The 72089-nt window shown below is 41.3% G+C and overlaps 1 protein-coding gene across 1 annotated transcript; it reads right to left on the bottom strand.

Annotated features, from left to right (window-relative positions):
• Positions 1-16580: 16580 nt before the first annotated feature.
• Positions 16581-57094, bottom strand: LOC121156923 (limbic system-associated membrane protein-like). The gene is made up of 7 exons (XM_040980906.1): positions 56959-57094; positions 56396-56530; positions 48310-48430; positions 47713-47861; positions 40793-40828; positions 21981-22013; positions 16581-17022 (listed from the first exon to the last, which is right to left on the bottom strand). The coding sequence occupies exons 1-7, from the start codon at positions 57092-57094 to the stop codon at positions 16925-16927; spliced, it is 708 nt and encodes a 235-aa protein (XP_040836840.1). The 3' UTR covers positions 16581-16924.
• Between the last annotated feature and the right edge of the window lie 14995 nt (positions 57095-72089).

Raw genomic sequence — 72089 nt, 5'->3', positions numbered from 1 at the left:
GAGAAAAATAGAAGGGATTACAAAGCAACAGAATTGTGACAGTGACGAGAGAATACTGTGGCAGCTGAGGATTCAGGGAGGGCGGGGAGCAACAGTTTGATGGGAAATGGGAAGGGCCGTGCTCATCAAAGGGATAGGAGGCTTTGGCATGAAATGAAACTTTCAGTGAAGTGAACCTTGTGAAAGCTTCAATATGCCTCAGTCTTGTTTTATATTCCCATTTTGTTTGGCAGCTGCCAGAAATGATTTTCCATTGCTTTTTTTTTTTCCTGTCTTGTTTTGAGCTTCTGTCTCTCACGTCACTAAGATCATTAGCGGCAGAAACAATTATGTCATGCATTTCCTGTGTCTGACAGAAGTCTTTGCGCACACTGGCTCATTGGCTCCTGCCTCGCCCGGCTGCCATCAGCGCCCCCTGCTTTTGTTACATTGCTTGTGTGCGCACGCTCCGCACTGACCTAAGTGGTATGCTTGTCTTTTGGGAACTAGATCAAGAGCTGCTCAGAATCCGGATGGATGTGACAAACCTTCTTGCAAAGGCTTCCGCCACCTGAGCATCAATGAACAAGCAGCACAAAGTCCCTCTCCCAGCACCACAGGCCCCCAAATGGGTTCTTTGGAATCACATCTGTAATTCCTGAGCTAATCACCTTTTCATCTTCTCTAGAAAAAGGAAGGGAGAGTAGGAGGAAGGCAGGGAAGGAGGGAGAGAGGAAAGGAGAACCAGAGAGAGAGCGAGAGAGAGAGAGAGAGCAAGAGATTGCAGGTTTGTGTTAGCCATAGCTTGGTACAAGCAGCAAAAAGGTTGACAAGGATTTTCTTTGCCCCAGTCTCGGTTGTTATTTTGCCAACAATTCTCAGTCTTGTTCCAGATTTGGTGGAGCAGGGTCACTTTTAGAAAGCCTGGACAGGATGCTGATAACTGTTTTGGCAGGAGATAAAGCATTGCATATGGGCGTGGGCAGCAATGCCCAAACTCATTTAATTTAACAAATGGTTTCATGAAAATGTTTTGGTCAATACGGCTTCCTTTGCCATATTGTGGAGTGATTGCCTATCTGGCTGGATGCAAAGAGGGACTGGGCTTCAGCAGCGAAAGTGTGTTTCACCCACACTTTGGGACACCCTGGAGATATTTAATGATAGAAATTCAGTTTGAAGATTAAGTACTTTTTTAGTTAGGAGATTTTAAAGCAAATAAGAAGAAGGCAAAGATGCATTCCTGGGATTTCAGAATACAAAAGCGTTTTGTAGTGTTATTTTAAATGAAGAGCTGCATTGCTCTTATCTCAATAATGTGAAATTCAGAAGAGATAGTATGTGAGACATCTTCCAAAAGTTCATGGTAACGTGTATTAGTAAACTATGAATGTATACATGGATTGTAAAATGGAGGCCAGCATGCTGGGAAGTGAAGGTACGCTGTAACATGCTTCTCCACCGGGCCCAGAGAGTCTGTCATTCCTCTATATAACCGCAGCAATTCTGTGAGAGTTTTTTGTGGAAAATCATTAGGCATCCGCCTTACAGTCTGATTTCACTCCTTTTAAATTCTTTTCTATTTTCTATTCTCAAATCACCATTTTTTTTCTTCAGTTAATTCAAGAAAAGACGAATAGTGTAGCACCGACATTTTGTTAATGATAGACCAAATGATTGATATTACCACTTTGTAGAAGTGTTTTGAATGCGGTAGTACTTATATTTTTACTTTTATCTTTTCATTCTATCTTTGCATGAACTCTTTGAAGTTCTCTTAGATGTAAACAGATGAGCTTTGCTCACTCATGAAATTCTCCCTGTAGTTAAGGCTAAACAATGTGATAGAGAAAGAAAGTCTTTTTGTTTCAGATGTCTCAGAACCAGTTAATTTTCTCCAAATTATTGAAAGAATTTTGCCCCCTTATTTGAATATGTGTATTTTATTTCGTTTCCTTGATCCTCTGATGTTATTTCTCCTTGAATTTGTGCATATTTTTAGGATTCTGCACTAGGGTCTCAGTCAAGGAACTAGGACTCTTAGCAAAATTTTACAGAAGCCTTGGTCAAGTTCAGTCTATGCAAGCAGCACTAAGTTCTAAGCTCACCTGCTCAGTGCCATGAACAGCTGCTATTGCCAGAAAGAGCTCCAATGAAATGATTTTTATAAACCTGAGACTCAGTCCCTATGGACTGGAGATGGGAACTGCTCCACTTGTCTTTTCTGTTGATAGTAGAAGTACAGTGATGCAATTACATCTGCACATGTCACAGTGTATACGTCTCACACACACATGCATTTGTCTTGTTTCTTACCGCAATACACCAGATAGATTATTAGGACTCAGAGGTCTGTGGTGAGATTTGAGGCGGGAGTGGAGATGCATTTCCCAATAGTAACTGTTATTCTAGAGTTGAAAATTAGTTTATCAACATTTTACATGAATTGGTGAAAAACCCTTTTGTGTTAATTTACAAGAGATATGACAACATGCTATAGTCAGAATAGCTAAAACAACAAACTGATTTGTCCCAGTTCTGGAGGCTGAAAATCTGAGATCATGTCGTCATCGGCTTAGTATCTGTTGTATCCTTGGCTTTCTGATGGATGCCTTCACATTATGTCCTTTCATTGTCATTCCTTATTGCACATGCACCTTTGGTGTCCCTTCCTTTCCTCATACAGGTACTAGTAGATTGAATTTGGGCACACTCCTTTATTAATTCCCCCTTAAGAGGGTCCATCTCTAGGTATTCATGTACATTATAAGGCACTTGGGGTTAGAATTTTAACACAGAAATTTTGGAGGACACAACTGAATTCATAACATTCTCCAAGCGTATTCACGTAGGCTAGTGAGCATCCCCGACTGGCTGTTAAGGTGACAGAGAAGTCTGTTGTGGAAACAATACTCATTAAACCCTACCGACCTGCATGCTAGGTACTGTGGTCCCACTGTTATCTGGCTCTGACATTGACCTAGATAGTTATTTTTTTGAGGCATAATTTCCATATTTATGAAACATTAACTGTTAGGATGCCATCATTAATTATCCATGCAATTATTAGTAAATAGGTACCTCTGAAAATTACATAAAGATATTTGGTGAAATGATATGTACTGCTTCAATTAAAAAAGATTTCTAAAGATATTTTAAATGTCATATATTTGAAAGACAGATATGGATACACATATAGAGAGAAGGAGAGTTCTTCCATGTACCAACTCACCCCGCTAAATACTCACAATAGGACTTGGGGGCCTAAACCAAGAGTGGGGAACTCATTGTACATCTCACATGTGAGTGGCAGAGATCCATGTACTCGAGCCATCATGGGATGTATCACAGGGTTTGCATTAGGAAACTTTATCAGAAACAGAGTCAGGACTTGAAATCAAACACTGTGATTCAGGATGAAGCATTCCAAGTGGCAATAACTGCTATTTCAAATGCCTAATTCAATGCATAGTTTGAAAATTTTTATTTTTTTTTATGTGCCTGACAACTTTACAGAGAAAGAATAAGAGATGTAAAGATCTTCCATCTTGGTTCAATCTTCAGATAGCCACAATGCCTAGGGCTATTCCAGGACAAAGCCAGGAGTCTGGAATTCCATTTGGGACTTCAAAGTGGATGGAAGGATTGCAAGTGCTTTGGCCATCTTCCTCTGCCTTCCTAACACATCAACAGGGAGATAGATCAGAAGTGGAATATTCGGAACTCAAATTGAAGATCTGCTATGGGTTGCTAGCATTGTAAGCAACAATTTGAAATGCTGCACCTCGATGCCAGTCCCAAAGCATAATATTTTGATAGTTAATGTTTTGTATGGTATCTTATTTGTATTAAGAGATGATGTTGTGTATAATGACAGACTCTGGAATCTGGTAAATTTGACTTTGAATTCCATCCACTCACATTCTGCCCTAGTTTGCTTTGTGATATGATTTTATAAAAGGTAATTTGTAATGAACCAAAAGTTACTGGCTCACAGTCTGGAGGCTGGGAAGTCCAGGATGGAGGTGTTTGCATTGTCATCTCCTCTTACAGTAAACCCACTCTTGCAATAACGGTATTGATTCATTCCTTCCACCTTCGTGGCCTCATCATCCCTCTTTGGTCTGCACCTTCCCGCATTTCTGCATTAGCACTAGTATGTTTCCAATACAATCTTTTTGAGGTGGCACATTTGAACCATAGCACTTGTTCTTTGGGGCGGGAGGGGTCAGCATTTGAATGATTCAGTTTCTATGGGAAGCCTTGAAAACAGTGTGTCATCATTAATAACATCATGATTACTTCTGGGCCTAAACTCTCCCTTGCCTCCTTACATACCATCTTAGCTTCCAAATGGAAGCTAAGCTTTGCTCTTGATTTGAATTTTCTGAATAATCTGTGTGATAATATTTTGTGCTAAAAGCAGTACATTTTTTTCTTCAGTAGGGATTTTTGTTTCTTCTTTCTTTCCCTAACCAGCTTTCAATATGTGTAGTGCTCTATACCTTTGTAAATATGGGAAAAAAAAAAAAAGCCGTGTGCTTTACTTTACAGATCTCTTCTCTCCCCTCCATTAGAGCAGTTCCATGACAAACAATATATATGAGTCTCAAACATAGATGTATTAGAAATTGCAGTGTTCACTGATTGTCTTCATTTTATCATTTCATTCAAGCATTCTCATCTTTAATTCGGAATAAGTTGCTGGAACTGAGGGTAAAAACAGGACCCCCAAACGTTTCAGTACTGAATGAAAAGTTAAACAGTGTGTTGGCAGGAGAGCAGCCAAAGCACTAAGGCCATTTTATCAATGACACATAGCAAATGCCAAGGATGCCACAGAGGAAAATGGTGGTGAATGGTGTGATATGTCAAAGAAACACTGACAGGGGTGCTCAAGGTAAGAGAGGCACTGAGTAAAATTAAGAATCCAATAGCTGAAAAGTGAAAGGGGGATTGGAACATTGCATAAGGTCAAGTGCATTGGGAAATTGCCCTTTCCACTCATGCAGTTGGTTCCCAGACATGGTTTCATGAACTCAGATCCACTTGTATCCAGCTCTGGGCATTACTTGTCTGGTTAACTGACAGGACATTTTGACAATATCAATAAAAAACTTATCTGTCTTGTGAAAAGATTAACTCATAAAACTTTCTCAATATTTTCCTAGTCAGACGACAGCTCCATGAGGACAGGGAAATAGTAGATCTCACGGTGCCTAGTCCCTAGTCTTCTTGCAAAAAGATTTGGCAGTGAGCCAACAGGTGTTGGGCGTGTGTGTATGGACCTCTCTGGTCCAAAACTAGTGAGCCTTGTTAAGGGAAGGCTCCTTCTACCATTCATTGCCGCACACTTGTGAACAACCTGCCCTAAGCTGTCAGCCCAGGGTTTTCATTTCTTGTCATTGCTACATCAACATGCCCATCTTGAAGATGTTACTTTTATCAAATATTGTTACTTACATATAATATGTTGGAGATTTGTGTTTCAAAAAGGATAATGTATTTAGCAAATGTGATAGCTACAGAAGGTTTTAAGTGAGACTGGATGCAGCAATTAATGCTAATGAGTCTGTTGTTAGCATGTAATATTCTTGGTGTTATCATCACGCATCATGGAATGTTGAGCCTCAGTTTGTTCAACAGATGCTGATGTTAATGGCCACATTGTCTTCTCATGGATAAGTTAGCTTTAGTTAAATGTACCATTAAAAACAACCATTTAGAATAGTAATGAAATGAGTGACTTTAACCACCAGGAATTTTTAACCTCTGCTTTATTACTTCTTAATTTCAAAAGGAGCTTTTCGAGTATGGATGGTGCATGAAATGAGGAAAGCTGATATAATTTCTGTTCTTGGTAACCCTGAAACTGCAGGCGTAAAGTCTAACACTAACCATACTGAGAGTCATTCTCCTTCATTCTCATCTCTCATTTCTTAATATTCATATGGGAATTGAAATGGAATTGGGTAATTAGGGTCCTTGGTAGTTCAACTAGTTGGTATGCAAGTGTCTTGTCTTTCTGGAAGTATCATTATTCAAATTAGGGTTAACAAGATACTGCTATTCAGAAATAAGGATTTTATCCATCCAGAATAAGAATAAAGCTGATTTAGACTCTCTGACTGAAAAAAAAAAGGAGATTTTAAGACAAAGAACTAATGAATGCTTAGTGAGAGCTCTGTGTCTTTCCAGCTTATGTCAGTACTTGTACTCTGAGTCAGTTACTGGGTTCCACTCGTAACCCATAAAACACACACTGAAGACCAGGATTGAGTTTCTGACCCTCAGGCTTCAAGAATAGTCAGGGCATCTGGCAAGTGCACCAGTGCATGGAAGTTCTCTCTGTTTGTCTGTATTTCCCAAATAATGATAATAATATGAAAAATGCATAAGGAAAATACTGAGTAGCATAATTAGGTTGTCTAGGATCCAGAATATAATGAAAGGATAGAGAGGTATGTTCATGGACAAATAATTTAGTCAAAATGTGAGTACTTGTGACTATAATAGCTAAAGTTTGTGCTGCAACAGTTTTTCCAGTGCAATCACCTGCCGGCTCCTGGTGGCACTTAACTTGGAACTGCTTGGTGCTGTAATTACTCTTAATCTAACCAGCAATCTTACCCACCCCTGACCATGATCCAAGTCTGGTGTTTTGCTGCCACTAATAGGAACATCTTTGGACAGAAAGAACCCAAAACAAAGTTTGTTGAAGGATAGGAAGCTTTACTGTAAGATCAGCAGATTTTTAATTTTATGTGAGAGGCCATACCACGACAAAGTGAATAGGCAGAATGGCGCACACACACAAAAAAATCATGGCTAATCAAAGTTCATATTATCTTATAGAATAAGAACTGATATCTTAAACAATGGTTGGTTGTGTAAAAGTTGATTGATTTAGAGATGGAGTCCCCTAATGCAAAGTTCTCGGAATCTCCAGGGCTAAACAAAGATCCTCAGTGGTTTGTGATCCCTTGGCTAGGGCATGGCTTTGGCTACTAAAAAGTTGTCACAATTGGTTAGTAGGCAATCTAGAGGAAAGAAAAGAAATTGAGAAGGAAGGTAAAGAAAAGGCCTGTTTCTCTTCATGCAATTCTCTTGTTAATATTCCAGTTTTGTGGATCTATGACAGCCATGTTTTCCATATTTGCATAGCAATATTTTTTGCATGTGAAGCAAGGATTTATCTGTTCTTCATAGACTTCGATTTAGAAACTGTCAATAATTATGGTGAGGTTACAATGATTGATAGAATTCCTCCTGTAGTATATTTTTTGATTAAATTGAACATAACTTATTTTGATGAACATTTGAAAACCTGTACTATCAGCATAAAACCATGTTTTGTCTGAAGAATCACCAGAGTGAAAAAGATACGGCCTTTTCCTTAAGAGGTTAGACTCACAGACTTACCTTCCTAATTCTCATGTGCCATTTCAGATATACCTTTAAAAGATGAACATAAAAGGAGTATAAAATGAAGTGTATTAGAAAAAAATTTCCTCCGAGATACTAAAGATACCAAAACCTCAATGTCATGTTGGTTCTCCAACTGTGAAGTGTGTGTGTTACTCAAGGAAATAAAATCTCAGGTTATCTGGAAAGATATAGAGACTTCAAAGGTTTACAAAGAAAAACAAACATACAGGAAAGATTTGATTGGCCTTTGTCCCTGGATCCTGAAATATAATTTCTAGTTATTCAAAAAAATTTTTTTTTTGAATTTCAGCCATTTCCTAGGTATTGTATTTATTTCATGTACTTGAAAGGCTCAGAGGAAGTAAATCTTCAATTTGCTGGGCTAGGAGCCCAGGAGTCCATTCTGGTTTCCCATGTCTGGCAGTGGCCCAAACACTTGGGCGTTTATATACTGACCACTGGGGTGCATTGGTAGTGAGATGGATCAGATGCAGAGTGGAAGGGGACTTTTCTGGCAACTCAAGCAGGCACCACACTATGAGAGGCAGGAATCCCAAGCAGAAGCTTCAAAAGACATGACCAAGTTTGCCCGAAGCAATGCTTGCTCTTTTGTTTTTCATCTTGACTCCACTGGACTGCAGTGGAGAATTTATGCTAATAAGATGATGCTTGGTGGGCCCCCAGGGAGTTTATAATGATGAAATCACTAAGAGTAGGGGCTCACCCATGTTAGAAAGATCAACTATGTGATTAAAGGATTGGACCTTTGAATCCCATGATGAATCTGTCCTCTGGCTAGGGGTGAGGGTTTAGAGATTGAGTTCAGCCTTATGACCAGTGATTAAATCAGTCGTGTTGCTATAACATGACCCCCAAAGTGTAGTACTTCCCTTAAGCTCTGTAAATTATTTTTACCCATCATAGAACATGAAGGGGTGGTAGCTCTCAGGTTTGTATTCAGATGATGAGTGTCCTAAATGTGCAGCTGGGATCTTCAGTGACGGACGTTTGGTCTTAACTGAGGAGTGAGACATAAACTTGAGTCTGTGAAATTGTTGTAGAAAGGCATTTTAAAGGTTTTCTTTTTTTTTTTTAAAGATTTTTTATTATTATTTAAAAATTATTATAAACAGAGAGAGGAAGAGAAAGATCTCCCATCTGCTGGTTCACTCCCCACATGGTTAAAATAGTCAGAGCTGAACTGATCCCAAGCCAGGGGCCGGGAGCCGGGAGCTTCTTCCAGGTCTCCCATGTGGGAGCAGGGTCCCAAGGCCTTGGATCATGTTCTTCTGCTTTCCCAAGCCACAAACAGGGATCTGGATGGGAAGGGAGTTGAATGGGAAGTGAACAGGCATGCATATGGGAATCCACAGGGTTCAAGTTGAAGATTTAGCCACTAAGATATTACACTGGGTCCTCATTTTAAGTTTTTAAAGCTGAAACCCAAGTGAATGAACCCCTCAGGCATCTCTGAACAAGAAGGGAGCAAGCGCTTTTTCATGTCTGAGATGCTTTTCTCTTTACTGAAGCTGATCATGAGTGTTCATGCCCCATGTGGTCTCAGCCAGCTCAGGTTGAGATCAGTTCTGTTGAAGGTGTGTCCTACCTCCCAGTCACTGCTCATGTGTGATTAACCAGTCTCACCTCCTTCGACTGCGTGTGGCTTGTTCCTCACTTTCTCTTGGTATTTCCCATCTGTCCTATGCAGTGCTAGAAAGATTCTGCAGATTCTAGAAACATTCTTTGAGAGAATAGCTCACACCAAGAACAGAAAGCAAACTAAATCTTTATAAGCAGAAATAATAAGAGGCTTGAGAAAGTTAGTTAGTTTGTCCCACTGCTAGCAGGTAGGATCTGATTAAACCTAATCTTTAGACACAAACCATATTATAGAGACCATAACAGAAAGATTTGGTCCCTCATGATTTTAGGGTCATATCCCAACGTCTCCCTCAAACTCTCACATGGCAACTTCTTATTGCTTTCTCAATAGCTTCCCAGTGATCATTTATACTTGTTTCTTATGATCCTTTAAGGGAGAATAAGAAAATAGCACTTTCTGAGGCAAGCGTTGTTTAGAAGACAATTGTTATAAACACTGCATTAGTTTCTGCAGTGGAAGGGACCTTGTAAGAAAGCCTTCAAATGATGCCGCAGGGCTTTGTTCAGCCCTTCTCCACGGGATGTTGGTTATCATTGGCTCCATTTCCTATCTTATTCCTGAAAACCACCAAGAAGCAGAGCAGCCAACCATAAGATCACTGATTCAGGTCAACGAAGACACATCTCCTTTTCATGTTTATTTCATTTTGTTTTAAGATCACAGAAGAGCAGAGCATCCATATGTGTAGAATAACAGAAGAGAGGAACAGAATTTAAATACATTTTAAAAGATAAGGAAAAGCTTTTTAATTTTTTTACACACACACTGCACTTTTTTATTTTCCTTCACATAGCTAGCATCCAGGGAAAAAATTATCCAATAATCAAAATTTTAAGAAGTAATAGAAAAAAAAATCCAAAACAAAAAATGGCTATGTATTTGTATCATCAAAGGACGATCAACTCATGTCTACAGGGTTGAAAAAGGAATATATTTATATATATTTATATGTATATAACACTGTTAATAAGGAGACTTCTAAACAAGAACAGGATTGATACATCCCTCAGCAGAGCGGTAAGGAGGAAAGGGAGAAACAAGACTGGGGAAGGTGGGGGAGCGTTTTCCATAGCTTCCCATCCCGCCAACCTCCCCACTCCCAGTAAATAGTTAGGGAGCAAAGTTTGACCACAATTCATCAGGATGGACTGTTGACATTCTCCAGTGAAAGGAAAAGGCTTGGTAAAGCGTTTGTAAAAGGCTCCTGATAGCTTAGGAATGCTGCTGCGTGCTGAGAAGCTCGTAGCTTCCTCTGTCTTCTTCACTTGCAAGAAGCAGATTTTACTGTGTGCCTGGCTTTACAAAGAGAGAGCTTGTGCAGAAAAGAATGAGATTGTAGCTATAAGAGTAGAGCCAGGAGTACCACTCACAAATAAGTACCTGTGAAATAACTGTGGAGACGGGGAGTGGTCCCCTGGGCAGGTGTTGTGCCACTTCCAGAGGGCTTCCTAAGTGCTCTGAGGGCATCCTACATTATCTATTGAAAGGGATGCTCATGCTGGGAAGATAGGAGTCAAAACCTGCTCAGTGGTATCTGGGAGACCTAGAATCCTTCTCTTCTTTTATAAACTAAATGGAAAGATAGCATTGGGAACTAAACTAAGCTTCCTGCATTTCATAGGTTAGTGGACCTTTGTTCAATCCACCCAGAACTTAACACAAGAAAGTAATTCTTCATTCGTTGCCTGAGAAGCCATCCTTTCTGCGAAACCCTCTTCTCAGAGTACTTAGCTTTACTCTGAGCTGCGCCTTCACAACAACTCGTCATCTCTATAGCCTGCTAAAATGTGTCTTTCTTACCTTGTTTTTAGTTTGGCTTTTAGAAACAGCATTGGCTTGTACTTTGTGAAAATAAGACTCATTTTTTTCTCCATCTATTTACTTGATTTCACAGCCTAGAAGTCACATTTTGAAAGCCTCATCCTTCTAAAACAAAATATATTGTCTTCCTGCTGCTCACAGAGTAGCCTTTAACTTGCTTAGGACTGCGTGCTTGTGGACATCAACATAAGCCAGTTACTGCAATGACGCACATGGCCTAAGTTAAGAAAAAACTGCTAAGTTCTTTCTAATATCCAAGCTCCTCATTTGTTACATGCATAATGTACAATCTGGCTATTTTTTTTTCCTACGCAAGGTTATCATAATGTCGAAAGCAAAGATGCCATACCAAATACTTCAGTGCCCCCCACTGTAATCTGAATGTATCTTTTATCTATATGCTGAGAAGTCTTGATAGAAGAGAATGAAGAGTCAGTCCTGAGACCCTGTGTGACAGAATTCTGGGATTCTGAGGTGGCGATGGTGGAGCGATGGGTCTGAGAAGTGATGACAGAACAGAGTCCAACTGTAAATGATTGGTTGGAATGATTAGTTGGACATGATACTAGGGAAATAAATTCTCACTCAGAAGCAGAACACTATAATATGCAAAGATTTTAGAGATACCCTCTGAGTTTTTTGTTTCAGTATATGAAATCCTAGAGTCAGAAAGGCTAAATGATTTTCAGCTATCACACATCCTTTGCGTAGCCACATCAGGGCTGGTACCAATTCTTCCCATTCAAGTTCTATATACCTCACGCCTTACTTTTAGGTTGTCATTAACTAAGGTACAGGAGTGTACTTGCAGTCCAATGTTAATTTCTTTATTAAAGCTCCTGGGAAAATTCCATGTTATTAAAGTCATCTCTTTGATGATTCTTTATGGACCAAGTGTGCAGATGGAAGAAAAAAATATCTGTCATTCTGTTAATCACATCAGGCACTACAAAGACTCCATGGGAATATGCCTGAGAGGTATAGTCCAAATTCAAAAGAATCTGTTCTTCATTTAAAACATTCTGAATATATTGTTCATATAGGAATGGGTGACATCCTTGGAGCTATATGAATAAGATGTTTCCGATGGTGAAAAGGACGAACAGAAAGGTGTCTAAGAGTAGATGCAACAGACACAGGAGCCTTTCTGTTTTCTTGCTTTGCTTTGAAGTCAGGTGATAAAGCTGGGGCAAAGCTGGGAGAATCTCCACGTAGGTTCTGGAGAAGTGGGGGTGGGTGACTATGGACTCCTGTGGCTTGAACAGGATGGGAATCTGTCAGTGTTTCCTTGGGGTATACGCCTTCTGACTGAGGCAAAATCACATTTGGAAATGTAGTCCTCCTTTTCCCCATTGGGATCTGTGCTATACTTTGGTTTTCTTTACCTTTATTTGATTTCCCCTCAAGATTCTTAGGTTTGGCTGAATTTGAGCCCTGCATGAAAAATTAAGTTTGCATAGTTTATATTATGTACATAAACTAGTGATTTACATTGATTTACACATGATTGGTGCCTAATTTATTAATCAGCACACAGTATGTAAATGTGCTGAAAAGAAATCAAGATTTTAAAATAAGGTTTCCACAATCTCCATAAACATTTTCCCTGCTGTAAATGTTAAACCTAAACCTAACATTAACACCAGCTTCCTTGCCAAGAGGAACGTGATGTACATTGCTCGGTAAAAACAAATTCTTTCTTGAATTTCAGTTGGTGACATTTGAGCTGCATAGCGACATGCAAATGAGGAGAGTTTACTCTTCTCCTGCTAGCATGCACATAAATGTAAACTCCATTTTGCATTTAGTGAGATGTTTACAGATATTATGCCAACCATGATGGAAAATTTACATCACTAGGGCAAGTACAGCCTTTGGAGGAGAAATATTTTGAATACTTAAGAAAGAAGAGGGCTTCTCAAATTAGTTTTGTGTTTCTTAACTCAGGCTCTTATCTCCCCATTGTCTGGTCTGTTTAACATTTGGCTTCAAAATATTGTTAGTTCATGTAGTTCAGATATGGAATTGAACTTACATTCTTTTAAAAAAAAATAGCTATTGAAAACCAAGACTAAATTGGGGCCAACAGCTTATGAGTGCAAAGATAAAATGAGGCTATGTTTATTCCCATAGAACATGGTCCATAAGCACATTTCTTTCAAGCAAATTAATACAAAAATGGAAAAGCAGGGCTACGTGTCTTTTTGAATGAGGCACAGATTTTTCTAAAAAGAAATCAGTACTCGTTTTTTTCCTTTTTAAGGTTAAAACATCTTCTAAATTTGTCTTATACATAATTGTAAATATAGTATCTCTAGAGATAAGATTTTTTTAAAGTACACACATACACACATACATTTATATATATATTATTTTTCCACCAGAAAAAAAAATCAAGGCCTATGGAGAATAAAATGAGAAATTCAGGGAGAAGAGCAAACAGAGTTAATGCAGAGCTGAAAACTGCGACTCTGAGGTGTGGAAGAAGGTAACTGCTGTGTAGGAACTACAAATAATCCCATGCTGAAAAGGTTAGTGACTGTGTGCGAAGGAGGTGCGTCCATCCTGGGAGGAGAAACAGATGCTTGTTTCTGTCCTCCAAGGACAGGAAAAATCACGAGTAGTTTTGCAAGGTCTCTATGGATAGCCCAAGTTATCTGACTACATTAGTAAAAGAAAATGCTCAAGTCTGACTTGAAAGAGAAGGCAGAGTCCATAGAACGGTCCTTCCTGGAGAAAACACTTCATCTACTTGTCCGTAGACCTCACCTCTTTCAGGGCAAGACCATTCCTCCAACAAGGCAAACCTCCTCATGAACAGCTTTGTGGGTAGAATAACTATGATTCGTCAGTTGTACAACACAGGCTAGCTCTCAGTCTTCAGGATTCGTTATTTCTGTGATTGTAAACTAAAATTCTAAATTTTGTTTGAGTAGTGAATTTTTCACCCTGCATGCAAAGGACATTAGCTATACTTGCTGTTGGGATTAGCTAAAGCTTTTCACTGCTCTCAGAACTCTGTTTCCAGCCACTTGATGCTGCATGGGCATTGCAGCTTTGGTTACCAATGGACAGGACTCCCGAAGCAATGCCAAGCACTAGATTCCAAGAAGCCTCTAGTTGAGACTTGATTTCTTGGTGTAGGTGGTTTTCTTTCAATGTTTCTTTTTTCCTGACATTTCTCTAAACTTTGTATTTTTGCATTCTTCCCATGACTTAAGAGACATTCTCAAAACCTGTGCAATTTCTGGGGCCAATATTTTCTCTGAAACAGGAGCAAGGTAGACCTTTTCATTTTGTTCTTGGTACTTTTTTGTTGTTGTTTTTAGTTGGAGATTCTACTGGAGATACAGGCAAACACCACGTTTTTAATGTTTAATTATGTTTAATATATGCTCATGATACTAAAACCAAGAGAACAAATGGTGCTAATGTGGTAAAGACATTTCTTTCAACAAAGAACCTCTTCCCTTCAGAAAACCAAGCAATGTCCTCATTATTACAGGGTGGAGACAGTGAGAAAGCCAGGCCGATGCAGGTTGAAAGTTGGCCACAAGGATGGTTCCTGAAACTGGTTGTAAATGACATCTGAATTGCCTGCGTTTGTTCTCTTCTTGGAATCTTCAAGGAGCATGCATTCTTCTAAAGTTTCCAGTTAAGGATGTGGCTGCCTATTCAACACATGAAAGACATTTGCCTTCCAAGATGATAACCTTTTATGCCCGTACTTAGACAACCAAACTGTCAGAGAAATTGCTGATTGTCAGAATAAACCCATGGTGCACAGGACAGCGTCTCACTTCTCCTCTGAGTTTAGTGACTCTTGAATGAGGTTTTCTGTGCTAGGTCAGCATCTGTCATAAATTTTCTTACCTATCCCCCAAGCTCTCGATTTTTCCTTCTGTTGTATGACTAAACTGCAATATTATGAAAGAAGGCTCTGGAAAAATCTAAAACAAATAGATTCCTCTCAAAGAGATGAAAAACTCTGCTTAGAATTGTTTTCTTCCTTTCCGTCCTTCCTTCCTTCCTTCCCTTCTTCCGACTTTCCCCCAGCTATAAGCTTTCTGTTTTGCATCACAAGACAGTTATTCTCAAGGTTCAGAGGCTTGATTAGTGGATGTAATTTGGCTCTGTGGGGGTTACACTTGTTGATGAGCTCAGTAAGAATCCTGTGTCTTTGCATCAGCTGAACCACTAAGTGAGACCAATGGTTGGCTCCTTGAAAAACACATCCACTTCCAGAGAGCCAGCAAAACTTTCCTAAGAAAATCGTGGTGATATCACGCTTTGTGATACTCCTATGATTTCTGCCTAAATTATTTACAAGTTGCCCAGCCCCCTGGGTTGAGACATTAGCTCAGTTGTCAATGTTCTTGTTAAGATGACTCTCGCACATGGATGGTGGCTACCATGCAGTTTCTAGGGGCCTGGTTTGATGGTCATGGAAACAATGGCAGGGAAACAAAAGGAAGTTGATGAGGGCAGCCAAAGAATTAGCCTAGAACTAAAAGGCAAAAATCTGCCAAGGAGCACCAGGAGTGACTTTCCCTCCGTTACGGTCAATGCTTCCTGTTAGACTGACCTCAGGCAGGGACTTGGCATCTGCTTACACTCCCTGCCATAATCGCTCTTTCTTTTATCTGAAACTGAACTAAGCTCTACTCAGAGGAATGTGGGGGATAAGTCCAGGAAGGAGGCCAAGCAGGGCTGCTGAGGATCTTCGCAGAGTCTGTTCCTCTTCCACTGGGTGTTAATCCATGGAGAGGGTCCTTCTCTGGGAATTGACTGAGCACATGCGGCTGGCTCCTGCAGCAGAGTAGAACCAGGCCTGTAAAATGCCAGGGGATGCCGGGATCCCTCAGCCTTCTGAAATAAGTGTGAAACCAGAAACCTTCTCTCTTAAGTCATCTCATCCATGTCATTGGCCTGTTTTACAATTTGATTACCCCAACGATAGGCACTTTCATTTACAGTGATATTCTGAGTGGCTCCCAACTGGGTTCTGAGGATGGAACTAGGAGGGATATGGGGTCCTGCCCTCGGAAGGGGCACAGCTTGGTTTGAATACACACTGATGTCAGGTGACAGCCATGGATGGGGCAGGGACTCAACTCTGCTTCCCTCCCCACCAACTCTCCCAGCAACTTGTTATGGCTGCATCTCACAAGTACAATGCAGGACAGTATCTATAGCACAATGAGTCTATGTACACATGGACCATTCCCTTGGCATGCTTTAGAGAGAGACACACACACGCTCACACACATGTGCACCCACGTGGGAGTGAGACTTGAACACGCACGCACAGTGGAGAAAACCAAAATGACACTTCCTACCATTTGCGGTATGTCTAGTGCTCTGGGGGCCGTGGAGCTGGGAGTACTGCGAGTACTGGGGGTTACTGGGAATGGGGGCGGGTCCGGGGAAATGGAACACACTGCAGGGAGAGTGGGTGGTCTTGAAAGCTGGAGAGAGAGTGGTGGCAGGTGAGAGCCCAGCCCAGGATCCCACTGAGAGTCAGCAATGGCTATGAGTCAGCTCAAAGGAAAAACAGAGGAAGATTATGTAAATATAAACACCAAAGGCAAAACCTATTTTTTTTTTTCCTCACAGATGGAAAAAAAAAAGATGAAGGAAGGAAGGAAGGAAGGATAAAGTGTGCAGGGGGAGTTAGTGTCCACCTGGTTCTTCTGTACTTGTCCTGTATATAGATTTTTTTTTCACAACATCCGGATGTCCTCAGCAGGATGTAGTCTTTGCACTGCACTTGCTTGCTTAGTAGACATACACACATCATGCTAGCATTTTTCCCACTCTGAATTACACTCCAATTTTTATTGATAGACCTTAAAATTATTTTTAAATGCTGTATGTTCTTCTTGATTTTCTTAGCTCCCCTATCAGTTATAAACACACAAAGTTGTGAAATAAACGGCCTCCCCCCATCTCACTCTTTCTCTCTCTCTGTATCCCGTGTGACGCTTTTTTGTGTGTTTTTTTTTTAAATTATATTTAAACTTTTTAATTCTATTAACATTTGCTGAGAAGGCAGAGCAGAGATGCTGCCAGCAGCCACAGTGGTACGGCCAGGCTGATGGATCCATTTATTCCTCTCACCGAGCCAGGTCCTGCAGAGGGGAAGAGGAGAGAGAAGAGAGAAGAGTTACATCCTGCAGCCAGTTATGCTCGCTTAGCTGCTGCCACTGCCGCTGCTGGTGTCAGAGGCGGGGCCCAGCCACGTATGGGGGTCTCCATGAGTGCAGCCCACAAAAGGCCCTAACCCTTCCTCAGAGTCTTCTCCACCCCAAGCTATAAGTTTCTTAAGTGGTAGATTTGGTGGAAACACCTCTAATATGAAAAGCTCTGGTTGGGAGAATCCCCAGGCTGGCTGTTCCCAGTGGATCTGGAGGTGCTGAAGGTCCCTGTCCCCCCCGCCACTCCCCCGCCCTCCCGCCCGTCTCCTCTTGAACACTCTGTTCTGGTCAGCACACGTTGAGATTCCAAGCACTGGTGTAGCTGCCGCAGGAGCCAGACCTCAGCTCTTCCTGCTGCTTCCTCATGACCTCTCCATCAATGAAACATGCAGCAAACCAGTGACTCTGGTATCTCAGGAGAGAATGATGGGATGGGGAAGAAGATAGTTTTAAAATAAAACGAATGCCCGTGTGTTACCTTAGAAGCAGAGAACTGCCAACATGGCGTACACTTGCAAGGGGCATCTTGCTCAAACTACTCATTTGTCAATTTGAAAATCAGATACCCAACACAAATTAGGCAAACCTCGAGAAGAGTGGAAACAAGTCTAAACCTGGAGCAGAACTGGAATTTCAGGCTGCCCGGGCCTGGCATGGGGTTTGGAGTTTCCTGCTGCTGCTAAATGTGGACATGATGAGGGAGATGTGATGTGGGCCTCCAAGGGAGAGTGGGGTGGAGAGGAAGGTGGAGAAGGGCGGATTGTTCAGTCTCTCTTGGAAAGAGAAGGTGCGAGTTGGGATGTGTAGGCCCATGCAAGACCTTGTCTCCTATGCTTTCCACGTTTCAGTTTTTCCTTTTCTATAGTTTTCCGGAAAAAGTAAATATTTTAGTATTTTTTTTCATCAGATGCTTTTATAACCACACACTTCAACAAGATGTTCAAAGGAGTAAGTGGTGTGACTAGACTTAGCAGCTATTTTGAGGTTCTGAGGACATTTATCCAAGTGTGTGTGTGTTTATACTATGATGTCTTTCAAGTGCAATGGAAGTGTCCTCCAGGAAGTGATACTCTCCCCCAGTATTATCTACACACACACCAGACCAGAGGGAATAAACAGGAAAAAAGCATTCAAGATTGTATGCCAATCTACATTTTATGTAAATAATGAAAACTACCACAAAATGAAGCATAACCTACAAAAGAATGCTGTTGATGATTTACACGGCCACGGCCATGAGGCCAGTGCTCTCCTGGAGGGAGCAAACTCTGATGGTCGTGTGAATGACCATGGTGAGCTACCGGAGGCCTGTGGAGCCTCACATGCACTACAGGTTTGCCCCACATGCAGGCAGAGGCACTGGGGTTTGAACAGGTGTCTGGCTGCATGGCCCTTGTCTATCACCACTACACAGTGGCATTCCGCCATGAAGATGAGCCTCTTCATGCTGCTGAGTCTCTGGTCAGACATTCAGCAAATGAAATGTGGGTTTGACTAAACAATGGCCTGCAAGAATATAACCTACAAGGAAACATCCAGTGTATCCACAAAAATGACTTCCAATCAAATAAAAAACTATGGACCAGAATGACATTTTGGCAATCTAGTACAAGCATTTAAAACACTGCTTAATAAAAATATGAACGCATTCAAATGCTAATCAGCAGAAGTACTGTGCAAAAGGCTATTTATCTGTGAAGGAATGGAAATAGAAAAAAGTTACTTAGCTAATTCTCTAACTTTCTAAATGGCTACAGGATGTTAACGAAAAGCACGTTAGTTACCTTCTTGAGGAGTTCAAGATGATTTAATCTGCATACAGCACCTGCCACAAGACAGCTGCCTCAGCGCTGCAGGCCAGGTGTCCTCAGGTTTAGCCCAGAACCCTTCCTGATCCCCTATCTCATGTCTTCCCCACTCCCCATTTTGGGGCTTTCACAGTCTGTGAGTGGCAATGGCCCTGGGTGTCTGTCCTGCAAGCAATGCTAGTTTCCCATGTTTTTCATCCTCTGTGTGCATTCAACGGCATGAGATTCTGCACTCATGCGCTTATGTTAATGAGTGCTTCAACACCGGGACACAGTGGAGTTAAAGCACTGTGTGGTCCGCGTTAGAGTACTGAGAAACATGTTTTTTTTTTAGGAAGAATCCAATTCTGCTTATTTCATAGTTTCATTTCTGGTATGAGGATAAGGTAGGTTTCCTTTTTTCCCCTACATCCTGGAGCTGAGAAATCTTACCTCATTGGAATTACCATAACTATCTGACAAATGCAAAGCCTCATCATTGAGAGATACGTGCATATGACGCTCATGGGACATAACTATTAAGGGAAAGTAGTCACAGATTCTGAAACGTTTTGCACCAAAGTAACATCTTTCAAGTACATGTTTCTCGAACTTTTTGAAGGACCCACACTGTGGCCTGGATAAACATACTCATGGGTAACATTCTTCCTAATTTCCATAAGCCTGTACCTATGAATGTATATTCTATATGATGCTCATGCACGCATTTATGACACAGGCATGTATTATCAGACCTTTAGTACTCATAATTCTGAATTAACTGTTATTTGCACTTGCTACTCTGTTACTATAGGGAATCTTGGTATGGGTAAGTTGGTGATGTTTAATTTTTTCCTAGATAGTATTGTAGTTGAAATACATATTTTTGTAACTGATAAAAATATCTCTAACCTATAAATTATGAAGTGCTCTCATACAGCCATTGTGCTTCCATGATTTGGCTTTTCTGGTTGTTTTTCAGAGTAACTAAATATACTTGAAAAAAAATGGAAGGGCAAACAGGTGATGAGTGGGGAACCATCACAAGTGTGTTTGCAATTAGAGACACGTGTAACTACATAGGAGACTACTTCAGTTAATGGCCAGTTCAGAGTAGAATCATCAGTTAAGTCATTAATTATGTTTCAGTTCATAGTTCTAAAATTTCTGCTTATTTGTGGAAATGCAAATGATAAATCTTATTTCCCACACCAGATGGCCAGGCTCAGCAAGTGCTTTCATACACTGACAGATATAATGAAAGCAAGAGTCTGCAAACATAAATTAGCTTTAAGAATAGACGGGCAAATAGAGCCACAATTCAAAAATTTGCTGCCTGTTTCTCATATAACAGACAAAAAAACATATCTTGGTATTTAACCACATTTCTATATGTGTGTATGTGTGTGTGCACTGATGTGTTAGGAATGTGGTAAACACGCACTGAGTTGTAGCATTGTCATCATCACCCCGGAAGTGTGGATCACAAAAGGGGGTAAAATCTCCAGCCTCAGGGAGAGGTGTTGGTTTGCGAACTGGGTCGAGGCTTTTAATGACTGTACAGCTGCACCGGGGCAGAGGTGACGATTCTCGACTCTGGAGTGGAAAAGTAAGAGTCTCGGGGCTGAGGCTGGGTGGTGCTCTGTCAGGGCGATGCTCACACAGGGAGCAGGCGGCCTTAGCTGTGATGCCTAAAACACCTTGAAAACTGAGAAGTACAAGTGTGAGCCAGAGCTCATTGATAACATCTTTCAATAAAATATCAAACCAAAGACACAGGAATTTTTCAACATCTACTTTAGTAATCATGCTTGGAGACACTTTGTAACTCAAGTTTGGCCATCACTTTTCTTTGGCTCCTTTGGAATTCTTAAGGGTCATTTTCTGAATTTACTACTAGATCCTTCCAAACAATCATGAACTGTGGCCTGTGCATCCTTGGGCAGTGCGCCCTACTCCTGGGATAGGGTGGGAATGTCCAACTTTGAGGGGCAGGAGAGCATTGGTGTGGCACTGCAGAGGCAAATGCAGACTAGACTCTAACTTCCATCCATTTATACAGCAGGTGAATTTTTAAGTTGATGAGTTTGTGTGGTGCATACATGATACGACTACAACCAAATGGCCCTTGGCAGAAAAAAAAGAAGCTTCGCACCCTTGCAAGGAATGCAGTTCAATCACAATGTTATCCCTGTACAGAGGTCAGTCAAAACAACAGACATTCCAGAAGAGTCTGAATTCTTTAGGGATGATTGGATAACTGAGGATATAACAAAAATCTAAACAATTTCTAATGCAAATATCTTAACTAAATCCAACAAATTAAAACAATAATCTGTAGAATCTCCAAAATATCTTCTCTTGCAGTATTTTCTAAATGTGTCCAAGGCGCCTGGGTGTCCTGGGAAGCCATTTATAAAGGGGAGCTCTGTGATAAGCCCGACTCTGGTGCCACCTGCTGTCCATCCTCTGCCAGTGCAGCTTTCTCTGCTGCAGGAATGAAGGAATGTCTTACTGTTCCCTGCTAGAGCGATTCCTCTCCTAAGTGACAAAATGTCCGTGATCTCTGAGGCTTCCGGACATTGGAATGACCGAAGTGGATAAGAATTTGTTTTGGTGATTGAGAATGATTTGGGTTGTCTTGCTCCTTCTGAGACCCAAGAAGGAAGATACGTTTTTACAAGACAATCGCCAGCCGGAAGGGGACCACAGGATTTATAGGGGGCCTATGTAGTCGCACATGTGGCATGACTCTAGGGACGAGTCCTGTTGGGGATGGCGATCTTCTGAGATGGTAAGGGGGCACGCCATAATAAGCAAGTGCTTGCGTTTCACGGAAAGTTTGGCCTGGTTTGTACTTCTTAGGTATGCTAGAGTGTAACTTGCGCAGTTCCAAGGACTTAAAACATCAGTAACCACCTAAAGTCAAAAAAAAGTCATGGGTTGGGTGAAGCACTTTTTGAAAAACAAAGAAGTTCACAATTTGGAAGAGAATAATACCAACTGTGGGAGAGAAACGACTGAACTAAGTTCAAGCGTACAAGACCACAATATGCTACTTCGAAATAGAAACACATAGAAGAAAATTGGAAATGATCACCATACCTTGTTGCTTGAAGTGCACGGTGGTGCCAATTTCTAAAAAAGAAACATTCAGCAAAACAAACAAACAAACAAACAAAAAACCACTTTATCACTTGTGAATAAAAGGCAGGCAATTTGGCACTCTCCACTGAAAGGACAATGAAACACGAGACAGAAAGAAATTGAATAGAAATGGATGCAGAAAGAAGCAGAAAGACAGAGATGTCCTGCTTGAAACAACTGTTCTGAGGTTGGATATGGCAAAAAGTTGACTGCAACTACAAAGCCTCAATGCTACATGTCACGTGGGCAGGGGGTGAGGACAAGAGCTCTGTCTAATGGAGGGGGAACTTGCGCTTGATTGCAAGATGCTGGAAGCGTGGCATGTCTCGTGGCCCCGTTCTTATTCTGCCATTTTTGTCCCTAGTTCACCCTCCTCAAGCCAATCCAACTTTCCTTTCTTCTTCTGACAGGTTCCATTCACTCTGGCTCGAAAACCCTTCCACCTGCTGTTTTATCTGCTAAGAATATTCTTCGCCCGGAAATTGAACTTCTTACTTCACAATCTTCATTCATACTCTGGCTGAAATGTCACCCACCCCGGGACTCTTGCATCGCATCCTCCACAGTAAGTAACCCTTTGTTCTGGTTTACAAATCTACAAAGCGCTTATCTGAACTTGGTATCATGGAAGTCTTTCATTGGCTTCCATGCTGCCAGTTTGTCCGTTCTATCAGAAAGCAAAAGCGTGCCGCCTGTTTTCACAGCACGTGTCTCACCAGGCTCAAAGCCCTCATGCCTGGCAGGTAGTTAATGCATATGTGACAAATGTATCAATTAACCTTAGAGTTGGTGGAGTACGTCTTGATCAAATACTTGGATTTTCTTTTCACTATCCTTTTTAAAGGAACCACAATAATCTGGAATCTTTAAAAGTAATATGTAAAAGTTGCATGCACATACTTTGAATCTCAGGACCAACTCGATGGTTGCTTGCTCTGGGATCTCACACTGGCTAGAGGACACAGCTTGTCCTCTGTGACCACCGGTATACATCCCTGCATTCCCATGGAGGTGAAACGCCTAGCCCCCAGCTACATGTGAGGGGAACGTCTGGCCACCCGAACGTCCTGCTTGGAATGCGTTCGGCCTGTTTCTTGTGGCTTGCGAGACAATGATCCAGACCCTGCATGTGCGTTTCCCCGACATCTTACAGACCCACAAGTCCTCCCTGGGGCTGTGTGGGGCCACATGTCCTCTGCCACGGCGCTCATGACACAGTGCCGGTGCTTCCGGAAGTCCTCCCATTCAGCTTGCAGGAACTCTGCCTTCCTCGCGCACAGAAAGCGGAGTCCTGTTATTGTAAGCTCTGCCTTCCCTCACTGCACTCGTCTCGGGTTTAATTCAAGGGTATCTGTCTGATGCTTGGGTTAGTCAGTGTTCTTCAGGGAGCTCGGAGTTCACCGGCTGAGACCATCACTATGTAATGCCGAAGCCCAGCCAGTGCGTGGCAGGCCCTTTGCATGCACCACGGCTAAGAAAGAAGTTCTAGAATCACAAAACTCTAAGGAAAAGGAACATAACCCCAGAACACCTGTGACCTACAAAAACAGGCAAAACAAGAATGACAATCTGACTAAATTCCTTATTATCTGATTTTGCACAAAGAGGGTCTCTAGTCAAATCTACAAGGTTTCCAAACTTCCAGGATTACCAAAGTTGGCCATAAGAGACCCTCAAAGATGGCTGCATGTTTTGACATATTTACGATGGGTACAAGGAAGGGTACAACTGCCCTAGTGCTGAAGTCCAAGCATTTTTGCTACGATTTAGCGTTAGCAAAACTGGTGCCATCTGGGCTACTGCCAGACTGGACCTGCAGATAAGGATGGTTCCTAAATGGCCTCCCAGCCTCAATTTATGTGTGTGTGTGTGTGTGTGTGTGTGTGTGTGTGTGTGTGTGTCCTTGTGTATGTATGTGATGAGGGCTAAATGAAGCTCAGGTACACTTCTGGCACCTTCCGTGATGTTCCTGGAGTGCATTAATGACTAAAACACTCCGCAAGTTCACACAGAAGGCTTAAGGAAGGATTTTGCTCTGCCAACAATTGATGCCACGCTCACCCCAGAAAAGAAGCCAGGCTCTGCCGAGATCCAGCACCTTGGTCTGTGCTGTGGGCAGCCTTTTCCCCCACTGCACCACCTTAATGTTCTTTCGTGGACCTGTTGTGGTGCCTTTTCAGCATGAGCCATTGCCTTGGAATGGGAGAGAGGCCTGGCGGAGGAGGAGGTCACACTAATGGGAGCGAGAGGAGGACCAGAGGCAGAGCTGTGGGTGCAGCTCAGGACTTCAGGCCGTCTGGCCACAGTCCACTCCTTTCTTGTGCAGTACCTGGCCGGGCCGCTTCAGTGCACGCAGACCCCTCTGCTTCCCATGTGACCCCCAAGCCAGGGACGCAGCCCAGGACTGACTGGAAGAGCTCCGGTCACGTGCAAAGTGCAGCTCTCCTATTTCTGCATCATCTTGTGTCATCTTCGAGGACATCATGGGCCGCAGAGGGTGGATCCTTTTTACCCAAAGGATCCAAGTCGCTGTGGGACTGCCCGCTGGCAGAGGCCATTGGGTACCCCCAGCTTCACTTTGGGTCTTGCGTTTCTGTGAACAGTTCTGAGCGTTGGTCTAGGAACCTGAAACGGGGAGGTCAGGTCATGAATGCATCAGCTGGACAATGTCTAACGTCTGGGCCCAGCGCAGTAGCCTAATGGCTAAAGTCCTCACTTTGCATTCGCCAGGATCCCATATGGGTACTAGCTAGTATTGCAGCGGCCCAGTTTCCCACCCCTGCTCCCTGCTTGAGGCCTGGGAAAGCAATTGAGGATGGCCCAGAGCCTTGGAACCCTGCTCCTGCATGGGAGATCCAGAAGAGGTTCTGGGCTCCTGGCTTCAGATCAGCTCAGTTGCAGCTATTGTGGTGACTTGGGGATTGAATCAATGGATAGATCTTCCTCTCTGTATATCTGACTTTTTTATCTTTAATAAAAAAAGAAAATGTCGGGCCCAGCGCGGTGGCGCAAGTGGTTGGGGTCCTCGCCTTGCACACTCGGGATCCCATATGGGCGCCGGTTCTAATCCCGGCAGCCCCGCTTCCCTTCCAGCTCCCTGCCTGTGGCCCGGGAAAGCAGTCGAGGACGGCCCAAAGCTTTGGGACCCTGCACCCGCGTGGGAGACCCGGAAGAGGCTCCTGGCTTCGGATCGGCATAGTATCGGCTGTTGCGCTCACTTGGGGAGTGAATCATCGGACGGAAGATCTTCCTCTCTGTCTCTCCTCTCTGTATATCCGCCTTTCCAATGAAAAAATAATAAAAATAAATCTTTTAAAAAAAAAGAAAATGTCTAACTGCTCCCGCCTCAGCTTCATCGTCTGAAGAATGGGTGAATGTGGCGCTCATAAATCCGTGCCCCAGGAGCGGGCATCTGGCACAGGGCACGGTTGCTGCTGGGATGCCGCCAGCTGATTTCAGTGACTGTGGGATTCAGTGGTGGCTCCACTCCAGATCTAGCTTCCTGCTCATCCTGGCAGGGCAGGACTCCGGTAGCTGGGCCTGTCCCACCCTGTGGGGCACACAGTTCCAGGCTGCCAGGAGATGGAAAACCTTTCTCTGTAAATTCTATCGCAGCAATGTAATACAGAAAACATGAGCAAATTCTGTCCCACACGAGTGATTGGCAACACACCGACAAGGCTGCGTTCCACTCAGCACGGGACCAGCAACGAGCCGTCGCTCCCCGGAGAGCCACTGCCATGGACTTGGCTTACAATTGCCCATTCTAGTTTTGTTTTAAGGTTTATTATTTTTATTGGAAAGGCAGATATACAGAGAGGAGGAGAGAGAGAGAGGAAGATCTTGCATCCAATGATTCACTCTCCAAGTGGCTACAATGGCTGGTGCTGTGCTGATCTGAAGCCAGGAGCCAGGAACTTCCTCCAGGTCTCCCACGCGGGTACAGGGTCCCAAGGCTTTGGGCCGTCCTCAACTGCTTTCCCAGGCCACAAGCAGGGAGCTGGACAGGAAGTGGGGCTGCTGGGATTAGAACCAGTGTCCATATGGAATCCTGGTGTGTTCAAGGTGAGGACCTTAACTCCTATGCTATCGCGCTGGGCCCGAGTTGCCCATTCTAAATGGATCTCTCACATGAGGCACAGACACTCCATATTCATTATATGGAGAGTAAATAAAATGATATAAAACAATACCAAATATCTTACTTTCTGAATATCAGCATAATATGTTTGTTTGAAATATCCTTAGAAAGCAAACTAAACAGCTAAAGTTTTACGTATGCTTTCCTGTTTCTGTAACAGGTGAACTTCTTTGTACAACGCTAAAGATGTTAAAATTTGAAATTCTGTTTGTTTGCATAAGAGACTGGAGTGCTGCTGTTGTGCGTACTCTGCTATGGCAACAGGCTCTTTGAAAACGTGGTTTCGTGCTGCCATCTTGTGGTCACAGAGAGACATAATTTTATACGCTCTTGAAAACCACCACCTTTGTCCACAAGGTGGCAATAGTGGGAGAAACTGTCGGACTCAGGAACTGGAAGGAATGTTATTTGTTAAGGGGTCCTTCCTGTCATTGGAGGTGAAAGGAAAAACAAACAAACAAAAACTTAATTTGGTCATTAATAAGTTAAAACGATCTGCTGTTTGTAATGAAAAGGTGATCTCATGTTTTTTATTTGAAACAAAATCACCACAATTTCTATTCAAACATTACCTGGGGGCCTGGTGCGACAGCCTAGCAGTTAAAGTCCTCGTCTTGAATGCGCCAAGATCCAGTATGGTAACCCGGCAGCCCCGCTTCCTGTCCAGCTCCCTGCCTGTGGCCTGGGAAAGCAGTCGAGGATGGCCCAAAGCCTTGGGACCCTGCACCCGCGTGGGAGACCTGGAGGAAGCTCTGGGCTCCTGGCTTCGGGTTGGCTCAGCTCCAGCCAGTGAAGCTAAGTGGGGTGTAAATCAGTAGATGGGAGATCTTCCTTTCTGTCTCTCTTCTTCTCTGTATATATATGCTTTCCCGATAAAGATAAATAAAATCTTTAAAAAAAATAACAAACATTACCCAGGACTTGTAGTCTTTATAACTTTGAAGAAAACTTCTCAACCACATACTGCTCTTGCTTCAGCAAATCCCCTGAACAAGGAGACTTGACAGTTCAGGCCAAAAGTCTGCTGTAAGAAGATAAATCTGCAAGCACAGAGAGTCCGACACCTTGGAGGGTTCCCACAGTGACCTGGCAGTCTCTGCCAGCATTGCCACGTGCTGGGATGTTCCCGTAGGAGTGGTGCGCACACAGAGGCAGTGCGGACTTTTAGCAGGCAAGCTCCTCTTTTTCTAATTTATGCCGATCCGTCTTTGACTTGTAACTTCCAGGTTCTGTCTGGTCATGTTAGCCAAACCTGCGTCAGTACTAACAGGTTCTGCCTCTCCTTAGCACACTCTCCCGGCTCACCACCAGTTCGCCTCGAGCTGGTGGCCTGACCGAGTGGCAGGTGTCGGAGCACAGGCATGTGGGAAGGGATGACCGCCTCCGGCACGGCCCTCGCCCGGACCCCGTGTAAGGGGCGTCTCTGTGAAAGCTGAGTAGTCCATCTCTCTCCACCCCACCTTCTGCCTTCAAAATAAAAATCATATGTGAGAACCATCCTCATAACAAATGTAAATGTAAACTCTGAAAAACCCAGCTTCTCTTTTGCTCAAATGCCAACGAGACATATCCTCCCGGTAACATCTCTCAGGAAACGGCATTTGTCAACACTGCGGAGTGTTTCAAAGCAAGGAGATGCTACACTGGAAACTCCAGAGCCCCTGGGCGGCTCCCTTCCACGCTCCCGGCAAGCTTGCATCTCTCCGGAACACGATGTTAGGGGTGAAGCCATAACACAATTGTTCGCGAATCGATTTTCAGTGCTTGGACACTTGACCCTTGGTGACTGGCTTCTCGCCCTCTGTGTAAGAATTCATCCCCATTAACAGTTAGGACCTCTGAGTTTTAGGGTTTATATTTGCATAGTCCTATTGCCAAGGTGTTTCCTTAAAGATTAAATGGCTCATTTTTTAACCTACCACAGCCATGTAAGCAGAGATAAACTGGTTTTGTCCCACTGTTTCTATCAGGCCAGTATTGAAGTGGTGAGAATTTGGGAACAACATGGCAGAAGTTGGCGTTAGCACTTGGTAAGTTAAGCCACTGCCCGCAACACAAGCACCTGTGCTGGGGCCCTGGCTCGTGACCTGGCTGATGCAGCTGCAATCCAGTTTCCTGCTGAAGCACCAGGGAGAGCAGGGGAAGGTGGCCCCAGGGCTTGGGCCCTGCCTCCACGTGGGGACCCTGGATGGAGCGCCAGGCTGCGGCGTCCGCCTGACCCAGCCTTTAGTGCCCACCTGGGGAGGCAGGCAGTAGGTAGACGATCTCTTTCTCTCTGTGTTTGTCTCCTCTCTCCCTTTAACTCTGCCTTGCAAATAAAGAAAATAAACCTTTAAGAAAAAGGAAAATAATGGGGTTTTCGTGGAATCACTGAGAAAGCACAGTATGACCAGTAGTCATTTTTTGTTGGTAAAAGGATGCCTTTCATGGGTCCAAGCTCAACACGGATCTCCTCCTTCTCTTTCCTGGAAAGTGGGAGTGTGCGATGGCATTCAGGTTTGTTAAGAAGACGATTGAAGAAGCACGGGTGAGTGGCTGATGTGCCTCTGGCTCTGCCGTGCTGGTGTAGCGCAGCAGGGTCGGCGTGCCCCAGGGAACTGCACAATCCTGTCTTCTGCATTGTATTTATTTGTTTGTTTATTCCTAAGAATTATAAAAGCCTCATGACTATTGTGGATTACAAGGGTGGACCTGCCTAAGGATTCCATTTTCAAAGCCACACTTTGAGAGCCCGTCATTGCTTTCTCAGTGGCGTGTCCACTCAGCAACACTGGGAAGCAGCAGCTTCCATTCACACATGCTGCTCGAGTTTCTTTGACTATAGCAAAGCAAAGCTTGGTGGCTCCTGTTGGGACTGCTAGAGCTTTTGAAAGCAACATACCTGAACCTCATGTTTGTGTCCTTAGCTCGCAGGTGCACCACTACGCTTACAGCTGGAAGAACATATTACAGTGGCCGAGAGAAGGAAGGATGTCTCTCATCTCATCATATTAGTAAAGGGGAAACTGGCCTCGCTCAGCTGGACATGAGCCCAAGGTAATCCTACATTTTGATTTTAAGTATCTTTTAGATGGATCAGCTCTTGCATTTGATTGTAACCAAAAATGAGCTTCATTTTTTTTTTTCCTGTTTGGAAGTCAAGAAGATGTAGAGTGGGGTAAGCTTAACATTGCCACCTTAGACTTAGGTGCCATCTCCTTGTTGAAAGAAGTCCAAACTCAGGTAGACATTTCCTCCAGATGAACTAACGTGAGCCTCCTATCTGAACATGCGCATTTCACCCATAGTTCCTGCTCGGGATTCTGGCCTCAGTGCCAGCCCTGGGAGGTGGCAAGCAGGTCAGCAACTTGGACTGCAGTTCTGGCCCCGGGACTAACACCAGCCATGCCCTGGCTCTTTCAGTCATGTGGGGAGTAAACACAATAATTGGAATGCTCTCTCTTCCTCCCTCTTTGATTCTCAAATAAATGACTTTTTTTTTTTAAGTTCTGAAAACAAATAAGCCTGACCTAAACAATGATGGCATAATTACCTAGAATATATGACTAAAATTTTGGAACCTCACCCTGTAGTGTCAGCAATCAGATGACCGAACTTTTTATAACCCAAGCGTTCTATAATGAAAAAAGAAAAATGCCATTTTCAATAAATACTTGCATTACAAAAGACAAACATCTAAAGGGGAAGTTTTAATACTGTATAATTTAGAGACCAAATATTCCCATACGGTCCACAGGGACTCCCAATCCTGAAGGGAGACAAGGTTCAACCAACAGCCTGAAAGAGTTTGAAGTGAGTTTGTGCCTACTGACACTTCAGGTACTGTAACTTGTAGCAAATCATGGAAACACTTTGCTCGGCCTTGGAGAAGACAGGAAACCCAGAGCATTTTTTGGTTTGTTTTAGAGTTTTCATTTATTTGAAGGATAGTCTGATAGAGAGAGCAACAAATGGGAAGAGATCCACCACCTGTGGGTTCATTCCCCAAATGGCCGTAGGGACCCCATCCCGGCCTCTCCCCGGGTGCAGGGCCTGAGTCATTGCATCACTGCAGTTCTTGTTGGCTGCCTTCCCAGGTGCATTAGCAGGAAGCTGGACCAGAGGTAGAGCAAACAAAACCCAAATCAGCATTCCTCTATGGGATGCTGGCATCACAGTAGCGTAGCCGGCTGTACGAGGCAAGCCCCCATCAGGTGTTTTAACTAGAACATTCTGTACTGCACTGACAGCTCTGACATTCAGACACAACTTTCTTTTATAATATACCAATGTTATGATGTCTGGATTATGCATGATCTTTATTCTTATAACTTCATATATTTTCAAAGTGGTTAACAGTAAGAACACTTTTCCTTTGTTGTCATAATATGAAACTGTTTGTATAAAGGAATCAATGACTTAAACCTAAGGGCAGGAAAATAATCACTTCCTGATATTTTGGCACCTGGCTGACAACATTCTAAGGAAACTCAATGCCCCCTCACATTTAAGTGGGTTGATAATATTATAGTAAAACAAAAAGTGCAGATGGGTAACACTTGATCTTATAAGGAACACGATGCTAACATGAAACAGCAATGCAAAGATGTATGGCTCTCTGGAGTCCTTCTGACCATGGGCCACATGTCCTAGGCCACTGTCCCATCATGCCGGGGGCCCACCTGGACTTGAACGATGTAGGGCTGTGCTCAGCAGCCACAGGGAATGTTGGGCAACACGCCCAACAGAGCCGGCCTCATTATGTCGCTGATGCCAGCTCAGCTTTCTCAAAGCAGGAGAGTTTCTTAGCCAGCCAGAGAGGTTTAATTTTTAATAATCAATGAATTAAAATGTTGGAGAATGCCTGAGGGGGCTAAGTTTAATAATCAAGGAGCTTCTCTCGGCTGGACTGTGTAACCCTGCGTTAGATTAGAAAACTCCAGGAGTAAAGAGATTTGCTTCAGCCGTCGGTGCAGGGACTCGGGCGCAGGCATGCTGTCTTCAACCTTCAGCAGTTTGTGACTCTGCCCTGGTGCCTAAAAAGCATCAGTTGCACCCATGGGTGCCATCCTGGTCCTCTGCGTCTTGTGGAAATTGAGGCCAGTTAGGATCACTTAGTTAACAGAATCCATCAGTCCCAAACCTACTCGGCTGTTCACAAAATAGAGATCTTACATGTCTGAGCATATGTCATTTTGCCTTCATTTCTCTGCCTCTCCAAAAAGATTCAAAAGACGGGTGTGGCTAGGTCACGAGAGGTTTTTGTACTTTCTGGTTTGACTCAATTTCCCACTGAATTTCAGATCCGATTTGAGACACATTTCCTAAATCCTACGAGCTGTGAGACCATCTTTAATCCATGTAATGTGCGTTTTCATTCTGTATGTTTCAAAATCAAAAGCATTCAAATTCCATGAAATGAAGTAACTGGTCTGTGGAATTTGAATGCAGAGATAACAAGTGCATTTGCGAGATTTCCTGGGGTTTAAAAGCTCCTGCTAGGAAGAAGACAGGGGATTAAAAACTGTGGGTCTGCTCCAGTTCACCCTGGCACCTGCCTTGGTGGCATTCACCACCAGTAGCCCCAACTTGGGAACTCAGCTTCCCTGAAGACCCTCTTCAATGGCTTCGTTTCCCCCAGGCTCCCTGCCTCCGTGACAGGGCTGGCTTATCTATTACACCTGCTCTCTCACTGCCTCGAAAGCGAACTCCTTACCCAGTTCTGGTGCAGTTCTGTGGCAATACAGGTGACTCCTTAGCCCTGATCCTCCTCCAACTAAAATAAAATCCTGCTAGAAAACCTCTCTGCTGGAAGGCTGCATGCTTTCTCTATACAGTCTGTGAGATGATAAGCTCAGAATATCCTCCAGAAAGCTCCCCCAACAGTGCTACCCACTGCACAGGGTGCAGCACACACGGCCGTCTAAAGCAGCCAACCAATGCTCATCTTTGTCCTACCAATGTGGTAGAGTTGGAAAGGGACTGATACTTCTCCTTTAACTCCACTGGGGTTATCACTTTTTTTTGTTTTGCTTTTTCCGTTGAACCAGACCGTTAATGCAGGTGTGGAAGGAAGAGGTCATTAGGGGAACATTTTTTTATAGGTTTAAAAGTTAATGAGATTTTATGTTGAAGTGCCATCATTTATATTCTTTGTGGGATCTAGAGTTTTGTATGTACTGCTCTTCCTCTTCCTTCCTGTTAGACTTGACTTTCCTGAGTAGCCCAGCCTAACTGGTGTGCCCTGGTCTGCTCTGTTCATCCCTAGGTACCCTTGCAGGTGTTGTAACATGGGCTTCAGCAAGTTCAGTGTGGAGACTTGATGCTTCATGTGGTCTGTAAATGCTATTGGTTCACAGGCTACCCCTGTCTGCTCTCCAGTCAACCCAAAGACCCGCATCTGAGCTAGGCTGCTAGAGCATTTTTTTTCTTTTTAGTAAATGTATAATGTCATCAAAGTTTTGTATATTATGAAATAATCCAACCAAGGGCAAACATCTGCTTTAACTTCCTGTTGGAACCTTGGGCTCTTTCTTGTGTTCCTAATGACTGGAAATCATACAGAAAAGAAAGTAAGAATTCTAAAAGAATCTTTATGAAGCAAAGGCAAAGCAAGTGGAGAGTACGTACAGATGCAGAACCAGAGTCCCACACTCAGTGCATTAGAATGGTAGGATCTGGCCCTCAAGGGGAGCTCACGTCCCCTGAGTCAGATCCCTCAGCCTTTCACAGTGCTGCCTCCCTTACCCCATCGGCAGTGAGGAACTTACCTGTGGTATGGAACTCCAAGGGGAAAAATAAATTTCCCCAAATCCTCTAGCTTGCAACTTAGCACAGAGGCGCAAGTTAGTATTTGGTTGGTTGGTTCTTCCTCCCTCCCTCCCTTTCTCTTAAGAAAAAACAAGTTAGAATGATCAAGTTCGCAACATAGGACATGGCTGGGAATGCTTGATGATACACAAGTTAAAAAGCATGGCAGAGATGGGAACACTTAATCCTGGCACAGCTCTCTTCCACTGCTTTGACTGCCCCTCCTTATCCACAAGGTGTTCCAGAGGCCTCTGAGGGAGTTAAGCTCTAATGGAACTTCAAGGTTTAGAAGGCGGATAGGCTACTCAGAATCCTTAAGATGGGTATGGGGCAGAAAAAAGACAAGGCATGGACAAATGGCTAGGATTTATTTCTCTGCTTATGCTCATGGTCATGTCCAAGAAGCAAGCTCATGTGTGTGTTAGGTGTGATGTCTGGGCAGTAGGCACACAGATTTGTACGTGCTAAAGTCTAGGTGGTAAGCACATGTATGTACTAGAGGTAATATCTAGGTGAGCACATGTGTAAGATAATGGTACTTTCTACTTTATACATGTAGCTTACATGTATAGTAGACATCATGTCTGGGTGGTAAGCATGAGGCACTGCTCTTAAATGGTCAGTGCTGTGATAAATGGATCAGTGTTTGTCTCACCATAGCACGATTAGGAAGCCTGGCAAATGACTTGCAAGGTGTGGGCTCCCACTTTGCTGTGGTGGGGACGAGCTGATGTTTCTCAGTAGAGCCTCACTGAGTAGTCACCTACTCCCATCATGCATCTGTTAATATGAATACCTCGAATTGGAAACCACACTCACAGTATCATGCTGTGCCCTGACTCGGCAGGCGTGTTCCTATGTGGCAGCATACAGGCCTGGGAGCTCTCACACTGATATCTCTCCGCCTAAGGAGGTGTTCATGCAATGTCATACCAACACGTAACTTGTGCTGATGACAGAGAACTGTGAGGAACAGGTGGCATGGGGAGGGAACTGGCTGGGAAGGCCAGTTTGTGTCTTGCTACCTCAGGAGTGCTTCCTCCCTCTGCAGATGGAAAAGATGGTGGTTTTGTGGGGCTTACATGCCTTGCAAGCAGTGTTTGGAAGGAAATGCTGACACCATGAAAACATTCCGTTTGTTCTTCCGTGAAGGGGGCCAAAGACATGCAAAGTGAAGATGGCGGAAATGCAGAGCAAAACAAAATCAAGAAATATAGGCAGCAGAAATAGGAATTTCAGGAGAAAAAGGAGACAGCCCAGGACAGTGTATGGTTCATGTAGATACTTTGGGGGATAGTTAATTGACAAATGTCAGGATCTGGGACTGAATAGATGATTTCATACTTGAAAAATATACATTCTGCTTTTCTATTTTGGTTCAGAGTAGCATCACTTCCGCTACACACTCCAGCTTCCATAGAAGACCCTAAACCCACAGCTAAGCTCTTTCCTGGATGGCCCCAGCAATGACTGTGGCAGCAGGCTATTTCCTTCATGTGACACAAAGACCAAGGCCACGTCTCTGCAGGTGCAACTCTAAGGGCCAGCAGAGTCTGTGTCAGCTTTTCCTGGCCACTCAAGCTCCCAGTCTGCTCACTCTTTGGAGTAATTTGCCAAAATTTCTCGCTGCAAATCTCACTGAGCTCTTCTTAGGCAGCTTTATTCCTTTTAATTAAAAAGACAAGACTGCCAATTACTTAAACTTAATCCCCAAATGTAATTGTTACTTTGATTTTTTTTCCCATAAAGCTCATAGAAGAGCAATATTTCTATCAAATTAAAAGTTAGTGGAAGCGTGGATTTTTCAAAATAAATATATATATATTCATTTTTCAGATCCCTGCTGGCTCTAGAAGCTGAAATAGCACACAGCAAGGTGCAAGTGCAGAGAAATCGCTAGGGAAGGCTGGCTGGGGTGAGCAGAGCCCGGTGAGGAACACGAGGGAAGCCACTGAAAGGCATCTCCAGAGCCCAAATCCCCCTGCCTGTAAATAATACAGAAGCATTTTTAGGCATTTAGGCAGAGCTAAATGAAAGTTTTGAGAGAAAAGAATTTCAAGCCCTGGGTGGACATGTAAATAATGGTATCAATACAGTAGGAGTTCTTGCTAAGAAATAAACAATTTAAGAAACAGAAGGAAAAGATGGGCAGGAAGATATAAAGCAGACATGAGAAGTTCTCACCTATTACAACTGGCTCTGAATCATTGGGTTCACAAGTAAATTAGTGACAGTGGGTAAAGTCTCGCTATAACCACACCACTCGGTTCTCAGCCACTGAAGGAAATCACAAGGAAGCAGGACTATTGTTCTCAGCGAAGGAATCAGGGAATTGGGTGTTGAGATTAAACCTTGCTTGCTTTTCTGTGTACGAGGGCTCACGATCTTACAGTAAATTTATGTCGATGTGGCTGCCCACGTTCCATCATGAGGGAAACACGTAGGCCAGATCCTGGTTTCTGTCACCAAGCAGGAAAGGGGAAAAGCACAGGAGGACTTCAAAAAAATCATGGAAAAATGAAACTGACCTCTGAGTTCAATTGGATGAAAAAGGTGTTGAAATCCACACGTCTTTTTTTTTTTTTTTGTAATATTCATTTCCAGGAGTTTTCAAAGTTCCCCTTGTATGTCTGAATTTTAACAAATGTTCGCATCAAAATAAACTTCATTTTCCATGAATGTTTGTTGAAAGATCCTGGAATTTGAAAGTGGAATCCTGCCCTGGGTATGCCTCCTATCTTTGTCTGGCTAGCAATAGGGGGCAGTTCTTTAGGAAGATGAGTTTGGACTAGAAGGACAGGAGGTAAGGCATAGGTCAGACATACATTTAAAGTGTGTGGAGGCCCATGTGCCACACCGTAGAAAGCTGCAATTTTTCATTTCCCCTTGGGATAATAGGAGGTTGGTAAATAATAATAATAATAATAAAAACCTTTAGCCCTGGAATGCTTCCATATTTAAGCTGAGTAGTGTAGCTACTTTAGAATCCTACAAATCCATACACATCTAATTATAATGAAGCCACACTGAACTTCTATCTAGATAATGTCCATGCAATACAATACAAATGCACTTCTAAATATCATTGCCTTTAGAAATGATGAGAAATGCGTATCTGAATGTGATTATTTAAAATTCAATATGCTTTCTTACTGGAAAATTGAACCTCTCTTTTGTATACTATTTAAAATACCACTTTGAGTTTGCAGGCATGAAAAATATAATTTCTTTCCCATTTCACAGTTGGAAAAACTGAATTACAGAGAACAATCCTAGTAATTATCCATGATTAATAGAGGTGTGTATGTAAATCAGCCTGAATAAGTGTGTGAAATGAGATGTGCCGATGCCAGATAGCTCTGCTCGTGTTTTTAAAAAGATGAATGCTTCCATATAAATCTCTGTGAGTTGGCATACATCTTTCCATGTGTTGAGCATATCTGAAAATAGACTTTGTTAAAATGCATGCATATTAAAGTGGCTCAGTGTTATAATACATAAATTAGATGAAGGTTTAAAATTCATTAGACGCCTATCTAATGAACAGGCACGTATACACTGTGGTAATTTACAGTGCTGTATGAATTTATATATGTGTCTGGCTAAGAAAATAGTAGACTTGAATTTGGGTGTGCTTTGATCATAAAAAAGGGTGGGAGAATGTTCATGTTTTGTCGGTAGTGTTTGGGGCATTAATGATTGAGTAAAATTCTTACAACTCTATTGGTGCCTGCAAAGCCCCATAGGTACGTTACCTATCGCTGTTAGTATTGCTAGCACCGTTATTAGAGCAGGTGAAACTGCTGTTCCATTAAGAGGCTGAAGACAGATGTGTTCTCACTCAAACCCTGCATGCAAACTGTTGGGATTGTCCAGTGGTCAGTGTGACATCTGCTCAGGACTTTTCCCCATTTTTCTGCCCAATCCTTCTGGAGTCTGGGTTTAAGAACCAACCCTGGGCGTGCCGAGAGAGGACAAGTACATCTCCTCCTCCTCCCATGCGTAGAATTGGGCTCATCTAATGCCACGAGCACACCAGCCTCCCTCTGGGAAGGTACATGCGTGACTGGTTTCAGCTTTCTGAAAACATGGTTTGTTTGTGGGTTGGACGTTTAATGTTTTTTTCTGCTTTAATTTTGGGGGGGCTTTGTTTTATTTTCAGAGAGAACTTTCGACAGCTGTATTAATCATGCAAACCCAGCCATGTGCAATGCATTTTATCAATGGAAAAACAGGGACTGAATGGCAAGCAGCTGTGAACAAGCCCAGTGCAACGCCTGAATGTGGAAGATAATCTCAACATTTCCCAAGCCCACTTGCCACACGGAGTTAGTGAATGGAAAGGCTGTTCACTTGGGATAAATCATCAGATGGGAGGCAAAGCAGTGAGACACATTCCAGGGTGTGTTTTTTTTTTTTCAAAGAGGCAGTGAAAGGAGAAAGATGGGCTGGTTGAGCACACAGCCCAGAGCTCAGGGGACTTTCTCACGTGAGAGCTCTGGGAACAAGAGTGGTTTCTTCTTGTCCTCTTCACTTCCTTATGTTGGTTTTAACTTTCTGAGGATGGATTCATCACCCAACTCAGAACCTATGGTGCTCATGCTAAGGACATGTGTGGATGCATGTTCCCCATACAAAGGCAGGCTATGCGATGGATGGGGGGAGCACACCTGGCTGCCGGGATCCAGAGGCCAGCAGCCACATGAACCAAAGTAAGCAAAGCTCTCTCAGATACTTAGAGTCAACTCTTTTCTCATTTTACAATTCAGTGGATTTTCTGCAGTAATATAGTCAGAGCTGTTTATGCAAATCTATGCAATTCAGGACTCATTTCAAAATTAAATCTAAGTTAAAATTAATGGGAGAAAACACCTATCAGAAACAGATGAAGGATGGAATACTATATCTCTAAAATTAAGAAGCAGAGAAGTAACACTTTCTTTTTGTTTCTGTTTCTTTGGATTTTGCTTTTGGCAGACAAGGAAAGGACTTTTGAAAATCTGATTGGGCAAAGCCAATCAATACACATTTCCCTTTGGTAGAATGCCGGTATTATTATTATCGCTGCAGAAAATCAAGCAATAAGATGAAGGAAACCCAGGGGAAATGCATTATGATTTCCAGAGACTTGTTTTTTGTTGAATCACAGCTTGAAGGGGTTTGGGACCACATTCCTGCTGCGAGGCTGCTGTGCACCCCCTGTCAGTTTGATAAGCCCCGCCGGGTGGGGATGAGAGAGGCGGCCCTCCAGTGAGACATGGTAACAATGGAGCCACCAAAATGAATTACATATTTCTGTTAGGTTGGAAATGGGGAGCCTATGTTGACTCTTTGTATCACAGGAAGACAGAAAAAAGAGCTTTGTGGCTTTCTGCCTACCCAGCACCTTCAGGAAATTAATTGGCTCAAAATTCTTCAGTCCATTTATATCCAGCAATTGCTTAGAGACATGATTACAGTTAGGAAATAAAATATAGGATTCAGTATGGACCATGACAATTTATGATATTTAATTCAATGAAGGTAGCTTAAATTAAGAGACCACAGTGACTTTTTTTGTTGTTCAGTGTTTGGGTACTTAATGGGCACCGTGAAAAGGATTAGGCATCCCGTTGGTTTAGTATTTTTTCCCTGGTGAACTGCATTCAAAATGGGTAGCCTCTTGATTCCCAAGAGAAAGAGAAAAGTGACCCAATCCCTACGAAGTTAATGTCCTGGGAGGGTAGCGTTCACTTGGAGGGAACTCTTTGCATAGGCGTCTCTCATGCCAGCTGTCCCAAGCCTGGAATGAACAGCTTTTCGATCGCTACCAGCAGAAGCCCAAAGTATTAGTTGTAAGGTAAGCTACAATCTGCCAAAACTACTGAATCTAAGAAATTGAACTACAGTCTACTGACAATGCGGAAATCAAACTAGGGTCATTCTCCAAGCAACAGTTCAGTCTGTGGGAAATGCCAAGTTCAACAAAATCCGCATGCATCGGCCTTGTCCAGACTGTTTTTCAATATCCGATAGCTGTCCTCTGTGAATAGTGTCTAGCTTCATCTTGCTTGGTGTTGTGAAAATCATAATACATGATCTGGTAAATATTAAGGCTTGTGGCTGCAAAAGTAGCCTATAAAGACATGTGGCATCACAGTGATACAGTTCAAAGCTCATCTTGGGTGGAGTATGCCCTCTTTGAAAATGTTATCCAATGGAACTAGTGTGCCTGTGCATTTTTTTTTTCATGTCAAGCTATTTGTAAGATGGCAACATGATAAAATGTTGTCAGTCACTTCAGCCACGCTAGAAGATAAATATCTTAAAATAATCGTGGCATGTCAGGAATTCAAACTGGGATATTTTCTGTGAATACTAAGTTTGGTTGGAAGTCTGAAAACCTGCACATTTCAGCATTTTTATTTTTAGTGAGTGGAATAAGAGACAGATTTCATTAATGTTTTAGGAAAATTTTTTATTCGAGTTCTTCTGAGCTTTTATGCTAAGAAGAGTTTGGATCCTTCTTAAAATTTAAGAATAACTTTTATTAAGCTGTCTAGTTGTTCCTGGCAAACTATAGTCCTCATTTCAAGTGGAATTAAAACAAGTTTTACATATGTATACATTCGCATATATGCAAACATTGCAGTGTTGACAATCTGAATGTCTACATAGAATTTTGCTCTAATTTTTAATTTGGATGAGTGTTAATACAATATGATCTCTTTAAAGGTATAAAACATTGGCTTTCTATCTTTAATTCTGAGGATATTTCCTTTATAGCGTGTATTATACTCTTGCTTAATTGGATTTATTTTTTTTTACACTAGGCCCTGCATGACCTAGTTCCAATTTTTTTTCTCAGGTCTTTGAGTGCTATTTGCAAATCACTTTTCTGGAATTTAATTTCAATGGTAGGTTGGTTTCATTTCAGAACTTTTGAGGGTATTGTTTTAATTTTATTTGCCAATTTGTCTTTAAATAGCCTTAAGCTAGAAGTGGTGGTTGCACCTTGCATGTCAATGTGAGACAAGAGGCAAAGTTTAATTTAAGCATTTTGAAACTTCTAGGAAAAGGAATATAGAATAATATAATTTTGTTTATATTCCAAGATGCTTATGCTTTTAAGGGAAAATTCTTATGAATTGGACAATATTGTAAGAAAAGGTAATTAACATGATATAATCAGGTTGACTTTAACTTTGGGCTACATCTAAGTTCATTTTTATTAAAAATTATCAGTGAGGGCTGGCGGCGTGGCCTAGCAGCTAAAGTCCTCGCCTTGAACGCACCGGGATCCCATATGGGCGCCGGTTCTAATCCCAGCAGCTCCGCTTCTCTTCCAGCTCCCTGCTTGTGGCCTGGGGAAGCAGCTGAGGACAGCCCAAAGCCTCGAGACCCTGCACCCGCGTGGGAAGAGCTCCTGGTTCCTGGCTTCGGATCAGCATAGCACCTGCCGTTGCGCTCACTTGGGGAGTGAATCATTGGACGGAAGATCTTCCTCTCTGTCTCTCCTCCTTTCTGTATATCTGACTTTCCAATAAATAAATAAATCTTTTCTAAAAAAATTATCAGTGACTTTAGATTTACACGCCTATCAACTTCCAAATGTGGAGTAGAGGACTATGTCACACACTGATGATTTCTGCCCATCATAATTTCTTGTCAGCTGGTGTGGGGGACGACTGATGGTCTTTCTTTTCATGACTCAATGTAATGATCTGTTCCTATTGTATATGAGGTTTCTGAATGTTTCTTCCTTTCTCGTGAGTTTTCTACAGAATAGATGTTGGAGAATGACCCAGTGACAGAACTACAGATCCACTGAGAGAACTACAGTGATAAAAATCATACTGACCTTGAACAGGGTGGGGGATAGTGGGTAACACACGCTCTAAAGGGAAAAATAGGAAGCATCATGCAGAGTTTCAACATAATTATATATAAAGTGAATATGTGTATACTATATCTTAGGTTTAGCTTTCCAAACAATCATAAGGCAGATGAACTTCCATGCCTAAACAATAATTTCCACAAAGCATTTGCCTGCCCTTCCAGTGAACACTGAAGATCAAACAGAGCTATTAGCAAAATGAAAATTACAAAGTACTGAAAAAAATAAGATTGAGGTAGGCCTGAATTCAGAACCATACCTTCTGCAGGAAAGATTTCCCAATGAGATTTTAGATCTCTTAGAGAAGAGCATGTTTATAGTCGTGATCAAGTTCAGGTGATGTCTCTTGGTCCTGGTTCTTGCCTCTTTAGCTCCTAACAAGTGGAACGTGGAATCCCTTGACTCCTTTAATCTTCCTAGCCCTGTAGTGCCTATCAGAATAGCCAAGAATCTACAACACGTATTTTAAGCAGCACTAAATCAGGCCCGGCGGCGTGGCCTAGTGGCTAAAGAGCTCGCCTTGAAAGCCCGAGGATCCCATATGGGTGCTGGTTCGAATCCCAGCAGCTCCGCTTCCCTTCCGTGTTTCCTGCTTGTGGCCTGGGGAAGCAGCTGAGGATGGCCCAAGGCCTTGGGACCCTGCACCCGCGTGGGAGACCTGGGAGAAGCTTCTGGCTTCGGATTGGCGCAGCACCATCTCCCCCTTCCTCCCCTCCCCTTCCTCCCCCTCCCCTTCCTCCCCCTCCCCTTCCTCCCCCTCCCCTTCCTCCCCCCCTCCCCTTCCTCCCCTCCCCTTCCTCCCCTCCCCTTCCTCCCCCTCCCCTCTCCCTCCCCCCCCCCCTTCCCCCCCCCTCCCCTGCCTCCCCCCTCCCCTTCCGCCCCCGCCCCTCCCACCCCCCTCCCCTTCCTCCCCCTCCCCTTCCTCCCTGTCGTCTCGTATCTGAGTTTGTAATAAAAATATGACCAAAGTAATGAAAATAATGACCAAAGTATACATTAGTCTATAATGCACCTGAAATTGATCAATAAAATTTGGTTGATGATACTTGTTGCTGAGAAGTGTTTTTCTTTTGAATTCAGGATATGAGCTTACAAAAGTTTCTCACAATCTGAAGCTTAAGTCAAGCATGTTGATAGAATATCCCTCTGAAGGAGCCTTAGAGGAAGATCTAATATTTAACATATGGCTGTATTAAGCCCAAATTCTAAGTATAGGATGCATTATTTGCTACCCCAAACATTATGAGGATATTTCAAAAAGTTAAGGAACGCATGTACCATGTTTCATCTCCATTTCTTCATGAGCTTTCTTTAACTTTGCTAGTATAATATGAAAATGATTGACATGTTTTTTCACATTTGTACACAGTTAAGTCCAATGGGAAATGAAGAACAACAGATATCAAAAGCAAAGAGAAAAACACATCAATATGTACAAATGTGATCTGCCTGCAATCTTACATGGCAAGCTTAGGGGGAAAAAAAAAGATTTTACCTGGACTTTGCTATGATTGAAGTTGACACACCTGTATATTGAACAAACTCGGTCTCCTTGCAGAGTGAGATTTTGTCTAGTCTGACTGAAAGTTGAGGCTAAAAGTGAAAGTTTTCTAAGTGTATTAAGCTGGAGCAAGTCAATAATAGCTCAGTGAACAACTGTATCTCAGTTACACAAGTGTCAAGTAGAAAAATGGTTTAAACATTCACTGAATATTTGGTATTAAGTTTCCAACTTTGAAAATAAATAGCTAAACAGCCCTCAGCATTTATGTAGCAGCTGGAGACCACCGTCCCATATTATACTCCTTGTGCTGTATTTTATTTTTATTACTACCATTATTATTCAGTCTGTTTAAATGACTCAGCTTAATATTTTCTCATCACACTGTTCACAGCTGGTCAAGTGCACTCTGCCCTCATTTCCAGAAGACCATTTGTAGTGCTGAACCATCTACCCACCCGCCCCTTTTCAATAGCTTCCCAGTTGTTATTATCGTCTTAAGTCCACCCTATTATCATCATTTTAGACCTATCATGCCCCATTAGTCATTCTTTTTCCCTTAATTCTATCCTATTGACTTATCTTTCCTTAGATGTTTCCACTCCCAGCTTTTTTCTCTTATTCTTTCACCATTATTCTGCTGCTGTTTTGTAGTTAATACCAGGATTTATGGGATCCCATAAGAGGATAAAGTAAGCACCACTTAAAAAAGATTTCCAACTTTGGATCTTTAAAATGAAGAGAAGGCCAGAAGCTTCGTGCCTTTTGTGTTTCCTTGGCCTGCTGATATTCAACATAGCACAACAGCTGGTTGGAAGTCTAAAGAATGGAATGCTAAGCTTTACTCTAGTGCTTGGTGAGCGCTGCAACTCACGCATGGCTGGCGTTCAAATCTCAGGTGTAACCATTTTGCTATGCAGCACGTACAAGTGGCTGGTTAAAAGAGTTTGGCAAATTTCAGCCAGCATAATCAAATGGTGTGTGATTAAATATCAAGGCCCTGAGATGGTAACTTAAAATTCTGTTTGAAATAGAGGAGGAAGCTTTTATTATAAAGAATCACTAGCACTAGGTTTTCTAACACGAAGTTATCTAATTACTGGAAATGAGGTTGGGGTGGCAGAGCAGAGCTTTTAGAAGGCAAGGGAAATAAAAACGGAAGCAGAGCAGTCAGCAGAGGTAAGGTAGGAAAGAGGAAGGATGGAACAATTAAGATACTACTTCACCTCTCAACTACAAAACACAGGTTCTAATACTTTTGCCTACGTGCACACTTAGGTAATATATTGGTCTAGAGACGCTGGGAACGCAGTATTTCAAGTTCAAATTCTGCCTTACTTAGTTGTGCTAATTACTCAACCTCTCAAATAATGGAGAAAAATGAGTAGCTAGCAGGATTTCATTATGACTGAGATCACATATAGGAAATATTTAGCACGGTACAGACAATACTACAAGCACTCAGTTGGTAAGAAGTGATGACACTTAGATCGTCATCCTTATTCTTCCTTTCTACCCACTGCATTAAACTAACTCTATATATGTGTTGAAACATAATGGACCTATCACTTTTGTGGGTGCATCCTGGTCATTCGTGTGGAAACACAGAATCTGTTTCACTGCATGTGTAGACAATGCTACCTCCCTTGGCATCATCAGAGGCCCAGTACTTCCTCTATGTGAAGCATTGTCTGCTGGATGCATTGCTTTCTCCTTTGTCTTGTTCTCCACACAGGCTGCAGTCTGTCATATACTAAGTGTGTTAATCCAAGTGATACCACTTTAGGCCAAATGTTAAGACAGACATTAATCTGACTCTGTATTTTTTTTTCTGAATGGTGTGATCCAATTCCATAACAGGAATGAGCAAAGATAAAGCTGCTTAGTGTTTGTCACAGAGACAGTGCTTCACACAGAGGAAGTCTTGGACTAGGAATACAGCGTTTCCTTGCACACCCATTCAATGAGATTGAACCCTTTGGAGATCAGTATTAAATAGAGTGGAGATGTATATGCATGTTGCAGAGGCTAAGTGACCATAAATTGACACTGTGTAAAAAGTCAGCACCTCCCTTCAATGGATGTGATTGGAATGTGCTGACCGACCAGCAATGGTGAATAATCACAAACCCTTCAGGGGCTCAGGCTCTGGGCCTCAACCTGCTACCTCTGCGTTACAGCAGCTTGCCAGCTGCCGTGTCTGCTCCGAACAGGCTTGGGCAGCAGAGTGTCCTGCTGCCCACACAGTGCTTCCATCAGGTCCACGGCTGCAAAGAATAAGCTGTGAGCACCTTTCTGCCCTCCTGACAGTGTCCTGAGGAAAAGTACCATGACCTTTGCTTGCACAGTATCTTCCTTCCTTCCATGAATCTCCTTGACTTTGGATCTAAGCAATGGGCCATTTGCTCATACACATACCCGTACTTTCCTTTTCCTTTTTTCCCCCCACTGCTCCTCTCCTTCTCACTTCCCTCCATATTTCTCTCACTCACTTTTTCCTTGTGTCAAAAACACAATCCTACAGCCCAACAGGCTTCAACAATGCACCGACTATTCCTCACTGGTGGTAGTAGAGTTGGTGCTGCCATAGGAGTAGCGCTATTGTTAGAAAACGAGCGGGGTATCCTGTTCAAAATGTACATATGTGGGCTTTGGTTCCAGGAGGTGACAGATTAACATTTGGAACTATTTAAATAGCTTTTCCATTTCAGAACCCAATGGTCTCTCTGTCCATTCATCAGTAAGAAGTGCCATAATCAATCCCTAACTAAATGCGTTGCGTGTGTCGCCTCTGAATGCTACCAACTCGCACTGCTACTGTCTGTGTGCTGTTGTGAGCTGTTTGCTGTTCTACCGGGAGATATCCCAAGCCATTGTCACTGTGCCTAGCACTGGTGTTGCTAGCTCTCATCTAATTCACAGCTACCAAATCATCAAAGGTGCTCATGAGCATGATCTATTTTCCCAATCCTCTGATTTTTAGTTTACAAATCCTGTAACCTTCCTGGCATTTCTGTAACTTAGATCTTTGGATGGATGTTTGGGAAAAGGCAATGGTGGGAGAGAACTTGAGCTTTCCTTCCTTCCAGCCAGCAGTGAGCCCGTGATCTTTCCTCCAGCCCACACTTCTCTCCGCCCCAATAATTTGATCTTTTTACATTCTTACCCCTTCCTCTCTCTCTGTAGGCAATACCATATATAATTTGAAATATATCATGGGCATACTCCTTGTTTTGGCAGGAGAGGAACGAAATTCACTTTCATATGAATATGTAATTGCAGGCCAAGCACAGTGGCCAATTGGCTGAGGTCCTTGCCGTGCATGCTCGGAGATCCCATATGGGTGCCTGTTCATGTCTAGGCTACTCCACTTCCCTTGCAGCTGCCTGCTGGTGACCTGGGAAAACAGTCAAGGATGGCCCAAGCCCTTGGGACCCTGCACCTGTGTGGGGGACCCAGAAGACGCTCCTGTCTCCTTGCTTTGGATTGGCTCAGCTCCAGCTATTGTGGCTGCTTGGGGAGTGAATCAGCAGATGGAAGATTTTTCTGTTTTACCTTCTCTCTGTAAATCTGACTTTCCAATAAAGAAAATAAATCTTTAAAAAATATGTAATTGCTTGTCACTGTCCCGCAGCGATGGACTTGGTGCACGGAGCCGATAATAACACGCGTGGACCCTGACTGATGGTCACAGCCGAAGTTTATTAGGGGCATCAGACTTCATACACTGAGAGTCCGTACTGTTTCCCTCTCGATTGGAATTCCTTTTGTTTTGTATATTCCACCAGGTGTTCTCATTTACATGCTGTTTATACCAAAGGTAGTCATTTGGTTGTTGTCATGCAAATACTGTCCAATGGACTGCAAACCTGTGCTCACTGACCTTCCAGGGTCACAATGTCCTCCTACAATTGCTCACTTTCTTTAATCCAATCCTTATTAAACTTTGAGAGGCATACCTTGTGTGCCTTAACTAGGACACTGTGCGTTTGTCTGGATTTTACAGTCTTTTTTTTACAGCTTTTACAGATTTTACAGGTTTTCCACCCGACTGAGGAATACCCAATGTCAGGAAGGAGCACTAACCAACCATATTTATAAACTATTTTCTTAAGTTGTTTAGAGATATGGATGTTTCTAGCTGAAGCAAAAAAGAAACATCTTATATTTGGTTACTGGAAACATGTAACCAGCGATTTGAACATTACAGTCACATCGGCAGCATTTTTATAGCTATAGTCTATTAAACTTTACCCACCAAGGACAATGAATTGAGAAACTGAAGTTGAAATTTAAGGTAATGTGTGAGGATTTTTTTTGTAATAGTGCAGATAGACCTGAAGTATGCTTAGATCATTTAAATCCAAGACATCTCTCACTTTGGTTGATTTTTTTTCTAAAAATTTCCTTGAAAGCTGATCTAAATGAATCAAGTGAGATGAAGATATCCATCCTGGTCATGGAATTTCAATGCAGAAAAGAACTTTCCACTTGGTTTGTTAGTCTAAAATAACAGTACAAAATAAAACAATAGTACATTATTTAGACTTATTCCTTTAGTCCAACAGAACTTCCTGGTCCACTGTGCTGATTTTTTGCTTCTTTAACCTCTTTAGTAATGGTGTTCCTTGTCCAGATGTGATTACCTTCCCACAATCCTATTCACCATTCGTTTGTATCAGTTGTTCCTAAACTCAAAGTCACCTCCCAAGAAGTTAAGGGAATCAGAAACTTGGCTCTATCATGCTAACATGCAAGGCTCTAAGGTAAGCATCCTAGTAATATCAGCAACAGAAACAGCTCTTCAGCCTACTTTTAGGATCTTCTCTGGTTTTGAGAAATGCTTTCCTTTCATAAAATTCCAATTCTTATCAGAAAAGCAATGCTTCCTGTCATCATATGGAAACCTTTCTGTAGCCACATTTTAAATCACCTTTAGACTTTATATTTTAATTAATATGTTCTCTCTTTCCTCCTGGGCTGATAAAAAGACACTATTATTCAACATCTCCCATCTGGTACCTAAACCATTTTCACTGGATTTTCTTCCATATCTTTCTCATCATTGACATTTTCTAATTGCCACCCACTACCAGTCTTTCAGGTCAACTTTGCTTCTCAGAGTGACCCACACCAAAGACATTCATGTTATCTGAATATTCCTACAGTGTACTCAGCTAGGAAAGAAAGAAAACAAAACACAAAGCAGGACGTGAAAGTAAAACAGAACAGTGAGAGAAGTCACTCCATTTGTGAACTGAGAGCCCTGTGTGTTTCAGTTAGCATCTTTGTAGGTCTACCTTTCACGGATAAAGAAATGACCTTCAGGTTACCTTGTGAGAACTTAATTCTCCCGAGTAGGACTCTGCCTTGGCATACTTACTGAAAAGCACTAGGCTGGCGTTGGTGACTCCCAGCTTATTGGCAGCCACGCAGGTATAGTTGCCGTAGTGTTCCTCAGTAACATTGGTCACCGTCAGCGAGGATTGGCCCTCCGTGCTCTTGATCTCAAGGCCATTGGCGCTATTTATCCTATGAGTACACAAGCAGATGCGGAAAAAGGAACAAAGATGAAGGCATACCCTAGTAATTCCTTCCCTATCCCTACATCAAAAGAAAGAAGTGAAAGGGAATAGAATTGTTTGCTCAGTTCTTCATTTTTATTGTGCCATCCCTATGATCAGGACTGATATCTATCAATGGCGAAGACTCAGGATTGGGTGAGTCCACCGGGGCTTCACTTCATGCAAGAAGGACATGCAGTTGGGCACTGCCTGTTAAAGAACCAGCTTTCATGTTTATATTTCACTCAGGGGTTTTTGGGTTTCAGACCAACAGGTTTCAACACACTTGCCAAGAGATGGTAAAAGGAAGATTCAGCTACCCCAGATCTGTATAATTACAAGTGAACTTGACTTTGCCATGGGGTCTCTAGGACTACCTAGCGCAGTAGTAGGGATACAGTAGGCTTGGTACATACCTGGTGTCATCCCGGTACCACTCAAAGTCAGGTGCAGGCACTGCTGAGGCTTCACATTTGAGTGAAGCTTGTCGCCCTGTGGTGGCTTCATTGCTCTTGGACTCCGTGATAGTGGGAGGATCTGTAGGGAGGACAGGCACATGAGTGGGTGTGAGTCAGAGAACATTCAGTTTCCATCGGGAAAGAGTTAAGGACGATCAGAGTGCAAAGAGGCAGGAAAAGAATTATTTGAAAGCTTTCTTCATGTGAATTGTATGGTATGCTAAGCAGGACTTATCACAAGAGAAATAAGAGATGACTAAATCACAATAAGAATTATTTAGTTCACTTAAATGAGACATTTATCAGGGCTTTATGGAAATGGTTGTAGGACCCATCAATTATGCCAATAAATCATCAATTATTATAGTATCATATATTATTATTACAAATTAATGACACAAAAAGACTTGAGACTAACTTTATAATTTGATCTTTTTCTTTTCCTTCAAGGTGATTTCAATGTTTTTATAGTATTTCACATGGCATTGAGGAATCTGATGAAAAGGAATAGAAGGCTGGATTTTCCTGATCTAAGCTCAGCCTCATATTGAGAATTAAGAATTAAGAAATAATGCTAACTTCTTATTCAAAATAACTTTGCTCCTGTACTCCAGTGTGTCCCGTCATCAGCATCAGCTTGGTAAATTACATTTTTTGGGTATGGGCGAGGTGTGGAGATAGTAAAGTATGAATTCCATCCTAGTGCATAGAAGAATTCCTAGTCTTCTACTCTGAGGATTGTGAGTTGAGTCTTTCTGCCTAGAATGCAATTTTTAAAATGGCCTTGAAAAGAGCTCAGAACCACAACTGACACTCTTATTTCCTATGATTCTTCTCAGTCACCCTATAAGGTCGAGAAAGTGCCTACATGTCCCCATCGCCAGAAAAGTGTGCTCATGGGCTTGCTGGTGCCATGTTTGTGCAGGTTATGAGCCTTGAAGGGGGACAGAACTTTTCTACCTGAAGGTCAGAAGAAAATGGCAATTTGGCTGTGTACACAAAGGAAAAATAAGACCCAAACAATCTGTTTAGACTTTGTAGAGGAAAAAAGCTAATTTAGAGCAATTAGAAAAGTAAACTTTGATATAAACAATTCATTTAATCTCTGACTCTTTAGCACCTGTTCTGTCATTCTCATTTCTGAGTAATTTTTCTTCATACTCAAAAAAATAAGTGTTTGCCTCCTGAGGACTCTGATCATGTGAGTTTTGAGCCACTAGGACTGACTTTACTGTTAACTACACCTATAGTCTGGAAGAGCATCCACAAGGAGGGGTGCTTCCTCCAACACTGATGTTTCTTTCCAGAGAGGGAGCTAGTTTTAAATGATCACAAGAGTTCCATCTTTAAATCTGGTAATGGGTTGTGCAGGCCAGGAGTGCGCATTAGTTCAAAGAATAATAATCGGTGATACTGGTGTTGGCATTAGTGTTGTAGATGTATGAAGCATAGAACAGAGTTCATGAACTTGGATTTAAAGTGTGATGGAGCTGAGCTTAAAATTCCAGCTCTCTTCCTCATTAGAAAGTCCAGCATCTTTCCCAGAGTTACACTGGTTCAATTTCTTTCATCAGTAAGTGTTGAAACTACAGATAAGGGTTCACTGGGGTCTGCTTAAGCTTTGTGATTAACAGGATGGAGGAAAAAAGGACAGAGTTGAGATAAACTATATGAGGCTTTAGACCTCACCAGATAAGCAATGGATTAAATATAAAGAGAGGGGTAAAGAAGGAATGTCAACAAAAATAACAGCCAGGTTTTTTTTGGCTTAGACATCTAAACAATGCCATTGAGACAAAATACATAGGAGGAATCTACAGGATCTACAGGAAAACACTCGGTGAAATCTAGTTTCTCATCCTCACTTCCCTTCCAAATGTTAGGTTCTTATGCTACCACTGAATTCACAGTCTATGGCAGAGTGGTCCTTGGTGCTAGGTAGATGGGTCGTTCTTTTTGTGCTTCTGTTGGTTTACTCAATTTTGCAATCTGTAAAATGAGTTTTATCTAGTGTTAGTGAGCATCTGGATTGACAGATTTTAGGAGATGAATCCCTAACGATGAACATTGCTTTGCTAAAGCAGTCCTAAACCAGGGGTTTATTCTACCGTCACCTTTGACATACAGCTACGTGCCTCAACATAACATTGGCATAGTGGTGGCCTTCAGGTTACTCTACCTGGATACCAGGAACACAGGGCCAAGTTGAAGGGTTCTGGAGAGCTTTTACTTACTCTAGAAACTCCTTTGTATGTGCTTATTTTGTACACCTACAAAAGGAATATGAGAAGGAATGATTTCCCTAAATAAACAAATCTGGGAAGAGAATATCGGGCTTGTTTGGCTCATGGTTTTCTTCTTTGCCCTATTGTCTCTGGGCTTCTAGTGGAAGTACTTTGTTTCTCCTTCCAGAGGTCTAATATGGCCCCTGTCTTCGCTGCTGCTAAAGGGAAGGCCTGCTGCAGTCCCTGGTCAAGGGTGTGTGATGTCCCACACTAAGCTGCTGCCTCTATCCGGAATCTCTGACAACAGAAGCATGTGTGCATTCCAAACTAGTCCTTTCACTTATTTTTCAATTCTAAATAAGCTCTGGATGGCTAAACAATAGACTAGGGTTGGATACTTCAGAGCACATAAATCTCAGGTCAGGGGGATACTGACCAATTAAAAATGGCCAACCACCTGCTTATTTATTTAAAAGTTAAACAATTCTCTTGTGCCAAGGTAAGATCATGAGTACTGAGATTATTGTCCCTTATACTTCTCAAATGAAACCATAGTTCAGGCATGTTCTTTTGTGTCTTTTGGAAATGAAAATTTAATTCAATTGCACTTCATTTATCACAAATGAATTCTGCATAAGAGAGGCTAAGAAAGATTATTATAAATTATCCTGTGGCCTGTCTAGGGTAATTAATAGATGTTCTTGGTCAAAGTACAGTTACAATAAAAATCATGCTTCATAACAATATTGCACAGAGAGGTCCACTGTTGTACAGGACTTTGGAATAGCTTACAATTGTCTGAGGATATTTCCAATCTTTATTATTTTGAAATTTTGGGTTCTGAAAATATTTTAAAAAGGCCATTCTTTTTCTCATATCACAAATAAGCCTCTTTCAGTGAAAATGAATAGGATAACAATGACAATGGCCTAGAAAATAAATTAGCTTTGATTTCATCTTCCTAATATTGAGAATAACAGTATACAATAAACTGAACTAAAGAAGGAATTTATTAGGTATTATTTACTTTGTGAGAGTACTTTACTGTGGTTTAGATATCCTTTTCTTCTGAACAATGGCTCTAGGAGGGGAGTGCTATTAGCCTGTTTTAGGATTGAGAAGACAGGCCTACCGAGGGTTGTTCCCTGTCTACAGTCCTATTACTGGTACTGGACAGGATACAGCTTTGGATCAGGCCTGTCATGTTCTGACACCCATGCTCTGAACTCTGCTCAGCCACTTCTATTTGCACAAATGTTTTCAATTTTATATATTAATAAGGAAAGATATCATTTACAGTAAAATATGGGTAACCTGAAAACCAAATACTATTCTTCTCTTTGAATACAAATAGTGGCATAGCATGCAATGGCATAGTTTATAAATCCATATTGGGAGTCAGAAGGTATGGGCCCAATTTTCACCTGTTCAGTTTAGCTTGTTAGCACAGATATGACTGCCTCTCACCTATGACTATAGATGGTGACAGCTCCCTGCCTATGTGACAGGTTTGAGGTGAATATCAACCAAATCATACATAGGAGAGCAGTTTAACATCCAAAGTGATTTTTTTTCATCTTGTTGGGCTCATCTTTACATGGTTTCATGGAAGGTGGAGGGGTCTTTGAAATAAGGCCTATATTAGAATAACAAGCCTGCCACTCAGAAGGGAATTTTTTTTTTTTCACAAGTGATTTTTGTGGCTTTGCTTTTACCTTCTCTACATGGAAATTATATCAACTGTCTACCAAGCTTGTTATGTGATGGTTTAATGAGACAGCAGACACAGAGAACAGGAATAAAAAAAAAAAAGGCATCATCTATGGAGAATTCAGGAATCAAAATAAGTAAAGGCATGTTTTAACAAAAACAATACTAAACAAATATACTAATGGACACCTATGATAAACATCCCTCCTTGGCAGGGCCGATCAGACTCCTATACCTTCCCACTGTTTTGTCAATACCATCATGATGATTACATCAAATGCACATGGAATAATTAAGATACCTTTGGTACTCTGAAGGCACCCAGATAATTATTGCAAAATTACAGTAGAAAGTAATGGAATCCTGGATTTTCACTGACTACCTGCTCGGAAGTTCTCATAGTACACTCATAGACATTAGAGAATATCTTTACTCATACCTTTCCAAGTTACCAGAATAAACTTAAGGCCAGTATGGTCACTGGAAAGGAACAGCAAGGACAGCTTAGAATATTGTCTGCTTGCATGTTGAACAGATATTTTCTCAATATTCTCTCATTCGCTATTTTTCAAACAAATTGTGGAAAAGTCTAGTTACAATATGTTATCTAGAGACACCAGGTGTGCCCATTCCCAGCTATCTGTTTTGTGGCAATTTTTCCTTCCTCTAGGGAAATGGCTATCACATTGTGACATGCCGGTTGTGAAATGCCACCATCCCATGTGTCCCAAGAATTGTGTTGGTTGAATTGGTTAGATCTAGGCACCAGAGTGGAGCAAGAGTTGATCTCGAAGAAAGTAGCTGGTGAAAAGCAGGATCAAGTGAACTTTTTGAAAAGAAAACTTTTTAGCTGGGAACATTAGATAACAGGTGGGAAGGAACCAAGTTTCAGGACTGGAAGCTGCTGTTGAGAAAAATTTCTCCAGGGGATCAGAAGAAACCAGAAAAAAAAGAGGACCTAAATAAAGCTAATGGTATGTATTAACTGGAGAATTATTCTGTGCTAAATGTTACTCCAAGGATAGTAGGCACTAAAGTGAGGCAGACTCACAAGCAAACAGTTCTGCTGTACTGCGATACTGTGAGAACACCTGGAACTTGAAAAGAAAGGATATGATGTCCTTAAAGCTAGAAGAAATTAGCAGCTCTGTTATGGGTGAAATACAGGAAGCCAGAAGTTCTGTGTACTAAGCATATTTAAATGAGGAGATTTCCAGCTGACAATTTAGCTTTCTGTAAACTCAAGGGCCTCCCTCCATTTAGAAAATAGATTTCACATTTTCCTGAATATATGTGCAATGCCACTGACCTCGTATGGAGAAGGGTTATCAAGAGAAGTGAAAAGGAAAGGCTATGGAATCCAGGTTGTGAGCTTGACAAGAGAAACTGTTGTAGATCTCATTTATACTCAGTCTCTCAGTGCCCTGCAATAAACATCTGTTGGCAGCTGAGAAAATAAATCAATGAAGTGTTGTTGGGAAAAAAAGCTGCCACAGTGGTACTCAGGATTTGTTCATTACGATATTCAGCCAGTAGTTATCTTAGCCATTCAGATATCCTGACTTGATTCTAAAGTCTGTGTTTTGTAAAGGAAGAGGAATCCATGTACATCATGAGACGTTTTCAGAGCAGGCCGACTTGGAGGAGGCACCAAGGCTATTAATGCATGTTTCTCTGTATGCAGGGTCTTTAATAGGCTCAACCGATTCTGTAATTCAATCTTGGTGACTCAAACGTCTTGCTACACATGTTGTTGAGTGGGAAGAATTGTTTGGGACAGTTAGTGTGATGGCTATTTGTAATGTGACATTTTCACAGCTTATGATATTTTGATTTAAAAAAAGGTGATTTTAAGTAAAAATAATACTTTCCTGATTTGTGACCAGTATCACTTATGAAATTTGGAGAAATGTTAAGAGGACAGAGTTTACCCTTGAGTTTTTTCATCTACTCATTTAGTAAACATTTACTGAGCAGTTTCTGTAAGGTCAGAAAAGTGCTAGAGCCTGCTGATTAAGTCATACTGGGTGTTTAATTAAACCCCTTATAGTTTTTCTTATAATTTCTTGTAAGGAATCTTTTCGGCATCTTGAGGTTCTGACCATATTCTTCTGTGGTTCCCTTATCACTAGGAAAAGCTCACATTTTCATAAAAGTCTTTTCTTGAAAATTATCAGTATTTTCTTCTGTTCTGAATTACACTTTGGGGACAGTGAAAAAGGGGCAATGTCAGACTAATTGCGCTAATAATAATAGGGCCCAGACAGCTAGCTTTGATCTTGGGAACCATCTGCAATCCAGACCACTTTGATGTTTCCTACAATGGAAGCATAAATATTTTCTATTTACTCCATGATTGGACTTTCAGAAATCTAATTAAGATGAAGGTCAATTAAGAGAAAATGAAATCTTGACTCTAAAAGTCAGAGAAGGAGTAGAAGGCAAGGGCATGGTTACATATACATAAAAGAGGCTCACTAACCTAATTATAAACTTATACAAACACCCAGAGAAATTGCCTTTCATGTGGAAAAAGTCCTAGAGCATTTTATAACATTGAAATCATTAATGGGTCTTTGAAACACACCCAGCACTAGAAAAAGAATAGTAATAGTGGCATTTCAAAATTCTATTACTAAAAATTTTGGAGACAGCTAAGGATGAAAGCACTACAGAGCTCATCAAATGCTGTCGCCTGCTTCTTGGAAATGAATCCATAAATGTCCATGGCAGAATCAGAGCTACAGCACTCTCCAAGCTGTGGTGTGGAAAGATTCTGCTAACTGTTTCAAAACACTAAGATCCACTACAGACTGGATCATCCTAACTAAGTTGCTTCAGTTTTCAAATTCCTGAAGCACAACTCATGATACAGGTGAACTCTGAGAATTAAATATAAAATGAAAATGTCTTAATTCAGTGCTATACATAGTGGTTGTGAAAAACTAAAAACTCCTTTTCCTCCTGAGAATGTGGGTTTTAGGGTCAAATGGGCCTAACATCAAATCCCTTTTCTATATTTGCTTTTTATGGTGTGTTGGATAGGCAACTTTCCTTCCTTGACTTCAGTGTTCTCCAACTTGGAAACCGAGTCAATGATATGTAACTTGTTGAGAATAGACAGACTTTCTGTCAAGCTCCTTGCACCTGGGTAACTGCATGGAGGTTACAATATGGAAAGCAATTCATCACAACCAAAGCATACTTCCAAACAGACTGAAATTCATGTGCATACACATCTGTGTGCATACATGTCTGTACATACACATCTGTGTGCATGCATGCATTTGATGTAGCTTAAATGTGTGCGTATGTGCTCACATGAAAGGCACAGATTGGAAGAACTATCAAGGCATCCCTTTATTGCTGTCACAAGCCATAATTATGTGTTGTGGAGACTTGAGTTATGTAGAAAGTCACTCCTAACTGAATAGGATAAACAAATTCTCTTTATTCCTTTTGCTGGGTGACACACATCTTATGGATCCCCCCCCTTTTGAACTACATCTAAGGATCTTTTCATCTAAAAAGTTCAAAGTATGCCCACTTACCTATGCATCTCAGTGAAATCTTCGTTTCTAATGCCCAGACTTTGGGACAAATAGATAACCAAATTAATTATCAAGCATCCCTGATAGGCAGTGGGGACACATGTTATCTAACCAAATTGGCTTGAATTTGTTCCCAAAGTAGTTAAATAGTAAAGGATAAAATAAAATCTTTCAATGTTTCATTGTGAGAAATAATGCACTAATAGGGAAATTCTAGGTGAAGCATATTTAAATCATTGCTCTTTCCAAAGTTTATGACCCTCATTTACACAAAGACTAGAATTATGATTTTCAGAAATGTAACTGTTGCCTGATCATGTTTTCTTTATTCTGTGTTCTGAGCAAAAAGAGAGAAAGCTATTGTTAAGTGTATTGTGGGTTATATTTAGAAATGCTTGAGTAAGGCCTGAGTCCTGTCCAACGTATAAATGTGTATCCCTGACCATCAGAGCATCTGTTTGAAATGCAACACCATTTTCCCAATGGAACCGTTAGCATTTGTTGGAGGTATAGACATGCCCAGGGCACACAGTCCCTGTGAGCTCCTGCCATACTCACAGTTCACCGTGACCTTGACTTGTTTTACATCTGCCGAGGAGACTTCATTGGCAGCTTTGCACTCGTATTTGCCTGACTGCTCCCTGGTGATGCCAAGGATCTCCAGATATTCTTCTTCTCCTTCAAATTCTCTTCCTGAAAAAAAAAGTTTTATATGAATGCTTTTTTAAAGTCTAAAATATGCAGTAGGTTGCCTCATTTTTCCTTGTAAAAGCAGTAAATCCACCTGGCTTTTCAATAATTTGACAATGTGCTTTGTCTGAATCCAGATTCTGTGGAAAAGGATCCCAAGACGGGAAGTCCTGTGAATGTGATTGCATGAGAAGTGCTTTCAGGAATAACTGGTAAGAAAGAGAGAAAAGTGGGCCTTGGAAGAAAAAGACACCAAACAAAACTGGGATACCCACATATGTCACATACAAAACAATCTTGGCTCAGTTCTTCAAGGATTTCTGTGGGAGTATATGTCTCACTCCAAAGTTGTATGAATTGGGGGCAAGAAGCTGCAGTGTTTGCTCATCTTCTGGAGAAACTTCCCTACAGTCGTGAAATGCACACTTGGCCTGTGGGTGTTAGATGGCCATTATCAGGTACACCATGCTGCAAATAGCTTCCCACCAAAATGGTTATTAGAGAAATGGCTTCTTGGACACCACCCTTCTTGTCCAGATTATGTGGAATGCTGTCCACAAGCAACATGTGATAAACCTTGTTTTGCCCAGGGGTTTCCTCTTTTCTCTATCAAGCTCTGTCACTGCTGAGGAATTCAGGGCATGAGCCAGATCAATGAGAAGTACAGCAAACTTCTTCCGAGGGAGACCAAGAGAAATAAGAAAGAAAAAAATAGACTGGAATAGGAGGAGAGGCAGGTCTAAAGAGGGAAGAATTTGACCGAGGAAGAGATTAGCCAGGGTTGGACCAGGAAGTCAGTAGGTTTGAAGTCTGACTAAATTGAACTGTCCCAAAATCTGCTGCTACTTGTGAATGGGTACAACAGCTGGGGAAGGTGCCCAAGACCACAATTCTGCCCCATCGAATCTTGCTCCCGGTCATTGTACACCAAATGGTACCAATTAACAGCTCTGCCTAAATGCCAAAAGCTGTTTTCCTTTTCTGTAAATTCCCTGATGGCCAAATCGACATAGAAGCCAGGCAGCATGGAGATGAATTCACTTTCTAAATATGTCAGCTAAGCATGTTAACGAGGCTCCCAGTGGAACACAAAGCCTCTGATGACATCCTATGATTCAACTCTCAGGAGTACCCAAAGCTTCAAGTCTTTACTTAATTGTCTGTATCATCAATTTGAAGGAAATTTTGCAATCCCAACAATAATCAGTAGGAATAAAGCTATTTTGTTCTGAAATTCTCCATATTATCTAACATATGCATCTACTGAGATTAGTTTAGAATCAATCTATAGCTTTAGCTGGGTATTATCTATAAAAAGTAACCTTTTTTTTAAAATCCTTTTGCCATTATTCACTTCCCCAAATTCAAACAAGCAGTCAAATCCAATTTTATATATTGCAGAAGAAACATGAAATACATAATGTAGGAGGGAAGAAAACTGAAATTTTGCAAGGGGTTATAGGCCACTTGATTGGATTTACTGGACTGAACTTGGATTGAAGCAGGGAAAAGTAATCTTTGGCATACACTTCCTTCTAATGGCTTAAGAGTCATGTCTACTTGTTGCCAAAATTTTTATAGTTAAACACAAACACCAAGACAACTAAGAGTGATTTTGACAGTTGCTCCAAGCAGGCTAGTATTAACTAAAACCAAACCAAACCAAACCAAACCAAACCAAACCAAACCAAACCAAACCAAACCAAACCAAAAACTGGAGTTCAGAGGACTGTTGAGCAATTCCCGCCCCCCCCCCCCCAAAACCAGAACACCAAATGTCTGAGGACCACAAATCTCAAACATTCTTGGCAGACAGGATTTTGCGGACGCCAGACTTCCTGCTGAGATTGCTGACACCTTACTGGCACAGCGTGCCTAGAGAGGTGTGAGGCATTCTATCATAGTCCTCTTCATTTAGTGATTGTGGCCTGAACATATCTGAGTATAAACGAAGTTCTGTTAGATTCCTTTTCTAGTTAGATCTGTTTGTTTACAACTATTGGTTCCTGTAATTCACATTTACTCATCTTCTTACCTGATACCTGGTGATTGTTTCCCAAATTCCTTGAGACCTATTCTTAGAGTACCTTGTATACTATTGTTTAATTGGCTAGCAACTTTTATCTGCCTGCTTGTTCTGCCAAAAGTATGGTATAAGTTGCCCAGTAGAACTCAATAAAATGTGCATTGGCTCATCTAACCTCTGCATCCACTGTGACCTGATTCTTCTCGGCAAGGTCATCACACCTTGAGTCCTGGTCCCCACTAGAAGGACCTCTGAGAGAGGGGAGGAAGATGCAGTAAGAGAGACTCATTGATTCTGAGAATCATGGTGCAGTTTAATGATCAAGGAGATCAACTTAATTGAGAATATCTTAGCATTTCTTCCTTGCCCTGCTCCACACTGATAACATCTCTTCCCAGATAGGTACAGAGAGGTCAGTAGAAGAAAGAGAAAACAAATACTTAAAGATGGCTTACAACATTTGAATTGCTTTCCAAACAGTTTATCTTGGGTCCCTACCTGCATTTTAAATTTCTACAAGAAACTGCTTACAGGAAAGAAGAGATGGTTGTTAGCAATACCAGCTAACACTCTTCTAGTTTGTAAAGACAGCTCCTCTGAGAATAAACAGTAAATGGAATGAAGAAGAATCAAGCTGTATTTTGGGGGGGTTGGAGCCTGTGAGTTTCATGTGCCAATCTAAGTACTACATTCTCGTTTTTCCTAGATAAGCAGATAATAAAATAGATCCTCATCAGACATGGTTTCTACTCACACCTCTAGGAATGACTTTGCTGCTACTAGCCAAGAATACAAGGGCAGCTTTTCCGACAGTAATACGCATTTGAGACAGAGACCATCTCTCCTCTTGTTATAGTATTCCCCTACTGAGTCCACACATACCCAACAGCTGTTCACAGCTGTCTCACAGAGTATAGGAGTATAATGCATAAAGATTTTAGTGCCAAATCATACTTCGGCCCTTCAACCCAAATACACTGACAGATGTGAAAAACCTCACAACCCCCTTAGACTCTCCTTGTTGCTGCTTTTCCTTGTTTAACATTTGGGGCCTGAAGTTCGTAGACATTTCTTATTAATCGGTCGAGCTCACACCCATAGGTGAAGTTGCCCAAAATGCATCACTGTATTTCTTCACTTGAGAATCTCTTGTTAATGCACCAGAACTGGACACGAAATGGGAGGTTTCTGCTGCTAGAAAATTAAAATCCAAGACTAGAGGCTCTTCAGAAAATATACCTTACTCATAATATATCAACACAAATTAAGACTGTTTTTGGAAGAGTTTAATCACTCAATAAATGTGTGATGATCTAGTTTGCTATAGATGGAATATTTGAAGGAAGGCACCCTCATCAATGAGGGTAGTGCCTTTATAAAAGGAACTATACAAATTTCCTTTGCTGCTTCCACCATGAACGATATGGGCAACAATGGCAATCTTTGGATCTGGATGTGCATTTTTGGCAGACACTGATTTTATCCTTGCACTGACTTTGGGCTTCCCAGCCTTCAGAACTGTCAGGAATGAATTTCTACTGTTAGAGGCCAGTGTGATGTATCAACAGGCTAATCCTCTGTCTGCAATGCCAGTTTCCTATATTGGCACTGGTTCACATCCTGGCTGCTCCACTTCCAATTGAACCCCCTACATATGACCTAGCAAAGCAGTGGAGGATGGCCCTAGTCCTTTGGTCCACGGGAGAGCCAAGAGAAGCTCCTGGGTTCAGCTTGGCTCAGCTCTGGTTTGTTGTGGTTATTTGGGGACTGAACAGAAGATGGAAGATCTTCTCTCTGTCTCTCCTTCTCTCTGTAAATCTGCCTTTCAAATAAAACCAAACTTATCTACTGTTTACCAGAATTCTGTTGTATCTTATTAGATTAGCCTGACTAGAGTGGGGCAGTGTTTAACTAAACTAAGAAGCACAAGCAGATACTAGTATTACATTCAACAATCCTTTCATATCAGTGAGCCACTTCTGGTTTTAACAGCACTTTCTGAATCTTAAGTCACAAAAACTCTATGATACAGATTCGGCTGCTCCTTTCTCTTCTCCTATGTGTATGTTCCCAAGGGGACACCTTTTCCCCACTTCTTTCTGCTCACTCTGACCAGCTTTTCTCCACCCAGGGGATCTGCTTCCATTTCCTATTAAGCTCTTAAATAATGCTAACACCAGAAACTGATGCATGATCTGCTGTTTAAGTTTTCCATGGACTAGTCCTGTGGTACAACTTACGTCCTTCTCTTGTTCTTATCTATTATTTCCTGCCCATGTATAAATATTTACTGGAAATGCAAATGATCATATTTTGGTATTTTGAACATCTCAACCAATTTCCATAGGCTTGCTCACATCGCTGAATGTTATATTTATTCTGGGATCTCGTGTTTAGTTTAAATCTCCCTTTGCTTAATGTACTTGTGTGTCTCCTGGCAATATCCAGCTACCGGGCTAAATAACTCCTTGTCCTCCTTCGTGTATGCACCTTTCAAACTCTTGCATATAATTAACATATTTCTGTCTTAGTCACTGTTTGCTTAAGTTGTTCTTATTAGTCCCTTAATATTTCTTCCTAAGTCAGGAAGAAAGGCCTAGAGCTAACAGAGGAAAGTGATCTCCTCTGTGCTCTCCAATGTGGAGGCAAATCAGCCCGGAATAACTCCAATTAAAGCATGGCAGGTGCTGCCTTCTGCATACCACGCCCTCGGAGCAACTGTACTTTGGGGAAACTCACCGTTCACATCCACGATGTTGATTTATTTAGATTTTAAGGTCAACTTGGCATTTGTAAGTAAGAAGTTATTTAAAATTAAATACATTTCTATGGATCTTCTGCTTCCCTTTTTCCTCCTTCCTCTTTCCTACACAGCACATGTGGTATTGTTTTGCCTCTCTACAACACAGTTTCTTCTCTCTCTCCCCCAAGTCCCTTCTTCCCTCTCACCACACCTACCTCTCTCATCTATCCACCTGCCCTCTGCATACACACACAAACTCATTTATAGATATTTATTCTCAAGAATCATTGTACAAATTCACTAAATCAAGTGTTTGCTTACTAATGGGAGAGACTGTATCTTTAAACTTCCCAGTCATTTTCAAAGACTACGACCCTAATTATCAGTAGAGTATCTGTCTTTTGCTTTGAGACAGAGAACAAGCAGTTTTGAAAATTTGCTGTGACTGCTTTATGACTTTAAAGTTGCAGAATTCCAACGGTTCTTCTGTATTCAGAGGCGAGTGAATATGTCCCCCTCCACCGACTGTTTTGAGTCTTCCTGAGTATAAAATCCCGATTGATCAGTCTTTCGCCACAGGCAAGTGGTGTTTGAAACAGGATTGACATCACCTTTTCACACATAAATTTCAGTATTTACATATAAGTGATTGTAAACACATTAGCTATAAACACAAGTACACATCCTGTTTCATGAGAAGCAAAACTGGCATTCGTCTTGCAGGGTGGGTATGTATATGTATGTTTGTAGGGACTGTGGGTGGAAAGCAGCGTGAGCCAAAGCAAGCCATGAACTTCTACCTACAAAAATCAAAGGAAAAAGGATCACAAATCAGTGATGCCATTTGAAGTTTCCTGTGGCGACTTCAAATGCTATAACAAGTTTCTGTTCTTTCAGTGTGTTTCATGTGTGCTTTTTTTCCTAAGGATACAATCACATATTCCTCGTTTTACCTCCCTTTCCTACCTTTCTGCATACCTACACGAAAATGCTAAGAGAAATACAAAACAAAACAAAAGAAAAACAAAAGCACAAGAAGTCTAGAAAAGCGTGGATGTCCTCTGTTGACACTTCCATTCAGGTCTCTCTCCAGCTCCTTTGAAGTTTTTGTTTTAAAGCTTCACATTCCACTGAGAGATCCTTTACTATTTGACAGTGCTGCTGTGCAGAGGGTGAGACCACATCTCATTCCCTCTGTGCATCACCAAAAAGGAGATGTGAAGAGTGGTCAGTGATCTGCGATTGAAAGGGGTTGGGGTGGAGAGAACACAGCTACCAGAAGCAATAATCAGAGGGGGAAGGATGGAGGGACAAGGATTGCAATGACGTGAGTAAGTAAAACAAAAGCAAAAATAAAAACAGAGAAGTGATGTAGACAAGGTGACATTCAGGTAGCATAAGAACAGAAATGAAAGGAGAGTGCTCTCTGAAGATTAAGATATTTATGCTACATGAAAGGGAAGGAATAGGTTACTCCGCTATAGAAATGTTTTCTATTTGTACAGTAAGATATAACAGGGTGAGGATTATGTACAATGGACCCATACTTTCTCTAGCCCCAAAAGATGCAGTTAGTACCCAGAAACCAAGGGCAAGCATAAAGTCAGGAAAGAGTCACAACTGGCTTTGGCTTTCTGAAGGATCACAGGCCCAAAAAGAATAATGTCATGGCGTTATTTTTTTCATGGTATCCAGGGAGATCCAATTCATTACAAATTGCATTTCTATTTTTACATACAAAAGTAATCGGTTAGATGACATAGCTACTGTTCAGTATGTAACCAGAGGCTGTCATTCACACATCATTGTCTCCTGGACCCTAACAGATTTTGCTTATGTTAAACCATTAATGCCTAGTTAATGTCAATTTTGGCAACTCTCCCACCCTTCTGAATACTATACTTGAAGTCAGAATCTCTTACATTGAGTTTTCTCATGGAGATTATCGGATTTTGTCCATCACTATACCTCAGGGTATGACAACAGTGTTGAAACTTACTCAAAGCTCCAGAAATATTGTAGCATGGCTGTATTTCTTTTCAGTGATAATACTGTTAAGCTTGCTTATGGATGTGGAAAACATGCAGACACAGATTTAAAGGAGACAAGCATATCCAAGTGCATAATGTTATTAGAGGAGGGCTCGGATTTGAACCATCTTGGTAGGCTTTTTGAAGCTGTTTTTGCTTAAGTATTGTTTTTATCACTAAAGTGCCCTGATATTCTACAGTTAGCTGAATTCTTAGTTTTCAGAATGTGCCCTACTTCTTTATTCTGAATATACAGTCAGAGGTTGCAAACAGGGCACTTGGGATATTTCCAATGCAATGCAGCTCTGAGATGGATAAGGAAGGTAAAAATACAGCCTCCATCTTTTATGAGGTTTGTCCACTTCACTTAACTTCCTTACTGAGAGAACCAAATAAAGCGATTGAAGAGAAAAAAAGGTTGGTATTTAAAAATTTACCCTCCATCTTTTTATTTTTAGAAGCTCCTGCATCAGCCACCTAAATCCATGGTGCACAAAAATGTCAGCAACTTGTATAGGAAATGGGGAAGAGCACAGAATGGAATTTTCTTAGGGAAGAACTGCTGGGAGAGATGAATTTTCAGGAAGTTGAGAAACACGGTGTAAAGGTTCAGAGTAGGCAAATCAGATCAGAGGGTATGGTGATTTTGTCAGCCTATTAGAGGGATGAAGATCTTACTATAAAAGGGGCCTCACACTGCTGTGAGGTATATTTGGATGATTCTGGATTTTCTGTGTCAGGTAAATTGACATTTCATGTGTGTCTCTGGCAACCACTGGATATTAAATACAATGACATTGTTTTATAATTTGCTCTTCTATTCCAACTACACAACTTTTCCTTTTATTATGTATATATGTTTAAATATTTATACTTGTTTTTAAAGATATATTTCTTTTTTATTTGAAAGGCAGATTTATGAAGAAAATGAGAGACAGAAAGGTTTTATATCTGATGGCTTGCTTGGCTACAATAGCTAAAGCTGAGCCAATCTGAAGCCAGCAGCTTTCTCCTGGTCTCCCATGCATGTGAGGAGTCCCGAGGCTTTGGGCCATCTTCCTCTGCCTTTCTAGGCTACAAGCAGGGAGCTGGATGGGAAGATGAGCAGCGGGGACACAAACTGAAGCACATATGGAATCCTGGTGCTTGGATGTGGTGGATTAGACAATTGAACCATCATGCCAGGCCCTTCCTTTTTTCACTCCTGGAAGAAATATGGCAAATAAGCATGGGATTCCATAAAAATTGCATCTGACTGAAGTTGAATCATCATTTGTCACTAAGAGCTCTTGGTGACAATCCTTGTTATTGATTCCTAACATGTATTTCATGTTCTTTCTGTGATTTGTTGTGAAAGTGTAGATAAGTTCTTCGAAGAGGCTCAAAAATCATCACCTACCCTGTTTGACAGTAGCTGCCTAGAGCAAAATGTTTAGATGGATTCTGAGCCACGCCATGGGCTCAGTGGGAGTGAGTCTCAAAGTCTGCTGTGAGGACAGAGAAGGGAATGTGCGCCATGCACTGGCAACCCCGGGGGTTTCCTATAGTTCACAGATTTTTCACAGACATAAAGAGATGAGCCAACTGGAAGTTAGTCACTTCCTGAATATGAATGAAACTGGTACCACTTGAAAAATTAGAAAGGAATGCTGATTGGGAATGACATAATAGGTTCCATTCTTGGTTATATACCATATTCAGATCTTATCAGGGTATCCTGTAAAGTAAAGAGGCACTTGGAAATATGGGATTGGATAGAAATTTGGACTGAATGTGATTTAAATGTATACTCTGTGCTTTGGCAGTATTTCAAGGTAGAATAAGGCTTGTAGAACATTTGTGTGATGTAGCATTATGTCATAAAGCAAACACACTCTGTCCTATTTCATTTTTATTACCCCAGGGATGTGGGGTACAAACAAGTAAAACTGACATACAGGAAGGAAAAAAAATGCTAAAATACTTAGAAGAGTCATTTGGGAATGAAATAGAAGTATATAAATTCATATAGGCATCAACTGTTTTCCAGACTATTTACTGAAACTGGGCAAGATATAGAATTGAATCTGCTGGACAGAGGCACCAACCAGTAAGATCTTTTGCCATTGTCTTCAGAACCCTAGGGAATTACCTGACCTATCATTAAGGATTCTGCCATGACAGAGGCTTAAATATCAAGAGGGATGAGAGCAGCAGGTCATTGGCTGTTTTCAAGAGTCAAAGAAATCAATTGGCATTTTGTAAGTGAATATGTTAAACTCAGCAGGGCAATTGTACTGCAGAAAAACTATCAGAATTTTGCGGTTTGCTCAGAAGCATTTGAAAAGCAGTTAAAACAAAGCACTGGGCAAACCCATCTGCTCTCTGGCCTTTCCTTATTTGTCCTCAAATTGTAATAACTCCTTCAGGCTTATCCCAGAATTCCAGCTCTAACTCTTGGAACTCTGTAGAATGAGTAGGTCCATCCAATCTACACTGCTGTTCTTGCTTCATATCATTGCTTATGTAATGAAGAGATAAGCGGGGGGTGAAAGGTGGAATAAGAAAGAAGAGAAAATAATAGAAAAGCATGAACCAAAGCTTCATTCCTGGAATGTTTTGCTTTTACAAAAAGTGGGAAGTCTGGTTGCTCAGGGCTCAACTTAAATAGCAAGGGTTCTAGCCAAAAGCTTCTTGCTTTTAGGCCAAAATGGATGAGCTAGGAATTACTCCATTAATGTTCATTTGGAGTTGCAGGTCTCTGATAACTGGTGCTCCCAGACCCTGACCCAGGAATTTTAGCCTTTCTGCGATGCAGATGGGTCACAGTAAGAGTGGGAGTCTCAGCTGCAGTGTCAGGAGCATGCAGAGGCAGAGGGGGGAGAAGGGCAGGAGAGAGTTCGTGACTGCTTTGAAAGCAGTCACTCTCCCAGGCTGGGCCCACACACTCCTGGAAGGCTATGAGGCCAGTGGGCCAAAGCTTAATAGGAAAACAGCAGCGATTTGTCTCCACTGCTATTTATGTTTCAAGTGCTCGACAGGCTGTCAGTGCAAGTGAGGGTCGCTAAATTTACTGCCTTTCAGATTACGGCTACAGTCTCTGACTTGACAAGTCACTTCTTTTAAAAAGCACTGCATGAGGATGTTTCCTCTCCTTTTTGAAGAAAAACAAAGAAAGAAGAAAAAGCCACATGTTCAAAATGAAGAAAGTTCACTGACTTAGCCTAATGGGTGGGAGGGAGGGCGCTGTTCTCCCAAACTCCCTTCTAATTTAAACGGCAAGTGAGGGAGATGAATGACTCCCAAGTTCCTAGTTGGGTCTGTGGACTACCTGATGTTCCAGAAGCAGGGAAGCAGAAGATAGTAAAGTTTTGTGTTTGTAATAAAGAGCCTTCAAGTGAAGATTCCTTATGTACGACGGGATACAAAGAAGGAATAAAACTACTTTGCTCTTATAATTCATTTCTTTACCTATTCATTTAATCTCTAAGAGTCTATAAAATCAAAGGAAAAAATCAAATGAACATAATTACAAGTAAAAAGAAGAGATTAACTACCAGGTGACAAAGGGTATATAGATAGGGCATTTGAATCCTAAGTCAGATTAACAGTTGATATGACAAAATTTCAGCATGTAAATACTTAACAATATATGCAAATGAATTGTCATAAGAACAACACAATATGGCTGCCTACGGTAATTATCAACAGTCAACCGTCAAATATCTTTAGTACTATGTATCAGTCAATAGTTTAAGAAGTATAAGAAACAGAAAATAGAAGAGAGATTGTTCTAAACTTTTATTTCAATTATCATTGGGGTCAATGTAATCAAGCAGTTCTGGAAGGGCCTGATTTGTTTCACGTGCATAGAAAAGGAATGAAAGACCGTGAGAGGGAAATTCGAACTTTTGAAAATCATCTTTACTGACAACTATCAATCATATTTTCTTCAATGTTCTTAAATACTGCTCCTCTCAAATACTTGGTGTATTTCTTTGTCCTTTTTTCTTGGTTCTTTATAAATGTGTCAGGATCCTATTTTCTTTACTGTAGCTTCATAATGCATTTTAGTTACTGATATTAATAATCATTTTTCGGATGTTTCCTTCTTGGCTCATATTTATTTCCAATGAGTCACAAATGTTTTGCAGCTCAAATGAAAATAAATACTTGTTATTTCTATTTTATCTATAGGTTAACTCAGAAACTTGGGTTTTTATAATTTTAAGTCCAGAAATGATCATACTTAAGTCTTATCTATTTGTCTGTTGCTGTGTTTTTCTTCACAGCTCCTGAAAGGTTTATATTAAATTTATTTGTGGTGTTTTTTCATTCTCAACAGCATCCTATTTACCAGTATCTGTTATTAACTACAATTGAAAAACCATAGTTTCTTGCTGCTGTATTATCTTTCTTTCTTTCCTATTGCTTCTGAAATGATGTTGAAATGACAGACTACCTCATTTGGTAAGGAAGTATCCTCACATTAGTCATGAAGACACACAGAGATGGATCAGATTGCAGAATTAAAATTAAACTATACAAAGATTAAAAGAAAAGTCAGGGTAATATTTTGATGAAATGAAACAGGAGATAGCTGTCTAAGCAAGTTATTACCTATAGAAGCAACAAAGATGGATTGCTTGACTATATAAAGAATAAATTTCTTCAAAGCACAAAGCCTTAATCAACAAAATTTATATGCAGATGACATAGAAAATCTATTTATAGTAGATGTGAATAAAAATGCCAAATTCTTTAAAAAGTTGAAATCTTAAAAGCCAGCAAGATGGTCTGACAATTTTCAGAAACAGTTTAGCATTATCTAAAGATGAAGCCACACATTGACCTGTCAATTCCATTGATTAATACAGTGATATTCACAGCAGAATTAGAAGCATTTACATTGTGAATAAATAGATTGTGGTACATGCATATAATATAACACCATGTATAAAAGAAAATAAGTAGCAGCTATAATTGACAACATGGATAACTTCCCAAATATGTTGTATAAAAGGAACAAAACAAATACTTGATAAATACTATCATATGAAATTATAGACAGGCAAAACTAATGTGGATTTTCTAGGGAGGTTGTACAGTTGGAAAAGCCATAAATCTAAGCAAGGGATGAGGATGGCCAGATATGTAGAATTGGCATTTGGAGAAGTTATTAAGTGTTTTCTGAGTCAAGCTATTTATATAAATTAATTTACTTGAAAAATTTTAATTGATGTAAGGACAATATTATACACTAGTCATAAAAAGGTTTATTGGGGGCCTAGCATGTTACCCTAGTGGCTAAAGTCCTCACCTTGCATGCACCGGGATTACCTATGGCACAGGTCCGTAACCCATCTGATCTACTTCTCTCCCAGCTCCCTGCTTTTGGCCTAGGAAAGCAATAGAGGATGACACAAAGCCTTGGGAACCTACACCCACATGGGAGACCAGGAAGAAGTTCTTGGATCCTGGCTTCGTATCAGCTCAGCTCTGGTTGTTGTGGTCACTTGGGGAGTGGACCAGCAGATGAAAGACTTTTCTTTCTCTCCTCTTTGTAAATCTGAATTTCCAGTAAAAATAAATAAATCTTTTTTTAAGGCATATTCATTTTAGGCTACTGTGTACAGTGTTTTCTTTGACTTAGAATAAGTATACATAGGGCCCAGTGCAATGGCTCAATTGGCTGAACCCTTGCTTTGTACCTGTCAGCATCCAATACGGATGCCGGTTCACATCCCGGCTGCTCCACTTCCCATCCAGCTCCCTGCTTGTGGCCTGGGAAAGCAATAGATGATGGCGCAAAACCTTGAATCCCTGTACCCATGTGGGATACCTGGAACAAGAATTGTGACCACTTGGGGAGTCAACCAGGAAGATGGCAGATCTTTCTCTCTGAAACTGCCTTCTCTAAGTCTGCCTTTAAATTTTTTAAAGAAAATATATACATACAAATAAATGCATATATTTATGCTGACATTTTTAAACACAAATGCTTATATATATGAGCAAGGTATCTATGATGTCCATGGTCTGTCTTGTGGATTATGGGGTCAGTTTTTCTAGAAGTGTGTGGTCAGGGAATTTTCCACCATTTTATGACATTCTATACTGCTCAATTTTTTGACACAGATCATATTACTTCCTTAATAAGATACTTTAAAAATGCAAATGGATTTAATGTCAGAACAGGGTAAGAACATAACTGCTTTGGCGATTATGTCCTAAGGGCAGGTTTTCATAATGGAAATCTCAAATTTTTTCATTTCTGGCATTAGAAACAAAGAATTAATCAGGAAATAAGACTCCAATTCCAAATAACTAGCAGAATAGTAGCGTGAAAGTAGATATTGCATAAAATCAGAAAAATTCTAATTAAGTGGATAATAAGTTTTAATAACTGCATATGGACATTATTTGTTCCAATCTGCCTTGTGTATATAACTGTAGTTTTTAATGAATTGTAACCACTGGCAAAGTTCATTCAGCCTGAAGCAGTGAGACTCACTCCTGGGTCCAGTTTTAGAAGCTCGTTCTTTCTCCCAAATAAAAGGAGGACTCCTAGTGAAAACACTTAAATATATCTTGACAATATGATACTGCATTTTCTGCAATTGCCTATACCTACAATGCCATGATGTGCTTAAATAGCAGAATGCTGAACTTGCTACTGTTATTAAAGGATTATTCTATTATCATAATAAGGGAGGAAATACTAGGAGGGGAGAATGGGGAGAGAGAAAGGAAAAGAAAATGAACACACATACAGAACTATCATGCAGAAAACATAATAACTTTTTTTTTTTTTAAAGAAACTCTTTCTTCAATATTGATGGGGCCTGGACTTGCAGTGCTAATCTTAAAGAGCCATACCTGTATGCATACTCCCATGGGTTTTCTGTGCCTACTCTCCTCCTTATGGCTCCAATTTCCCTGATGACTATTTAGTATTTATCACTGATAATCAGATTGTACTAGCAGCATGAGTTAATCTACCCTACGAACTTGACCCATCAGTTGTCACAATCACCCTTGCTACAAGGGTAAACTCCTTGCTGTATTTAGAACCCTCTAAGAGCCTTGATTAAAGCACTGTTTCCCAGAAATAGCATATCTGAGTATGACCCCAACCTGACTTCCATAATGTTATGAACCATGAGTCTTACAGGAAAATAGAGTAAGTCAAAGAGAGATAGAACAAAAATGCTTTGTCTTAGTTCATTTCATTTTTTTAATAGTCCATTAGGGCAAGCAAAACTCAACTTATCTCCCTTTCTCACTGGAAACATTTAAGTTTCCCAGTGAATTAATGAACCCCGCCCTTCATGAACCACACAATCATAAAATCGTTTCCATGAACGGTTATAACTAATGAAGTCTTTTTCTTAAATTTTACTTTATTATTATTATTATTTTATGTTACAGTTTTATATGCCCTGGGATTTCCCTTCCCCGAAGCCTACCCCACCTCACTGAGTTCCCCATATCATTACTATAGTATAGTTCTGCATATACAGTCATATGTCCATTATTGTGGACATGGACAATGGCAAAGAGTCCAACATTCTATTGTCAAGATATAGTTAACATTTTCATTGGGAGTCTATCTTTGTCTGGAAGTAGAGATGCATACTTCATTGTATTCTCACATCTGGATTTGATAGTCTCCATTACACAGTTACTATACATCCTCTTAAATGAAAAGCCACAATACAAAATAAACAACAGGAAGAAAAAAGAAATTAAAAATGCCATGAAGTTAAATAACATGCTACTAGATATGATAGTTTCCATTACAGTTACTATATATCCCCTTCTTGAAATTATGATCTATGAGTCAGTGAAGAATTTAATCAGAAAAAAGTGTTTTGGAGAGGTGAAACCAACAAAAAAAATCACAATCCATGAAATATAGTTTCTGCTGATCTGTGTTGGTGAGATATATCTCCTATAGGCAACAAATACATGGGTTTTGCTTTTTTAATCCAATCTACTAATCTATGACTTTTTAAAGATTCATTTATTTTTATTGGAAAGGCAGATATACAGAGAGGAGGACAGACAGAGAAGAAGTTCTTCCATCCGATGGTTCACTCCCCAAGCGGCAGCAACAACTGGAGCTAAGCCAATCTGAAGCCAGGAACCAGTAGCTTCTTTCAGGTCTCCCACGTTCGTACAGGGTCCCAAGGCTTTGGGCCATCCTTGAATGCTTTCCTAAGCCACAAGCAGGGAGCTGGATGGGAAGCGGAGTCGCTGGGATTGCAACTGGTGCCCATGTGGGATCCCGGTGTGTTCAAGGTGAGGACTTTAACCACAATGCTATCATGCCAGGCCATAATCTATGATTTTGACCGATGAGTTTAAGCCATTTACATTCAGGGTTAATATGAATGGGTGGTAATTTGGTCCTGTCATTTTAGTGATAGGTTGTTCATCGATTTAGTATTCTGTTGTTATTTTACTGGGATGTTCTTCACATTTACTTTTGGTTTTGGTGCACGCTATTCCTTTTCTCTGTCAAGAGAACATCTTTAAGTATCATTTGTAGGGCATGTTTTGAAGAGGCATATTCCTTTTTTTTTTTAAGATTTATTTATTTATTGGAAAGTCAGATATACAGAGAGGAGGAGAGGCAGAGAGGAAGATCTTCTGTCTGATGATTCACTCTCCAAGTGAGCGCAATGGCCGTTGCTATGCTGAGCCGAAGCCAGGATCCAGGAACTTCTCCCGAGTATCCCACACAGGTGCAGGGTCCCAAAGCTTTGGGCCGTCCTCAAC

The sequence above is a fragment of the Ochotona curzoniae genome, unplaced genomic scaffold, assembly GCF_017591425.1.
Source record: "Ochotona curzoniae isolate NIBS_2020 unplaced genomic scaffold, NIBS_Ocur_1.0 contig_3498, whole genome shotgun sequence".
Lineage (NCBI taxonomy): Eukaryota > Metazoa > Chordata > Mammalia > Lagomorpha > Ochotonidae > Ochotona > Ochotona curzoniae.
This window is presented reverse-complemented; position numbering and strand designations above follow the sequence as displayed.

Coding starts and splice junctions, on each gene's coding strand:
- LOC121156923 (XM_040980906.1), bottom strand. CDS start 57,094: ATGTTGCTTGTGGACAGCATTCCACATAATCTGGACAAGAAGGGTGGT. Junction 48,431..56,395: donor AGTCAAGGTCACGGTGAACT/GTGAGTATGGCA, acceptor TCCTCCCTACAG/ATCCTCCCACTATCACGGAG. Junction 17,023..21,980: donor CGTGCACTTCAAGCAACAAG/GTATGGTGATCA, acceptor TCCCCTCTGCAG/GACCTGGCTCGGTGAGAGGA.